Genomic DNA, 72,089 nt, shown 5'->3' with positions numbered 1-72,089 from the left:
ACATTTGAGAGCAGGGTAAAACAGGCGAGATCGGCAGCCGAGTGACCCAAGCGAGTGGAGATGTGTCCCTGGCTGGAGTTAAACTTCACTCAGCCCACTCAGCCCTCACCCACCCACTCAGCTGCCACACAGACACAGCAGACCCCTCAGCCCACTCGAGTTGGATTTATTGAGCAGGCAGGAGGCAGTTCAAACCCCACTGTAGTTGCTGAGCAGGCTCCCATGTATTTGTGAGCTGTAGGATGAGGAATACAGACATGGTTTGCTTTGGGAAACAGCATTATTGCATGAAGGTATCCTGGAGTGAACCAACTTGGAAAAAACCATCTCACAGCAGTGATGTTTGAGTGGGATCTTCTTCTGCACATCCTCATCTATTCCCTTCCCACCCTTCCATATAAGTACTGTAAATACAACTGAACTCAGTGTTGAAAGCTTAGGAATATTGTGAGAAACATTATTCTTGGAACAACATATGTATGTGTTGAGGGGTGAGAATGACTGTGCTCCAGTGTAGGGTGGTTAAAGGGGCTCCAACCACATTTAACCTCAACCCATGAATTTGATGAGCATTTTATTCCTGTTTGCCAAAACTAAAAGCTGAAATGGAGGACAACTGAGGGAAAAGAGGGAAATCAGCACATTTACAATGTTTAATCTGTGTGGGTTATTAATAAATAAGGTTAAAAATAGAGGGGCTTTATTAGTAAAAAACATAGACTGAATATTAAGCAATGCTTGCTATAAATGCAATCCCAGCTTAACAGCACTTTGAAATGGGAGACCTGCAAAACAAAAGCAGGCCTAGTGCTCTTGTCTGTGTCTAGGTTTCATCCTGTCTTGGGACAATCAATGTGTATCAAAGTCCAGGCATAAACTCTGATAATTCTTCAGTATAACCTTTTCACATCACTTGGCAACTGCCCATTTAACTGAAAACTGCTTTAGGAATATGCTAACAAGGAGATTTAAAGGTCTTCTTTATAAGATCAACATATCTCTCTCCCATATAAACTCTGAGAAAAAGAGTAACTAGTAAACAGAGCTGTAAATCCTTCTCAATTTTTGAATTAAAATTTTAGCTTTATTAATGTAGCAATTTTCCTCTTCAAAATAGGACAGAAGTACTACAGAAAGTAAGATTTTTTTTTGTTACAAAAATATTTTTGAGTTACTTCTGATGTTTTAATTTCTTAAAAAGGAAATTGATTATGAGTGGTACTGTCAAAACCTGCTTTTTAAAAATTTTCAAATACAATCGTAAAATCAAAAATGTTTTTCATGCAAAAATGTTGGCCAACTGTAACAATGCAATGTTTGAACAGTACCTTTTTTATAAAGAGCAATGCCACTCATGATGATCAGTCAGTCACTGATATTCCTTGCTGCCTCTTGTTTTGTAGTGTGGCATAGGAAAGAGGACTATTAAAATTCAGCTGATAGTCTAGAATGATTCCTATGTTTTATGAGGAGGGCTGCAGTAAAAGAGAGCTTTGATGCAGCTAAGAAACATTTAGCTTGGATTGTATCAAGCAAGGTAACTTCAAGAACTAAAAAATAAATATCTCAGACTCTGCTGAAATGCCTTTTCCCTCCAATTTCCTTTACAAATAAAAACAAAACCAAAACCAAAACCATACAACACAAAATGGAGTGGAGAGTTTGAGCCACGCACAAGATCAGTGAAAAGATACTTTTCAGCTATAAGAACCAGCTTGTTGCCAATTTCCGTCAAAATAATTCCCCAGGTTAAATCCTGGTGCTATTGAAGTCATTGTCCAAATGCTCATTGGCTGTGAGGGGAGATGAGGATTTGTCCCGTTCAATTCATTAGTGATGGTATGAACCCCAAGCAGTATTACGCTTCCTTTAAAGAAAGAGAAGCTCCTACTTACTGTTTATATACTAACGTTATTTCTCACACGTTTATTGTGTTACTCTCCTTAATTTGGTGCCATGCTGGGTCCCTGTGGGATGCCACTCAAACATTATGTCAATGTTCTCAAAATTGAACTCCAGAGCTTTATTTTACAAATGGCTTCTAGCAGATGTGTGGCACACTTTATTAACTTAAGTACCCATTAGTTGAAAATTTCATTAGTTTGGGGGAAAGGGATCAGTTTCATCAATAGATCTGGTATGGGTGGACCCTTTGTGTCAACCTGACCCATATCAAAACAGATTATTGTTGTAAGTGAGACAAGTGACCTAATGTTCTGCCTATTATGCACACATGATCTATAACCTTTTAAAATACTAGTGTGGGAAAGGAGCACACTTCAGTGCGTCCCCAAACCATGAATTCTTAACAGGTGGCAGTCCCTCTCTTAGCAACGTTTGCCATGGGCTGTCTGCACCAGCATATGAATTATCAGGGGGTACAGTTTCCAACCAGGTAACCAGGGGAAATCTGGGATGGAGAATGAAACCAGAATAATGAACGGCCAAGCAGAAGTTTTAATGAGTGTAGCTGGTGGACCTGGGTCTGTAGTGCCATCGTCTGACTGACCAGTGCATTTCAGCTGAAGCATTCCGTGTGCTGCCTGGATCTGTCAGGCTAACAAAGCCCCAGAGGTAAGGCTGGCCGTCGTTACAGGAGGAACATATGGTACATTTTACTCCACAGTTTTAATGTTTTGATGCTGTTCTTTGAATGATGACAGCAGTATTTTCCAATGCATTCCCTTGACCTTGTTTTGGAAACCATTTTAGGGCCAACTTGTAAGTCCATGCAAAAATATTTGGTGGGACCACACACTGAAAGGTGCACTATATAAGCCTTTGGCTGTTTTGTGCAGCAGTTCTCACACCTGCCTTGAACTGATTGACCTTCTGAAGAGGAAAAAGTAAACCTGCCTGGAAGCGATGAATCATAGAATCATTGAGGTTGGAAAAGACCTTTGAGATCATTGAGTCCAACCATCAATCTGACACTGCCAAGTCCACCACTAAACATGTCCCTAAGTGCCACATCTAAATGTCTTTTAAATACCTCCAGGGATGGTGACTCAGCCACTTCCCTGGGCAGTCTGTTCCAGGGCTTGACAACCATTTCCATGAAGAAATCTTTTCTAAATAGCCAAACTAAATGTCCCCTGATGCAACTTGAGGCTGTTTCCTCTTGCCCATTGCCTGTTATTTGGGAGAACAGAGTGACCCCTTCCTGGCTACAACCTCCTTTCAGGGACTTGCAGAGAGCCATAAATCTCCCCTGAGCCTCCTTTACTCCTGGTTAAACACCCGCAGCTCCCACAGCAGCTCCTTGTAAGACTTGTGCTTCAGGTCCTGCACCAGCTCCTGCACCCCTAGGGTCTCCCTGTTTCAGAATACCCAGTCTTCCTGAACTTCTTTGCCCTTCAAACCATCAATCTGACACTGCCAAGGGAAGGTCACACAGCTCACTTCTCCTGAGCTCCGCACACTGTGGGGTGAGAAGCAAGAATTAGGCTGGACAAACTGCCCTGTCTGGGACAGCCCACTTCAAGTGCCATCCTAGAGGCAGATGCTTCCCTGCTTTATATTCAACACCAGAATGCTGGTGATATGAGCTGGGGTAAACTGGAGCGGTCTGTTGGAGTCTTTGACCTGACTTGCAGCCAATTACTCCCAGCAATGTCTGGGCGGCCCACAGATGGGATCAACCAGACACATTTGATGTGGAAAAAAGTCTTCTTTTCTATGCTGTGAATTTGGGAGACAAAGGGAAGGTTGGTTGCGTTTCAGTGTTTGTAGAGAGAAAATTGGTCTTGGAGCCACCTGTTCATCTTTGGTAATAGAGAAGAGTTTTCCTTGAACAAGACACTTCCCTCTGTTGATAATGGAAGTCAAAGACAAAATACAGTAGACTCCAAAATCAAAGGAACCGAGATAGGCAAACTATATTTCCTAGTTTAGTGGTGACTTCCTTTCTCCTTCTGCCAGCTTAGATTGGTTCTCAAAGTTCAGGGTTTTGTCAGTTGAACAGAAAGAGGTTATTTAGCTTCTGCAAACCTGACAGGTATGCACTTATTCCTCTAGGAGACACAGGATAGGTACAGAAAAAATGGCTGAGAAAATCAGAAGAATGGAATATGTGCCTCGGCCAAGCTCCCAGATTCTAAGTGATTGTGGGACACTTAGTTCACTTTTAGTTCTCATGCTTGTTTCCCACCTGAAATTTAAGTCTATTTGCCTCCTACAGAAAGCGTTTTCAGGTAGACTGAAGAAAATTTTATGAGAAAATGAAGTATGTCAATTCTTTTACAATGTCACATCACCACAATAATTTTCTGAAACAAAACCATGTTATTAAACTAATGTTATTATGTTTAATCTTCTGTCTAGTGCTGAACAGACAAAGAATTTACAGAGATTTAATTCCAATCACTGCTTCTGATGACAAGCTGAAGTCCTCCCTCTCTCAAGTCAGTAGGGAAACATGCAGTTGCTTCTTCAGCTCAGGTTCGTTGCAGTAATTTCAGTATATTTTGCTGGAAAGTGCTTTCTCACAGCCAGGTCTCCCGTGATACCAATATGAAGTGTACACTATATTCTTTCCCTGTTTCCTCTGGAGCCTAATACATCCTTTGCAGCACTTTCAGCTTGAAATGAAGTGTATGACCTAAAGTCTATAGAATAACATGAATCACTGTACAATAATTTATAGGGTAACCTCGTAATTACTATTGAGTATAACATGACTCCGTTTATTGGAACATATACAGGAGAAAGGTTATTTTTGAAATTTTTCTTGTTTATTCAAGCCAACATTACTCCAGATTTGAATGGATTTATTGACACCACATTAAAAGTAATCATTGTCAAAACAACCGGGAGAAAAAAAAATAAAAGGTAGAAACTTCCTGCTCCCGAATCCTTGCAGAGAGGTGGGGAGCAATCTATGGCTTTTCTGTGAAAGGTGTTTTTTTTCATATCTAAAGAACTGAAATCTGTTCAAGGTTTGGTAATAAGAATGGACTAACTGAATGATAACAAAGCATGTTGCATGGTAGTGTTCCAAAAAATAATGTTTTATTTGGAGGGAAAGCAAATTAAAGCAAAGAGAAGCCAATGATTTAAAGGAGTAGAGTTATATTCTGGGCTTGTTTGGGAGATTTTCAGGTTTCTGCACTTATTATCCCTAAGTTATACTTTCCCATGCCTTTGTTCACAGCATAGGACAGGAAGGGGTAGAAAAGGAAGTGTGCTCAAAGCAGTGGTGCCCTTGATAGAAAATGGAAAAATCTTCAGGCAATTCCAGAAGTAGTGTTGTACAAAAAGCACATATTTGGCTCCTATTTGTGGGACCAGAACCAGAGACCTTGCTGAATTTTACCAAAATTTGATGGGTTAAAAAACACCAAGACTCTTCACACCACGAGGGGTGTCCATAGAGGCCTGACAACTAGAGAACATCAAAGCCAGTGCAATAAATATAAGTGCTGTGTTCAGAAGTCCAACTTGTTGCTCTTCTGGTATTTAGGATCTCTTAACGCCATCACACATTCCAGATGTGCAGCCCAGGCTGTGCCAGTTCTGAACCTATGCTTGGCTTGACCAAACATGGAGGGTTTTATTTCAAATAGAGATGTATTCATTTGCAGTCATAAAAAAATGTATATTTATGGAGGGAATTTTGGATGCTCTATGCCAACACACCAATTAAGAGTGTGTAGAGTAAAGAGGTACTGTCAGGCTGCATATGTTTCAAATATATATATTCAAAGACCAAAATACTTAGAGACAGCAGATGGATTAGTGACACATTCAGAAAACTATGGGTACACATATTCTGGTAAATTAAGCGCTGTCAAAGCATGGACACGTGCACTGGGATTTGCTCATCCACACTATTCAATTGTTAGAACAGTCCTTGGTGTGGTTTTGGCCTAGATCAACTAACAACCTCCCAAAAAATTCCTAGGTATGGCTTGTGAGTTAGTTGAGGCCAGGGACCATTGCCAGCAGGCAACATGCAGGCAGCTGTCCTGTGCTAGAGGTTAAGAGAGTTTAATGTTATGGATGCGTCAGATTGTTCCAGATGGCTCAATGGCCCTGACACTATTTAGTTTACTAATATAGATTTAACCTTTAGGTTTTTATACTCATCCACTCGGACCTGTGACTCACGCACACCAAACAAGCAGCTGTGGTGATTTAAGATGTTATTGCACCTGAGCTCTTTGTTACTGGCTCTTGCTGGAGGCTGCTGACCCCACTGTAGAGCTGCCAAAAGTAATGTACTTCAAGTGTTTCAGGACCAGTGAAGGTCAAGCCACGATGTGAAGTCTGTACATGTACTGAATATGGGGAAAAGATCTGTTTAAGATTCTTTCCCCACGCCTTGAATCCATGTATTTATAGAGCCCAGCATAAGGCCAGAGCTCTCACTGGTGCTGTTGCTGTCGCAGTCCTCAGCACAGGATGCCCTTAATAATGAGTGATCTTTTGGATAATGACCCTGTCCTAGAGCCACTATTTGGCTTTCATGGGCTGCACTGCTTTTTGTGAATCTGTGTTTTCCTCTGTTTTTCCTGAATCTGTCCTTCCCTGAATGTTGTTGTGCAAGAGTTTTGCACCCTAAAATCGATTATATTTTCCTTATATGCAATCACTCCTACCTTTAGAGACAAATTAGCTTTATAGATAATTAATTTAATGGCATTAGTTTGATGTCTGTTCAGTTGTTCCCGGTAGGTTTATAGTGAATAGAGCTTCCAGCTGCCAGGAGGACTGTGGTGGAGTACAGAGATGCAACGTGGTACATGGCTATGAGGAACTATCACCTGCTGGTAGCACAACAATGATGGTACCAGCTGGGACTATGCCTCTGCCTGAAAGGCAAAGAAGTGCAGGAAGATTGGATATTTTGAAACAGAGAGATCCTAAAGGTGCAGGACCTGAAGCACAAGTCTTCTAAGGAGCTGCTGTGGGAGCTGGGGGTGTTTTACCTGGAGAAAAGAAAGCTTGGGAGAGATTTATGGCTCTCTGCAATTCCTTAAAAGGAGGTTGTAGCCACGAAGAGGTCACTCTGTTCTCCCAAATAACAGGCAATGGGCAAAAGGAAGCGGCCCCAAGTTGCATCAGGGGACATTTAGTTTGGCTATTTGGATAAAAATTTCTTCAGGGTTGTCAAGCCCTGGAACAGACTGCCCAGGGAAGTGGCTGAGTCACCATCCCTGGAGGTATTTAAAAGACATTTAGATGTGGCACTTAGGGACATGTTTAGTGGTGGACTTGGCAGTGTCAGATTGATGGTTGGACTCAATGATCTTAAAGGTACCCTCAATGATCTTAAAGCCCACTTGCTAATGAAGGAGAAATCCACCATGGCTTCCTACCAGACACTTCTGGGGCTGTGTGTGAATGGACATGAAATAGGCATAAAAAACTTTAAATGGAAGAGACTGAAGAAATTACAGCCCTCTGGAAAAGGTTCACAACCTCTGGTGTACACATAGCAGTGCTACAGACAGTCTCAGGAAGATATGCATGTCTGCATGAATGGTCTTTTTTTCTGTATTATTTCTCTGAGTGGAAATCGTCTCAAGAAAATTATGCTTGGAAACCTGATAGCAAAAGGCAACTCAGGGGTAAAAATAATTGGACATAAGCTTTTCGTCTTTATCAGGGTCTCCTTGTTTTCCTACAGTGCTTCTTTGGCTGGAGAAGCACAGAGCAATAAATGTAATTTAAAAGGCATCCTTGACATTTGTGAGATCCTTAGCATCATAGCACATGCCATTCTTGCCCTTCAAAATATGTAGGGAAAGTGTGGTCGTCTCACACAGAGCATAAGAACAGCTGCTGCTTAATGGTTCTTCTAATCACAAGTGTATTCCAATAACAAACAAATTCTACTACTTCTCACTTTAAGCCAAGTTTATGTGTTTATTTTAAGAACAAAGGCTCAAATGCATAAAGTGTCAGAGTGGCTCTAGCAAAAAAAAATTGTGGGCATCCCATCCCTCCCTTCTCCAAAAGAAAAAGGAAGTGTTATCTGGTTGACTGCAAGTGCAACATTCTTAGATTAATCTCAAAAGGCATCTAATGAGTAAGAGGAATGAATTACGTCAAAACAAAAGATCACATTTACTGGCCCATCTTTCCACCAAAACAATTTCTACATGTGTTGAAGATAAACAACAGCAACAAAGCAGGGACTCTATGACTACTAAATATTGCGTAGGGCAATTTTGTGTGACTTGAAATGTTAGTGGGAAACAGTTCAATACATTTCACTGAATAGCTTCGGGAACACAAGAATTGCTGAAGCCATGTTTGATACACATTTGTGCTGCATGGTTGAATGTGAGTTCCACTGGAAGATATTCCTGCATAGGACATTCATGGTTAAGCTTTTCTTTGAGAATCTCTGTCATTCAATGGGTGTGAATTTTCAGCCTTTCAGTGGTTTTGGGAGCCCAGCTCCAAAAAGGGGTTTAGGTCTTAACATAAACAGAATAATTCAAAGTACCTCTTGTGATCATCTGATCCAATACCCTACACAATGTAGGATTAACTTGGAAGTTATGTTGAATTTTGAAGTCAGATGAAGTTTGTGAATGTTCACATCTGAGTTTTGAACATGTCCAAAGAAGAACATTCCACAACCTCTCCTGGATCTATGCTAATGTTTGATTATTCCCAGGGCAATTTTTTTTTATCCTTCATATGGCTTTTATTTATTGCTTTTTGTCTTTCTGCTCTGAGAAGAGCTTGACCGTCTTCTCTATAACCATGCAACAGGTCATGGAAAACAGAAATAATGTCTCTCCTCAGTCTTTTCCTCTTAAGGCTCAGCAAACTCATCCATCTACCACTTGTTTGCATGCTGTGCACTCCAGCCCCCTGAGTAGGTTGCTGGCCACTGCTGAACTCACTCTGGTATGTCCATGGTTCTCTTTCACTGGGGATCCCCAAACCAGACACAGTAATCCAGATGTGGGCTCACAAATGCCAAAAAGAGGAGAAGGATCTCCTCACAGACCTCCTAGCTACAACTTGCCAGTATGTGGTTGGCCTTCTTCAGCAAAAGACCATACTGCTGACTCCTGTTCAACTTCTTGTCACAAGGAGAGTACAGACAGGTAGATATAACATGTAAATGCATATATTAGACATTGCACATTTCATATTATATCTATATATATCCTAAATTTTATCCTCCCCAAAGGAACAAACTGGGCTTAAAATGTTCTCTTGCAACCCTATCCAGAGCGGAACAAATGGGCTATCTGCTAACTACATTATGGTGGATATCAGTAATCACTATGGGAGTACTTGACTTCAGAAACACAGACTGGCTGCAAACCAGACTCAGAACAGTGGAGGGGGTAAAGAAACAGCTGAGCTTAGCATCAGACTTTCTAATATGTGCTGACTTTTCAGTATCAATCTTTGCAGGCTATGCTTCTCTACTTTAAACACTTTTTTTTTTTTTTTTTGGTTACAATTATTTGTTTTTTTAATGGGGAAAAAAAAGGAATGAAATTTTATTTAATAAATTATCCTCTCCCTGTAATATCAACTAGTTTTCATGCCTTGCTAAACATTAAACCAGACAAAATGGGACTTGGTTACATACAGTTAAGTAGCTCACTCTTTGTGCACGGTAAATGAGATTACTATTTGTTATTTTTAAACAAATGTTCAACCATAAAAAGAAATATCTCTATTAGACAGAAAAGTGACTTCACAAAGGTGCATTATGTGGCAGCCAAAAAACTGAAATGGGTGGCAGATTATTTCCAAAGTTAAAAGTTTATGGAGAAACCACGATATAAATTAACTGCTAGCAGCCATTGAGTCCATTCCTCGGATCATTTATCTGTATGAGAGTGTTATATGTTTGATGCCTGGTATGTATGATGGTTTTGGGGTGGACTAGAGTGTCTCTGAGTGATTTAGCACATGAAATCAACTCCAAGTTTCTAAAACAATAAACATGATGATGGGAGAGGGAAGTCAATATCTGTATCTTGATTTCTTGTTGCCATTACAGTGTGTCTATCTACTTCATGGTCTTCAGCACTATGAGATTTATCAGATTATCTCCAAGTCATGAGTTAGTTTCATTCTGACAATTCCATTGAAAAGCAGAGAAGTATAATTCCCATTTTACTCATGGGAAACTAAAATATGAGAAAATGAGGTGGATGAATGATGCAGTGGATAAAAAACTGGCCTAGGAACTGAACCCAAATACAGAAAGTGAATTATTAAAACTTGAACCCGTCTCTTCAATGGGTAACGCATTTCAAGGGAAGTCAGGAATGGGGTATACATCAAGAAGATTTGTAAAAAGCAAAAAGATAGTGATGTTCAGTGAAAACCTGAAGAGAGACAACACAGAGTGCAGATGACACACATGCACATGGCCACAAAGAAGTTACCAGGTCAATACTGGGCTAGCAGAATATCAACCAAATTTTTATTTTAAAAAATGTGTGTTTCTAAAAGGATTGGAAAATTTAAGCTCCATCTTTTGGAAGAGGAACTGGCCATTTTTGAATAAGATCAGCTCTATCACTTTACAAAATTGTGCAATATTTTCATCAGCACATTTCAGCTGAAATGGACTGCAAAAAAAATAAAAGGAAAGCTACCTCCCTGCAGGACCCAAAAACGATAACTTTCTGATTCAGAGTTTAAACAAAAATTGAAGTTTTGGAAAATGAACCTGGTGGAACACCACTGGTGAAACTGCTGGATTAATAGGTCCTGAGTGGGAAGAGCTACGTCAGCTCACTGCTGATGGGAAGGCTTGGACGGCTCGATGTGCTGAAATGAAGGGGATGACCTAAGGATTAAGGATTAACTTCAGGCTTTTAACTTGACAGTAATGTACATAGTACGTGTGTGTGTGTTTGCATGGATGTTTGCACATATAGACAGATGTGTCTGAGAGAGAGACGTCGTGGGTTTGTACTGCTGGAATATAGGCTATGTGTGAGAGATGTGTGTTCCTTCAGACTTGGCTGGTTTTCTGTTCTTCAGCTTTAAAATCAAATGCTTTTGCATAACTGTCCATATCGTTTGCGAATAGTTATAAGCAAGTCATTTCCATAGGGAAAAGTAAAGGCTTATTAAATGAACAAATATAGTAACAACAGGGAAAGAACATTATGGAGAGACAAACAGCCTGCTAAAAATGGGAAATGTCTGTGCAAAGTGTCATGCAACAAAGAAGTGAGAGCATTTTTTTAATCCAGCTTCTCTTTGAGAACATTCAAAGGTAGTAATCTTGAAATAAATTAAATTAATAACTATGCTGAACTTTGGAGACAGTGATACCACCTTTCCATTTTTCTTCCTTTTTAGCAGAATAATATGATGCAGTCTCAATGGGATTGTGAAGTGGAAAGGAGTGTGCATACACCCAGGAAATGGGGAGTTTCTGGCTAAATGCAGAAGTTTGATCTGGTGGCATTAGTGTAGGGGCCTAATGGCACCTTGTAACTGGCTTTGGATCTTCACTTCCAGCCAGGAGAGCCACTGATTTAAGAGTATTACAGGTATTAGAAGCAAAGAAATAAATAACCTTTCAGAGTGACTGGCTGGCATAGTGTGGGGCTGTTTATGAGACTGATGACAAAACAACAGGTTAGCAGATAAAGAGACTTCTGAGGGTTCCAGTGCAAAAAGCTTCCACAGATGAAACCAACCAAATGAACTACAATTGCCACTGCTTTTGGCAGAGCTGAATAGAAGGACGTCCATAAAATACTTTCTACAGAAAACAGTTCTGAATAAAAGCAGTATCACTTTTTTCAGAAATAACGTTCTGTAGTCATTAAAAATACTAGAGCAAAATAACAAGTTAGCAAGTATGTTAACAATTTCCCTCTTATTGGCACCAACCTTGGAATACATCTTAACTGTGGCAGAGGTAGTGGAAGCAGGGAAAACATGGGGAAAGAAAAGTATGGAGGCTAAGTGTTTCCTTTCCATCCTTAGTCGAAGCTGCACAGAAAGCAGAGCAGAATATTATCCCTGTAAGAATAACCATGTTGCCCAGAAACCCAGGAGTCACCAGCCTCATTCAGTAGCATAATAGAAGTAGCAGGCAGCACTTAAAAAGTTATCGGTCTGATACTTTTCCCCATGAATGGCCTTAATTAAGACCATCTTTACTCATCCCAGTGGCCTCTTCTAAGTATCTAACCACGCCATTTGTCTGGTAGATGCAGTGAATATTTTAGTTCTTCATGCTCTCTCTGCTGCGCATTTGGTTCACTCCTTGCTTCAGACCAAGTCTCAGGTCCCCCAGGCACCTATGCTGCATATGGCTTTTGGCTCACTCTTAGAGGAAACTTGGACACTTGAACAGAGAGCTGTTCCAAGTCTTATTTCCTATATGCTATAGAATGTTTGAACTAGTTTGTATCACTTGTTCAGAGACTAGATCTTGCTCCTTGAGTCCCAAAGGCAGTATAGATTAATAGATTTATCCATAAATTCAAGATTGTTTTAAACATGTCCCCTTGAATTCATTCGTTGGGACATCAATATGAGGCTATAACTTGTGGTGGGTCTCTGCTTACAGCAAATACCTGGCAGATTCTTCACAACAGATGCATGGTATAGACATTTGACCTTTTTTACTTCCCCAAGCTGTGGTGGATCTGCTATTCATGTACTCGATCCTCTCACTCTGACAAGGCTCAGCTTAGCAGAGGACCCTTCTTCAGCCGCTCTGAGAAGATGTGCATCTTATTCTTCTAACAGCTACAACAATCATGCTGTCAGAATATGAATGGTTATAGTCATAACATCAATTCCTGCATATTGGGAAAACCTCTATGATTTAGTATGACAGAGGTATTCACATGAAAAGCATAGAAGAGGAAAGATGCAGAACCAACTGAGAAGGCTTCAATTGCTAGAAAGCTTCAGGGAATTTTAGAATGCCTCATGGTTGCAATCAGAATGAGGTTGTGTTTACATGCAGGGGTACCATGGAATTTTCTGTCTATGTATAATGATGTATTACAATAATGATGCAGCAAATTGCTTGTAAACCATTGACCAAAGGGTAGGCAAAGTGTTAGAGATGGCAACCTAAAGCCATATCAATTTAGTCACAAGAGAATCACAAAGTAACTGAAGTTGTAGGGGACTTTGGGAGGTCTCTACAACCTACTTCTCTAAAGAGAGGCAGGCTTTAAATCAGATTGTGTTGCTCAAGAAATTGCCCAGTTGGGTCTTGCAAACATCAACACAAGTTTTTATTCTGTTCCAGATTCCCTTAACGCCTCGAATGGATAATGAAACGTGGGAAAAGGTGATGAGATGTATATGTATATTTCCATGTCTAAGGCCTGGGACCAGAACCCAGAATTCTTGGCCCTGACAGACTTTCTCTGTGATACTAAGTAATAGTGGGTAAAAAATTGTAAAGAAGCTCTGGTTAATGTTGTACAGGCAAGCTTCATTCTGATCTGACTCAAATTTGTTAGTGATTAATTTTCTTGTCTGCATGTTTTTTCAATGATATTTCTGTGTAGATTTTAATAGATAATAATATAGCTTTGTCCTACAGGATCCCAGAGTGCTTCTCAAGTTATACATCTAACTGGCCAAAGCCTACTTCTGCTGAGGCCAACAGACATTTTGCTATTGATTTCATTTGGGCCTGGATTTGGCTGTGTAGAAATGGAATATGAGCAATTCTGTATGTCCGCATGGCCTTTAATAAATTCTGGTTTCCCACCTGGGCAATAAATCCGCCAGCAGAAGAGTACTACAAATTTTGGTGTCACTTACTGAACAACTAAATATTTTAATATAAATTTTGAAAGGTATCAGTAGGCCATAATGGCAGTTGCTCTAAAAGTATCAATAGCACAATTTAGAGCCAGAGGTGGAAGATAGTGTGTGTGGATGTGGATAAGTGTGAAGAATCTCTGGATATGCAGCAAACTATGCATGTACTTTTAAATCACTTAATAAAAAATCAGCTCTAGTTGGTTGCATAATCTAAAATTCTGGAACATTTTTGCTGTCCTACGTCTGCAAAAGTTTTTCATTTAGGAACACACACGTTTCTTGTCAATGTTATTTCTACAATCACTTAGTTAGAGCAGGGCATATTGTTCTCTCAATTTCTTGTTAAAATGTTTCACGTAATTAAACTTTTACAACCAGTTCTGCTCTATGTCTGATACCTGCTGTAAATTATAAAGAAAAACCCCTCTGACATTTATGAGAATTCAGATGATGAAGACTACAGAAAAAAAGAAAAGAAAGAAGCAATGTCACTGAGTCCCAAATAGTTGCTGTTTCCCTGTTATCTCCAATACAATTTGATTTAATGAAATAGAATATTTCCTGTTATATAAACTAGACTGAAAAGAAGCCAAAATAGAACTAATAATATTACAAATTATGATATTGCAAACATTTCATAAGTTCCAACACAATTTGAATAATTGTGGTTTTTTCTATATTTCTGTAGTTTACTACATTGGAAATAAAGCTAAAATTTTCTAGATTCTGAAAGAAAACAGCAACAACAACCAAACAACAGGAAAAAGAAAGGAAATAAAAGAGTCACCTGGTTGTAGTGCTTGTGTCACATGTGATGCACACATACAAACAAAAGCAACCTCTTCCTGTGTCAAAATATTGCCCGAGTTTCAAAGGGGTGCTTGAGATGACCTTTCTGGTTTGGAGATTTACAAAACAGATAAGTTCCAGTAAGATCAATTTTGAGAGCAGTGTTCTGCTTCCAGGCCCTCCCAGACCAACTGTGGGATGACGGCAAGATGGCACATCGATTACAGGATTGAGAGCTTTAATCCAGTTGGCAGCAATGCTGCTATGAGACTTGGAAATCTCCTCTAACCTCTAACCACAGTTTAGTGTGCAAACTATTGTGTTTGCTCTTGGGAAGCTTCACTCTTGCCAACAGGAGCCAGTATTTATACTATTTGGCATATTTATTATTCAGTTAGCCCATTCCTTATAAGTAAAAAATTTTTTTAGCATTTAAAATCGTTCCAAGAACAATGGATGATGGACAGAAATAAATAGACATAAGGGGAAAAACAAAAGAAAACAAAATTTAAATCGCTCTTCTCCCATAACTATTATAATTTATTCTATTGTCCTTTGTTTCACAGGGTTGTTTGTCTTGATGAAGGGAAACAACAATCAGTCAGTGGCCGAGAAATCTGGTTGTGTTTAAACATTTGTGTTAAAATTCAGGGAAAAATTCAGGGAAATGAGTTGTGCAGTCTGACATCCAATAAAGATCAGGTGACCCATAGGCTTTGGTTTCCTTGTGAATGAAGGTGAAAGGGCTCTGCAGCCAGCATATTTTTTACTGGTATGCTCAGTAGAAGATGTAAAAAGGGAATTTTATACCTTTGGTTCCTCTGGGCAGGGCAACGTATGCAGATTAGTTCTATTCAGAATCAAAACATATTTTGTAGTTCACAGGGGACTATTCTATCTCTTATTCTGTGAATTTTTGCTGTGATGTCTGAAAACTCTGAAGAGAAAATTGATTTACCTTACTTTCTAAGAGACAACCACTTGCTGGCAGCTAGATAGGTGTGTGTATAATACCATGCTTGTGCGATTCTGACTTCTGGGTTAAAGATAAAAATTTCATAAGTATTTGATAAGAATCATTATCTGATAAAAATCATTACTGGTGAAGTTACTCAGATAATAATATTATCTGTCAATAGGGATGTCAAAGTCTGGGTGCTCCATTGCTTCATGTATGTACTCCCTCACACCATGGAATGAAAAGAGCTCTGTTTTTCCCATTAATGAACAAGCAAGAACCACGTTACAGAGTGAATTGATTGTATCAAAACAGACATGTGCACAAAATTTCTAGTGTTCTTTGTCAAAAAGTTTATTCTCAAAGAGGCAACATTATTTCAGCTCGAGCATGCATTTCTCTAGGACTGTCTGTATAGTACACCACTGCTGCTCAACATATTTTTCACTTAAAAACAGTCTTATTTTGTGAGGGACTTCTTCAACATCTTAAATTCATCTTTTAAACTGAAAATTCATTTAAATGGCCTAAGCGTCTGCCTAAGAGGGGAAAACTTTTTGACTTCTATCATACACAGTGATGTCCATGAAACTCTGACACTTGAGTAAACTCATAATAAGTAAAACATAGACAATTTAAAGTGAAACCAGAAATATCATGGGGAAACAGGTGAGAAAACCCTGTATTTCTGAAATATAAATTAGCCAGTAGAAAGAAAACTAATATAAAATTCTTGGTAAAGTTGTCTGAAAACTGACACAGGCATAAATTAATTCTTATTTAAAAAATCTTTGTATTATTATCTGAAAATTTCCAGGAGTCAGATTTCTACATATGTTCATATTTGTATGTTAATTTTCAATTTTTGATGCCATTTTCGGAATTTATAATTTTTTTAATTCATGGTTTTACACATGCTCTTTTCCTTACTTATCTATTAAGGTATCTCTATGCTGGGAAATAGATGTGTTTCCAAGTCTTCCTTCAACTGGCTTATGAATGTGACCTTTATCTTAAAACCTGTTTATTCTATGTATTCCATAGCTTTTGTGACTATTTACAATATGCATTGCACATTATTAACTTGATCCAACATATTGTGAAATTACAGAAAAGACTTCCCATTGACCTTGAAAATTGTTGGATTAAGCCTTATGCTCCAAGTAAAAGTAGCTGTAATAAATGACACAAAAATGTAATAAAGAATTCATTTATTGGCTTATTAAGCTTATTAAAATAACCTAGTGTAGATTATCAAGTTTTCATTTACAAATTCAGATTCAAACATATATACCCGAAGCTCCAGTATACTGATTGCTGTTATATTTAAATACATTTTGGTAGAAACTTGTTACTTTTCCTCATCTACACGCCCATTCAGGTGTTCATGTGCTGCTGGATATTTTCCATAATCTCCTGAGGACTCACTTGCTCAGCGTCAAGTTGTCCATTAGTGAAGTGTTGCATTTCGTTCCATGTCTTGGAGCCTTTCTCAATGCCTTGCTGAATCAGTATGTGTGTCATTTCCACTTTATTCCTGAGTGCCTGTCTGCTTTTTTGGGGCATTTGGTAAATGGCCTGCCAGTCACATGGGCACCTGTATTCTAAGCTCTCCTCGACGAACAGCTACATACGGCTTTATGCTCTCAGCTGTTATTTGCTCAAGCCAGCGAAGAAGCTCTGAGAGGTATTGCAGGAAGGCAGAGTAATTTTCTATAGTTAGATCAATTAACCTTTTGGCTTCACTGATTAGCTTTTCTTGGGACTGACTAAGCTGCCCATAGATCTCCCGGAGTTTTTCTTTGAGTTGCTTGTTATGTTCATCGATTTTCCTCTTAGCAGCTGCAGACCAAGATCGGATTTTTTCTTGAGCAGCAGATGAGAGTTCCATGATCTTCTGTTTTCCTTTTCCTTCAAAATCAGTTATAAGGTCATAATATTCCTGACTGTAGATTTCCACATATTCTTTTACTTGCTCTGTCAGGCGTGTAGCAATGCCAGCCAGATCTCCCATACGCTGGTTGTGCCAATCTACGACAAGATCTATGATATTCTTCAGCCATCCCAGTACTTTTTCTTCCACCTCATAGTATTTCACTGACAATCCAAGTGTAGTTGGATCAAAATATTCCTCACGCAATGACTTTACATAGAGGAGCAGCTGGTGCAGCTTTTTTGAAAGGTCCTGGAATGTCTTCTGGCTGAAGTCTTTGAACTGAGAAATGTATTTTTTAACATCTTTTGTCAAGGATCTCAGCTTCTGGGCAAATTCTGAAGCCATTGCATCTTTGTACAGCTGTTGGGTTTCGACTTTGATGTCTTCAAAAGTTTTGGATTGCAAGCTTCTAACCATTTCTTCTACCTTCTGAAAAACTTGCTGCACTGCTTGTTTCAGTTGCTTCAGCCTTCCCGCAAAGTCAGCTTCCTGAAGAGTAGCAAATGTCTGCCTGATTTTGTTCTGCAAATCTTTCAGCATTTCTTTGATTTGATCAAGTACATTACGGCCTCTAAGAATTGTTTCAGAAGCAGGAAGTCTGACTTCCAGCTCATTGATAGCTGCAATCAAGGCATCAAAGTACTCCTGAACTTTTGAAAGGCATACATCAGCAGTTTTTGCTGCCTTCTCTGTAGTGATGAGGTATATTTCTGCACCACTGTACTTTTCAGACAACCCAGGGACCTGAAATTTTGTGGTTTTCAGGAATTCAGTGGCTGAGTCAATTACGTGTTTTATTTTCTGGTGGTACTGTTCTATTATGTCAATTAAAACGTTCAAAAGTTCCGCTTTTATTCTTTGATAGTCAAAGTGTTCAGCCTGATCTGCTGCTCTTCGATAAAGCCGTTTAGCTTTGAACTTCAGCTCCTGATATTTGTCCGAGGCCTCATTGGCAGCTGTGCGAAGCTGAGCATCTAGTTCATCTATTTGATTTGCAGCAAAAGTGTATGCTTTTTCAGCATTATTCTGCATTATATTCTTCATCTTTAAGGTGGCAGCACTGATTTCCAGTCCCGTATGCTCCTTATGGTACCGATTAACATATCTATAGACTGCATTTGTCATTTTAGGCACTCTTGCTTTCAGACCCAACAGCAAATCTTTGGCAGCATCCTCGTTCCAGTTGAATTTCATTTCAATCTGGTCAGGTTCTTTAAGGGATATCTCACCTTTTAGTATGTCGATGTCATTCTGGGGAGCAGACTGAAAATAGAAAACAGGGTAAGAAAACTCCAATATTATTTATGAGAGTATTTTAACATTCTCAGTATTGCATCTTTAATTTTACCATTCATTAAGACAAGCACTCCAATTTTTTGTCCACTGTCTGTTTGCTGTCTGTTTGCTTTCATCCTGAAAGTTTATTTTGGAAGAAATTATCTTGTACCAATCTATTTCCAGCTCCTTCAAAGTGCAAGACTAGAACATAACTTAGTCTGGTCTTTAATATCTGACTACAAATAAGATTTTTCCTTCCTTTGTATTAAATGCCCATCATGTCTCATAAGGCAGGTGAATTACTTGGGAAAATGAGCCTTCTACTCATTCCTGAAATCAATTAAAGTGAATTCAAAAAGGATCTTTTTCATATGAAAATATTACAGGATTTAATTTTGTAATCATTAAAGTAAATGAGACAATTTAGACAGTTATTCAGAGAAGTTAATAAATCCTCAAATGAGAATATATTTACCTGTTTTTATAATAAACAGTTAATTATGAGTTGCTTCTGATCCCTAAATTACTATATAATTTTGGAACGTAATATTTTAATTTGGAAATTATTGTAGTATGCCAATAATAAAAACATGTATTGTAACAGATTAAAAAAATTAATATTAACAGATTAAAAAAGATAGTTCACAGATGGTCTGACCTCTTCTAGTTGCCTTATTCCTATACTGGTCACTTATGTAGTAATTCCAAGTAGCCTGATGGCTACCTATTAAACATGATGGGTAGCTTATCTAAAACTGACTTTGTACATTCTTCACTTTCAGTGGATGTGCCTTCTTAACCACAGGAGATGGAAAAAAATAACTCTGTGAAGGGCTTGAAAACACCTCTTTACACAGATGTTAGTTTTAGTACTAGAAAGGCCAGTGTAGGAAATAAAACCTTTAATTACTGATACTATAGTTTTTATTTGGTGGTTAATTTATATCTCAACATAAACACACACAAAATTTAAAAGGGAACTTTTTCTCTGACCACACCAAACATTTTTGCTTTTTATGGCTCCTATCAAGCTTACCTGAGTTTGGTAGTACACTCTGGCAACTAAAGTTTCATTGTCCCTTTCCATGATATAAGCAAGGGTCCCAGCTGAGGGTGAGGATATTGATCCTGATGATTTCCATTCATTCTCTTGGTAACGCACATGAACATCTGTGAAAGTTGGGCTGATGATGTCTAGTGATAAAGTGTCCTCCGTGCCTCTGCAACCACAGTAAATACACAGCTATGAAGCAATGCAGAAAGCACAAGCCCAATGATGTATGTCTGAACATAGTACCACTTATAATTTCATATATATATATATATATATATATATATATATATTAGTAAACAATGCTTTTGTGATGAAAATAAAATATCAGGTTTATTATCCACATTTCTTAAAATTTAGCCTGACATATTCAAAACTTCCTGTCACTCCAATTTTTCCATTTTAGATAAAACTATATTGAGCTCTGTTGTGAATTTTCATTAAATTAGGGCAGGTAAACAAAGCCTGTAGCTGTACCATTGTCAGCTTTCCACAGATTTCTACAAACTGACAGCAATTTTTCCACCAACACAAGTATGGACACTACTGTTTATCTGTATCTGTACTTGCCTTCACTGATTCCATCCCTTGGATGTATCAGCACAACACTTGCAGATTGAAACAGGCAGAAAGAGAGACAAGTCTAATTCCTGGTGTGGGCACTTGTGAATAAAAATTACTCTGTGCTGGCTTGTGGTGACAGAGGGATCCACTGGGAAGAAACCCAGCTATGTTGATGGTTAGATATAGAACTTCTCTGATTATAAAATACCGTGTTTATGTCTCAGTGGTTTTCTGACCACTGAGGTGGTGAGAAAAGCTGTTCTAGAAACCCTGAGAGGGAACAGCTTTCAAGTTACCTTGAGAGGGAAAAGGACACAGCCCATAATGGCAAGGTAGATATACACACAGGTTCTTATTAATTACTGCAAAGTGCCCTGGGGCATTAGAGATCAAAGCAACAACACATCATTTGCAATTATGTATATTATAAATTACATTATTAGAGCAAATCTTTACCGAAATCCTGAAATAGTTAGATTTTCCTGGTAGTTTGCACTCAGGTCACGATGTGAAAAGCTGCCAGTTGTCTTCATGACAAACACGCCTTCTTTATATTCGTAGTTTGAAACAACTGTGAAAAAGATTTCAAATGTGTATATTACCAACAAAAAATACAAAAGACACATCCAGTTGTATGTTATATGGTCAGTTTTGGGGTATTTCACTGATATGTCAAATTAGGCTTCAAGAAACTTAATGCCTATAATGTCCCAAATAAAAAGACATGAAAACATTTGTTTAACTGGAGCATTTTAAAATTCACATTATATCTCAACATGGATATGACTGACACACATGCTATATATATGTAGTCATTAGCCTTCAGGGTGACTGACCGAGTCTCTGATACTAATTTATGAAAAAATACCACTCCTGATAAAAGAAAAGTCATCTAAAATCAATGCTAAACAGACAGAAACACCTTCGTATGCAACATTCTGGGGAAAAAAAGATCTGGAAAATCCTAGAATACAATAATTTTTTCCCTCAAACTCATGGCATATAGAATTTTAATGTCTTACCATTCAGGTCATATTCCAGGAATTGCAATGTTGAGCTGCAGGTAGAGTCAATGGAATGTTCAAAAGAATCCTTCTTATTTGTCAAGTCTGTTCTCCAGGTGACGTTGTACAAAGGGGAAACAACTTTGAAAGATCCAGTCAAGGCACCAAATGATGGGATGTAAATTCCAGCAGGCAAGGATATTTTCAGAGGGGGGATCTCAATTTTCTGTTCAGGAATGGTAATTGTAGGCATTTCAAAATCTGCAATTTTATTAGCTACTTCATCTAGATCTACAGAGAAACTGCCAAATGAAACACTCTTTGGTAAAGTGAATTGAGACATAGTTATTTGGTATTCAGGTATTGTCACCTCAAAAAATGGCATTTTATATTCTTCTAATGTAATATAATTTGCTCCTACATCCACTTTGGGGAATCTCAGCTTTGGCAGTGTGGGTAAATGGACATCAAATGGCATTGTGCTTAGTGTCTGTGGAATTTTTATGTTGCGCAAGTCAACAGTGTATGCTGGGACCTGGAGAGTGGTGAAAGGAAGGCTGAACTCTGGAGTGCTGAGGACAGGGCTTGGAGCCTTTAGGTGTAACCCAGGAATAGTGACAGTGAAGCCATCAGTCAGCTTATTCACAGGTATGGGGAAAAAGTAACCATCCTCACTCTTGGTGTACACGAGTGATGCTGAGCCATTCAAGTACTGTTTCCTGTCAGCACTGGTAGTGACGTCCAGCTTCAAAATATCCCATAAACTCTTCTCAGAAATGGGACACTTGATGACTTTGAGGAAGTCCATGTATCCTTCCAAAGAACCAGAAATATCAAATTTTGCTTTTGAGTTTTCATTTGATAACTGCATATCATGACTGAGAGACAGTGAGTGAATTTGGCCTTCACCCTTCCAGCCAGCTTTCTGGTTTGCAGGACTGATTTTCACTACAACAGCCTCATTAACTGATGCCATGCCCAGCAAGGGATTTGGCTGAATGGCTTGAATCTGAAGATCTGCTGATACATCCCAAGGAGCCAGCTCTAAGGTTGCTTTGCATCTCTGAGTCCCCGTTGTTGTGAAACGAGATGTGCATCGTGCATAATTCTTCCCATTGTGCTCCCAGACTGCATAAATACGACGGGTAGATGCTTCAACTGCAAGTAATTCTTTGATTTCAATCATCCAGAGTCCATCTGCTTTAGAGTGGGCCTCGAATCTGAGGGATGACCGAGCTCCATTAGCATTTAAATAGGCATTTACCTCATGGTCTAAACTCCCAGAAAATGCATTTCCAGTGTAAAATACTCCGTCAATACCTCCAGTTGTAGAAGATTCTACTGATATGTAATATGTCAGGCTCTCTAAAGCAAACTTGTGAGCAATTTCTCCCTTAGCACTGGTACCATATTTGAGAGTATTAAAATCATACATTAATTTTATACCTGAGGAAAGAGTGGGTTTAGATTTCGTATTTCCAGAAAGTTCTTGGCTGAAATTCATTTTTAAAAGTGGTGTGTCAACTTCTATATTTGTTGCCACAGTAGCTTCCATCATCCTCTTTAAGAGAGTGATAGTGCTATCATGGTTTCCTCCTAGGTATTTGTTATTACTCAGGGACAATGCTGTGGCCAGCTTCAACCCCCTTTTTCTTGTCAAACTTGTTGAACCATCCAGCTTAAATTGCAGAGCCTCAATGACAGAAGAGGATGAGACACCGAGATGTCCAACAATATCTGACTGATTGAACAGTCCAGCATTTGCAGTTAAAGTGATTACACTGGATTTAAATGAGAAGTCATAAGTAATGTTGCCCATGGCAGGAACTAAGATGTTGTTTGCTGAGCTGTTGATTCTGAATCTAGGAAGCTTTAGAGTGCGTAGATCCTGGGGGATATGAAGGACTGGAAGCTCAAAAGAAGGTACAACTACTGTGTAAGATGGAACTGAAAAGCCAATTATTGGGACTGTGAATCCTCTTGTGCTTATTTCTTTTGGAAGCGTGAAACCAAAGGCTGGCATCTCAGCAGTGAAAGGAGAAACTTCAATATTCACAACTGGAATGGTGTATCCTGGAATTGTGAGGGTCCGTGGTATTTTGTTCAGTGATGTTTGTATTTTGTATTTGTCCAGTTTTGTTTTGGCGTCATTATATGACTTTGTAAGAAAATCTAAAGCTGCATTTCTCCCTTTCTCAAAATGCTTGTTGAATAAAAGGATGTTCTTATTAAGTACTTCATGCACTTTTGCTAAAGGAAGTGGGATTGCATGCATGTCTTTGTTTTTCTCATACTGAGCATTCAAATTTAATTCAAAGGATTGCCTTGTTGTCTTCAGTAATTCCTTCAGGCCTAGCTGTTCCCACAGTGAATAATCTTTCAGCTGAGGAGTTTTGATTCCAGTGTAGGGAATCTGCATCTGAGGAATGCTTAGAGGAATGTTTAGGAAGTCCAAGTTGGCATCTCCATTCATTTCAATATGACCTTCAATTCTGTCATCATTGCTGCCAGCAGACATATTATGGGAATATCTGTACTGATTGAATCTGCCAGTAGCTTGCCAGTTGACCTGCTGAACAGAAGAACTGAGGGCGAACCCATAGTTATTCAGGAAGTCAATTTTGCCAGTTAGTTTCATCGGGAAGCTGATTTTCATGTTTCCATCATTGTTTGTAGAAAGATAAATTTTGGAAGGGTTTGCCAAGAAGGAAAATTCATTATTTACAGTTCCGGTAATCCGTCCATGGAGCCGAGAATTGTGAGAGCCTGTTAATTCTACTTTCATTCCTAGAAGTTCTCCTGTGCCTTGCACATTCAGAAGGCTACGTCCCACACGCTGTGACTCCATTTCAGACTGAATCTGAAACACTGCAAACATTAAGGAATGGCATTCATATTTCATAGCTTGGTTGACTTTCAGGTACTTATCATTTATTCTGTTGTTGGCAGAAAATGTAATAGTGGGGCCCTCAATCTTGAAAGTGGCAAGTGAATCATGAGTGCCTTCATCGGAGAAATTAGGTGAAGCCCATTTCCAGTTTCCTCTACCAGCAGAGGTAAATGATATGTATCCTGCTTCTACTTCTGTTGTCATGTTATTGATCAGATCAGCCTGGCTAGAGAAATCAGCTTGTGGAATATTCAGTCTGTGAGAATATGCCATTCCACTCTGCATCCAAATTTTTCTTTGCAGCTTGACCATTAAGTTATTCTGTAGTTCTACTGAATTTTTCTTTGTATTTAGGTTTGCTCTAGTTTCAGCTTCACCTACTACTGAGGTACCTAAAAATACCACCTCATTGGTGTGATCAACTTTAAGGAACCTATGGTTGACTTTCATGGCATTTTTAAGGTTCAGCTGTTTCATGTCAGGGGCCAGCAGACGTGAATCTGCAGTAGCGCTAAAAACTAGGAAGTCTAATTTGGATGTTGTTTGAGCTGAAATGGAAGTAACAAATTCTGGACTGTTTGCAGATGTTGTGGTATTACGAAGCTCAGCTTGTGTAGACAGTGTGAAAAATGGAGAGGTGACTCTGAAAGCACCAGACAACTTGCCAAATGTAGGTACAGTCACAGTACGTGGGATATGTGGGAGCTGGAACTCTGGTATCTTCATGTTAGGAATCTGGAGCTCATTTAGATTTAGCTTTGGAATCAATAATTCTGGTACTTGAAACTGAGGCATTTGTATTTCTGGGAAAGAAATATCAGAAAAAGGCATATCTTTCATCTTCAGGTCTTTCAAATAGATATCGATAGATGGGAACTGAAATTCTGCAGACATGAATTTGTCTATTGTTCTCACAATCAGAAGCTTAACTTCAATCAGGTCAATTGTGAAGGAAGGAATTGGAAAGGTATTTAGAATTTTAAATTCCGGGGTAGTAAATTTCATTGGGATTTTCATGTCCTTTAGTCTCTTAATGTTGATCTCATAGGAGGGGATACGGAGATCAGTCAGTGGGACAATGAATTCTGGTGTTTGAAATGTTGCTTCCCGAAGACTTCGGAGACTAACCTCAAAGGCGGGTATAGTGACTATAACTGCCCTGATTTCAGGGATTTTAAATCCAGTTTCAACAAACTGTTTTATATTTTCAGCCCAATTTTTTAGATCATACTCTTCAGCCAATGCAGTGATTTTTTTGGAAGCTTTGTTCCATTGGTCAGAGATGTATATGACAACAGAATTGTAGAATTGGCTTATCTTCTGAAGACACCTCTGGAGTTCCTGAGAAATATCCATTTCAGAAATCCTCTCTCGCAGGTCTTCTAGATGTTCATTTACCTTGGCTTTGAGATTAGCAAATGTTGTTGAGTCTATGAGCTCCCTGAGCCAGTTAATTACTGCAGCAAGCTTTGTGTCCTTTAGCTGTTCCATGTATTTTGAAATTACAGTTCTAAAATCTCTTATATACTGTTTCAGGGCTTCTGCTTTCTGTGGAAGTTCTAGATTTCTGAGTTCCTCATTTATTTTCTGAGTCACTTCTCGAATTCTTTTATTTGTGTCGTCTACAAATTGGTCATAATCAAAAGCCTTAAGCTTTTTAATAACCATGTCAAGGAACTTGTTGACTTGCTTTATCATCTTTTCATAATCAAAGGTTTGCACTTTCTTGACAACATCATCAACAAAAGCAACAACTTTATCAAAGTATGACTTCACATCAGCATTTTGCAGGTAGATGGTCAGTTTCTGGACAGTTTCTTTTATCCTGTAAGTTTTAAGCAGTTCTATCATTCTGTCAATTAAAAAATATATCTGCTTATCAATTTCATATTTTATAATCAATTTGTGCATACGACCACGGAAAGCGCTGATCTTCTCAGATAACTCATATTCCTCTATCCAATTTAGAATAAAGTCTTTGATTTGTTCAAGAATTTCATTAATTTTTTCAATTGGCAATGATCGCTTAAATTTTTCTAAACATTCTTTAGCATCAAACGCTTTAATCTGTTGTTTCAAATTTTCCACAATGCTTCTGAGATCAATATTCTGAATCTGAATCTTGAGTGATTCTAGTTTTTCCTGTATTTTAGCTGCAATTCTGTACTCATCATCAAGATTTTTAATCCAAGCCAAAGTGCTGCTTCCGATTTTGTTAAGATCATATTGTTGGAAAAAAACCCGCAATTTTTCAATGATGTTGATTACAGTTGCTCTTACCTGATATTTGTTTTCTAGAGCTGTCATTGTGTCAACTATTTGATCAAGAAGCTGTGCAATAAGTGCTTTAATGTCGTACTGCTCATAACAGTCTTTGATGTATTGCTCAACTTTTACCAGATAGATCTGCAGCTGAGACAGTATTTCTTGAAGATTGTCCATGGCTTTTTCCAGCATAATTTGGAGATCATCAGATGTTATTCTGTAGTCCTTTGTGAAAGCAACAAAATTATTTTTCATGCTGCTAACTTTGCCTTTGATATCTAATTTGTCCATGTAATCGGTAATGTCCTGTGGCAGTTTGCTCAAAGTTGCCTTGTATCTTTTCACGTGTTGTTCGATATCTACACTCTTCAGATAACGTTGTATGGGCTGCAGTGTGGATAGGATGGCGCTTCTGAGTTTTTCAAAGTAAACTGGCAAATTTTCCAAGAAGGGTAGGCTGATAACATGCATATCTTTATTTTTGTCATACTTCACAAAGCCAGAGATGCTGAATTCTTGAGGCTCCGATATGCTGTTCCTGAGACCCAACAGATCAATTAAATTAACTTCTTCAGATGTTAATGGCAGTATGACTGATCTGTCCATTACAGAGAGATCTGCTAAAGCTCTCCCATTAAGTTCCACACCGATCTTTTCTGCATTATTGTAAGTACTGAAATCTTGTGAATATACATTATTGTTTAGCTGACTTTTCAGTTTCCAAGAACTTGACTGCTCCGATGGAGTAAAAAGCATCTGAACTTTGTTGTCAAGCAGGGTAGTGTACCTTCCTGTAGACTTCAGGCTATGGCTGGTAGAACCTCTGTAATCATGGGAGAAAGTGAAAGCAAGAGGCTCTGCTTTAAACAGCAATTTGCTGTACAAATCTCCTGTGTGTTCACCCACAGCAACCAGCTTTCCATTAGCATTGGTGTGTACGTCAGCCGTGATGACAAATGGGGCCATAGTGGAACGCAGAACATTGCTGAAACGGAGAGGTTTGGAATCACAGTTTGTGTTCATGGTAACTGAGGAAGAAAGTCCTGCCACATCCAGATGAACTCTGTGACTCACTGCTGCACCTTGAACATTTGCCACGGTGTCTGTTTTCAAGTCTGCAGTTAGACCAGCGCATGTAAGGGTGTAGGTGTGCCTTATTTCATCTGCTCCATGGGCTCCTCTGACATTGCCACCCAAGTTCATATTCAGAGGCTCAAGAAGGAGTTCTGCTTTGTTGGAAACTTCCGTTTTAGTGTATTTAAGATTATTGCTCAGTTTAGCTGTTAGTGAGCTAGGCTCCAGTTGAAGGTCAAAAACATGTTTGTGAAACTTGTCAAAGCTGAAGCTGTTGTCTAATTTTGAAACAAATGCTAAGGATAAGCCTGGAATATTCAAATCATTTGTGTACTCCAACTTAATCTCTTTGAATGATCCCTGCAAATTATTTGAAAACTTGAGTCCTTCTCTATTAACTCTGAAATTTAAAACATGTTTGTTGTCCATACCCAGAACCGTACTCTGATATTCACTTCCCAGCGTTATTTCTGTTAGGCTCACTCTTCCACCTATATTGAATTTTGCATTGTTTTTCCCATAGCGCCCGGAAGAGGACAGTGACATGGAGCCTCCAGCAGTGTCGAGCTTGGCATTCATTTCACTCTGAATTGCCAAGGGACTAAACTGCATGTTGGTGGTTGCACTGCTGGCTAGACCATACCGATTGACATTGAGTGATGACTTATGTGCAGCTCGATTCTTCTGATCAGTCAGGGAGATATCAGTGTTGAAAACAAGGTCCTGGGAATTGAGGGAACCTGCAAACACGGCAAAATACTGGATTTGCTTGTAAGTGGCTTGGTATTCGGATCGAAGTGCTGCCATCTTCTTTGACAAAATTATTTCAAGCTTATTGACACCTGCAGTATGTTGATACCTCCCGTTGGTTTCAGATGACATTTTGAGCTGGCTGTTTTCAAACTTCAGTGTAGCTGTGTTCTTTAATAGCTCATTTTGTACATCAGAAACTGAAGTAATGGAAAATGAACCATCACTGTATCTGCCAGATATCTGATTGGTAGCCTGAAGGTAAGAAGACTCCAACTTCAGATTTGATTTTCCTTCTAAAACCTGCCTCTTTTCATTGTATGTGGTAGACAGAGTGTAAATGCTCTTTGCATACACTGAAGCCACTTCCAGCTGCCCTTCCATATTGACATTATTGGTATTCATGTTATTGATCTTTTCAGAAACAATGTCACTGGAAAATGAAAGCTGAGGACCCAGAGTACTTGATGCTGTAAGTGATAAGGTGTAGTTTGAAACTGGAACAGGCTCATAATTCTTTCTGCCAGACAGCTTAAAAACTGATGTTAAGACTCTGTGCTTCAGGTGATTTTCGTATGCACAGATGAATCCATTTCTGTTATATGATGCTTCTCCAGAACCTTTAATAGGAAAAAAGAGACAAAAGGTAAGTGTGTCTATACCTTTTAATCTTTGAGAACTTGTCTGATGCCACTGAACTTCTATGCTACTGCTTGAATTGCAATTTCTGTGATGATATTTTGTTTTAAAGGCCTAAGTGCTTTGGTAAATACTGAATATTTCAGTAAAAATGGCTACTATTTTGTTTTTTGAAGCTAAAGTTTTGAACTAAAAATAAATTAAGTTTCTACACTACACTGCTAAATATAGTAATGTGAAATAGCATAAAATTATGTCATTATTTAAATTAAGAAGAAGGACTCAAGAATAGCCCATATCTAACATTCCTAGACTTTAGTGTTTTGTTTATCATGCCTCAGTTATGGCGAGGAGTTTAGAAGAAAATGAAGTCAGGTTGTCCTTTTGCTGTTTAAGAACCCAAACTGCAGTTTTAGGGGAACCAACTTAAAAATACCATATTATGACAATATATGGACATAAGAAAAGATAAGACAATTTTATATACATATATACACATATTAATAGACTGAGAAATAAATTGTGGGCATACCTACACATACACTTGCACACCTGATTTTGAAAACAGTTGATTTACCAGCTGCACACGTGTTTGTAGAGTCATGCCTTCAGTTTTGAAGGACATTTTTTTTAGTAAGGAACATCCAGGAAAACATGGACTGTAAAAGTCTTAACTGAATTAAACTGACTTCTTCACTTTCAGAGCCTGAATAAACAGACACACCCAATATCTTTAAAATCAAAGGGAAAGTGATTCGAGATCATGCAACACCTGTCTTTAGATAGGAATGAATACACTGTGCCTGATATAAGGGATACAAAATAAGTAAAGAAGGTTTGCAAACACTGATGTCTAGCAAACATCCTTACCTTTCACACTGTAGGAAAGCAGCTCCAAAACAGAATCAGCATTTGTGTTATAGGTAGCTTTTACGCTGGTTGCTCTCTCTGTGGTGCTGTTAGTCACAGTGTATGCGGCTGTCCAGTTGTAATAGTTGCTGTACACATTAGCAGAGACCTCCAACTTGCCCAGCAAAGGCACACGGAAAGGATAGGATTTTGGAACAGTAAATGTTGGGATTCTGTATTCCTGAGATGGCACACTTATTCCCATGGACTCCACTACCAGAGGAGGTGTTTTAACAGTCTTCGGCATCCATATCTCATCAGATGATTTTCCCGCAAATGGCAGTGGAATATCAATTACAAAACTGTTTTTATTGAAGTTGTATCTGATCCGGCCTTCACTGGAAAATAAAGATAGAAAGATAGGCTGTTAGAAACTAAGCTCATAAAGCATATACAGGAGTTTTCATTATTTCCTCCTCTGCCCAAGATACTGAGTTTCCTTACATGCTTATATCAATGTCCTGATTTTAGTTTTAGAGAGAAATGTAACAATCAAACTTTAATGTCAACATTTTCAAGCACTCCTTCATCAGTATTTATCAAAAGTATTTTTGATACCAGGGAATTGTTTCAATGTTTTTTCCTCTTATTTCATAAACAAAGGGACTTGTAGATAAAATTTTAAAAAATCCTCCAAAATTACTGGCACACTTGTGGGATGCTGAGTACCAGAAAAAGGCAATTTTTTTTTTTTAAAAAGTGATGTATTCTTAGAGAAATGCATGAAATCATATAAGTGTTAAGAATTTATCTATCTTTCCCATTATAACCATTTCAAAAGTTTCATCTAAATATTCAGCATTTTTTAAAATTCTGAATAAAAGGGAATAAAATCTAAGCATGCGACTAGGAACTAGGACTGAAAAATGGATAATTGGCTCAAAAAGTGTAATTAGGAAAAGGCAAAACAAAGAAACTTGGCCTTAATTTCTGAATGAACAATAGGCTGGCAAAGACACTCCTTGTTTTCGTAACTGGTCTTTTATATTGCAAAATCTTGAATTTTTACACTTAGAGCTACATCCTAAGATGAAAATTAAGCAAATGCCTTTGAAATTTTGTTCCTTTACAAAAGGATTACAAATTTACAAAAGGAAATTTGGTCCTTTAAAAAGCTACATAAAAGAGCAGTAAAATACCCCATTATTACCATTATTATTAGCACAGATGATAACAACCTAGGAGAAAAAAACAAGTTTCTTCCTTGCTTATACTAGCTCAGGAGCACAAAGGTAGCAATAGAGATGTGTAGCACTAACACACCATACCATATTAGCACAATAAAAGAGAATACATGGAAAAACAGATCTAAGAGATACAAAATTGAAGACTCTTCTCCATTTGTTTTTTGAATCCAATCTTACACTAGCCTCTGTTGTCCTTTTCATTTATTTCAGCATTTCATTTCTATGAAATTTAACAGAAGGGTAAGGACATTCATACAAGTCCTGTGAAACTCTTGTAGGTAGAAGGGATGGGACCAAACTAGTGCACACATCCAGTCCATACGAGTACAACTTCCCTCTGAGCATGTCAGGCGTGGGAGGAGGTCAGGTTGCTCTGTTGGTGGAGGTTAACCACTGTGTGTAGGGGAATGGGAAGAACTGTCCAGCAGGACTGCACAGGAAAATGTAGAGCTATGAGGGTGATGGCCAAAGTGTCAGCAGGGATGTAGGACACAAATCTATGAGAAACATGGCTTCGGTAGTTCTGTGGCCTAAAGACTGTATTTTCATTCAGTATGCCTTATAATATATACAATACTTGGGGATCTCTTCACATATGACATGAAGTCAAATCTGTATTAAATACGTACATCAATTCCTCTGTATAATTTCATTTCTCTGACTGTAAAGTTCTTTGTTATCATTCCAATTTTATGCTAATGTTTACAGCAATTCCATGCTGTTTTATAAAACCAAAGCAAAATAAAGTAACACTAAAGTGTGAACAAATATCTATTTTCAGTTTCCTGTTTCACTATCCTAATTTTATTCCCTACCTTTTCAGGAAAAGTTCTTCAGGAATGGTGAAAACAGGCAGGTTAAGTTTCTTAATGTTCAGTTCCTGCAGTGCACTTAGTTTGTCTTGTAGAGTCTGGGCATAAGGGACACCTTTTGATGCCTTTTGCAGCCAGGTGTTGGTTGCCTACAATGAGGAGAAAAGTTTTGTAAAGTAAATAAAAAGTTTTAGGACTTCTCTGTGAAGGTATCTGAAAGTTATTTGAACTACCCAAATACTGGGGTCTAGGTATCTGCTAAAGTGACTCATTCTTATCAAAGCTGGAAATACACAGCTTATTCAATTTGATGAGTGATTTTACAAGTAGTTCTTATTTTGGCTTTCATGGGGGAGGCAAGAATTCCTTCGGTCTATGTACTGGATATCTACTGCAGGTTGAAAACCATACCACGATAAATTGTGACACAATATGTCGCAGTGTCATATCTGTGTGAGCCACTTTCCGATCCAGGAGTTCGTTGGTATGCTTCTCCAGAGTTTTTGGGTAGTCTGAAAAGTCAGCTGGGAAGGCGGAAGACAGTTTTTTCACAGCGGCACTGGCACTTGAATTCCACTCTAGCTCAACTTTCTCAGCATCTAAAATTCAAATTTTAAAAAGAAAATGGTAAAATTAGTAATATTCTTATTTTGAGAAATACTATAAACTAATAAAAAAAGATGCTTAAGTGTACAGGTTGTGTATGTGGATCATGTTTTTGCTCCTACCATATCTGAGAAGAACTCTTTTTGAAATTGAGTTTCCATGAATTGTTGCAGCTGAGCTGATCTGAAGATAGGCTTTGTTTGGTGAATAATTAACCAATGCTTCACTTTCAAGTTCAGTTTCCAGGCGAGGAAAAGCAATGCTGCCTCTTAATGTTGCCTCTTCCACTCCAGCATATCTGTAAAAGAAAAAATACATGTGAATAAAATATTTAATTGTATTTTTTCAGGAGCAATTTCAGCATTTAAATCTATAGCAAAGGCATAATAGTGTTATAAAAAATTAGATTTAATCAAACTTGTAAACACTGTTCTAATTCAATTAATATTTTCAGCTTATGCTAGTTACTTTGGAAAACTTGTAATAGACTATTATAATGCTACTGTGCAGATACACACAGGAATGAGTCTGTGTTAATTTCAAAGGAGTGAAAAGGATGGAAATATGTACCTGTCCTGGTAAAGTTGTAACTGAATCAAATTCTAAATGCCTTACTCAAGCTAAATTCTCTACTCAGGATACAGACTGTGGCCATGAATCACATAGAGACAAAACACTTGGCAAAATATATTATGCCAGTGGGCTTCATTTTCCTTTATTCACATTTATTTTATATCTCTGTAACTTTGTTGACTCGAGCAAACTTCTAATGTTATGTTAGTGCAAATGAAAGGGAATTGAGGTCTCTGACATCTGTCCAAAGCTCCCACTGATATCAGAGGCAATTCTACATGAACAGCAAAGACAAAGACTCCCTGGGGCACCATCAAGATCACAGAATTCCATGGAAGACTGAGGTTTATTAAAGAATGTGATCAGCCCATTTCACTATGGGTTTCTGAGGCAGACAATTTTAGAAACCCTGGCAGGCTGAACATTTTTGTTAGCTCCCCTGTAGATGTTCCCGGAAATATTCTCATCGAGAAGCGTGGGAATTTTTACAGGAAGCTCTCAGTTATTTTTGGTTTTGTTTCTTACTGAGTGCCATTAGATTTCTTCATGGGGAGATGTAATAACTTTTTTTAGAGCCAAGCATATCCAGTAAAAGATAATACCTCTCTGAACAAACCTTGCCTTGTTTATATTCTTGGATTATCACACCTGCAATAACAGTAGTACAATGCATTCTTGTAGTCATGTGTGTGCAAACATGGAAGAACTACCTCAAGGAACTTGTAATACAAATTATATATATATATATATATTCATATAGTAGGAAAGATCAATCAATGTGTTATATGTATGCATTTGATGCATTAAAAATAAAATACTTTAAAATTTTTCTATAATGGGGTTTCAATGGCAAGTTTATCTGTGTCTGTATTTAAGAAATTTCTCCAAAACAAGAGAAAATTTTGCCAAATTTTTACATCCAGTGAAATCTTTTCAAAGGTAGCTGTTAAATTCTAAATATTTTCCTGAGTTACCTTATCTGGCCAGTAAGAGTAACTTCTGTAATCTTCTTGTTGTTGACGTCTAAGACAAAGGTGTATGCTTTCTTCCCAGAAATGGATTCATCAGTAATTCTGAAGTTTGTACCAAAGTCAACACCAACATCTGGAATCTGGACATCACTGGTCAAAATTTTTTTGCCTCTGTTGTACCTGAAGGTCAATGTGGCCTCATGCTGGTTTATACCTAAAAAATATAACGTACTTTATTTATTCACAACTATGGAATCTATTTGGACTTTTCTTAAAAGGTGAACAAAAAGAATCAGCTGACAATTATATCCCACCAAAGATCTAACACAACTTTTAATAAGTCTGATTTGCAACTGGGCCATCTTTTTTCTTCTCGTCTTCTAAACACACCATGGGCTGATCCACTGACTCATCAATACTTTTATTATTTAAATGACCCCACAGATGTTTTGTATGCTTTCATTCTGTATTTCATAAGAAACATATTTTTCTCATGCTTATATAGACCCCCTCAATATCTCCTCTTCCTTGCTTCCATTCACCAACATCACACTTTTATTAAAATCATTCAAAATACAAAATCAGCCTCTCATCATGAAAATCTTGCACTGAGATTGCATGAAAGGAAATCTGGTTAAATTGTGGGCCTGCTTGGGTGTGAAAATGGTATTCTATCTTACACTGTTAAGAATACTATTAAGATTTATTACTAAAAATGTCTTTTCTATAAAATGACAGTTCAAAACTGAGAAAAACCACAGGTTTGTTTTTTTTTTGACACTTACCTTCTGCCTGGACAGCAAACTTTAAGGTGTCAATCTGGTCATTTCCCTCTCTCTGCAGTTCGTAGTTTGCACTTGCAGAGTATTCCTTTACTTCGCCTGTGGACATTAATTCAACCTCAAATCTACAGAAGGAGTAAACAAATGTAACTTTTTTGTCCATGACCACAAACAGAAGAAATCATACAGTTCTCAACAGCTCTCTTTCTGAGCTGCTGCTGCCAGTAAGTTTGAATGATTTTTTAAAGGTAAGCTTGATGTGAGAGACTATTGGAGACTAAGCAGGAAGGTAGCTAGCACAAAATAAACATAGTCTAAGTTCACATGACTTACCTGCATTCTCCAGTCAAGGGAAAATAAGGAACTGCCTCTGCATCAGTGGAATTAGGGTACAATACTTTGGTGCAGAAATTTAGACCAGGAATGAAAGGCTTACAAGAAGTTGAGGTTTTTTGGTTCTCTATCAGAGTTGGAATCTCTTCAGTTTTGGCTGGAGACACCAAATGCAGTGTATCACTGAAACAGAAGAGTCAGTAATTTATTCCCAGGACAGGTGCTCAGATGTCCCATTAACACAGTTACTTCTGAATAAAATTCCCTTATTGATGTAGGAGCTAACTGAAATAACATCTGGCTTTACATGATGTAGGTATTATTATTGATAATTATAATTTAGTGTATTGAGCGATTTGCTCTCTCTAAAATTAATGCAAGTATTTACTTTAAATTCAATTTTAAATTATCTATTGCTATTATAATAATTTTATGTGAAAGAAAACAAAATAATGGAAATAGTAAGAGTCTTGTATAAAATTTCAAAAATAGTGACAAATAATCTGTAAGCCATGACTCCAAGTCACCATTTATCTGGCATATTTGCTTGTCTCACAAAAGAAGTTATTGCAGTTTTATAATGTCTGGGATTTTTCTGAACTGAAAATTTCTCCATGCCTATCCTAGATTTTCAATTCCACCACAATAAAAAACAAGAACAGAAGGAAGAACATAGCCTTGAAAGTTCTCATTCAGTTCCCATTACCTGATACTGAGGAGTTTTACTGGACTCTTCGGAGCAGGAATGCTGAATTTCAATTGTCCAGCTTTTACACTAACATGTGCCTCTATTCCAGATTCATGGAAAATATTAGAATTAATCTCCACACCACTTCCAGCAAATTCAGGCATATTTATTCCCAGGTGTGTCACAAACTCCACTGCTACTGAAGGTTTAGCAATGAGATCTGCTTGCATCTATTTAATAATCAAAAAAAAGGGGTATTTATTGGTCTAATATAATTCTTGCTGGTTATACAAAAAAAAAAAAAAAAACCCATACCACTCCTGTTAATACAGAGGAAAATTTTACAGAATTGATTTTGCTATTCAAAAAATCTTATTTCCAAATCACATAATCAAATGGAATGTATAAGTGGTAACTGTGGTATACAAATCAGCAAGATGAAAACATCAAGAATCCCTACCTATTTTAATGTAAAAATACTCATGCTTCAGAAAGATTTTATACATGGAGCTACTTGCATGTATTTATAAATCTGAAGACATGAGCCAGTTCTCCATTGTAAGAAAAAAATAGCAGTTTTCAAAGACAATGAGCAAACAAACAAAATGACAAAAAAGAAATGGATCCAAGATTTGAATTTCTCCAAACACACACTGGCTTATTGTCAACCTTTTGCTTTGGCCATTAAGAAAGAAAGGACAGAATGCAAAATTCTGGAAAAGATTCCAAAGATAACTGAAGGGCAACAAGTACTAAATTTGAGAATTTATTTCTTATTTTGATTTAAATTTGTATATGGTAGGAAATGAAAAGTTTAGATTAACTGACACTAATAAGAAATTCTTAGAAAATATCGACTAAGTTAGAGTAAGGTAGTTATTAGAACTGTAAAAAGGAATAGAAAAAATTATTTTCTTTTAATTTTAAGTAGATAATTAATTTTGTGTCACATGTTTTTTTCTTGCTACAATTTTAAGATGTTCCCTCTCAGGTGAAAAATATTTTAGTTGACTCAATTTTCAATATTTCTTTTAACTGCTAATCAAATTTTTTCTATTTGAATTGGCCCCAACAAAATGTTTTGTTTACTTTTAGGCTTGAATAGCAAATTCACATAGTGTAGCTTTTCTACTGTTGTATTTTGAGTGCAAGGGGAGAGAAATAAACAGATCAAAAAGTGTTATTTTTGAAAGAGTGATTGAAATACTTTTAATTCATACATTTTATTATGTCTCATTTGTAATTTATTATATGTATTACTTAATCTAATTTAAATTTCATCCACAAATTACCAAAGACCTCCAATGAGTTAGGGTTTTTTTTTTTTTACATATTGAGAACATTTTGCAATCTTTAAAATGCTTCTAGTGTTACAGTTTAACCCATAAATTAAAATGCAGATTACTAAGAGGAGAAAAAATATAGACAACTATTGAAACTTACGCTTTTTTGATGAAGCTTTGCAGCTACTCTTGCCCCAGGTGTTGCTATTCCAGACAAGGCAAACTTCAGCTGCAAACCTGCTCCAGTTGGAAGCTCAAACTCATTGTCCATGAATATATAGTGGACAAATAGATCCCTGTCAACACCTTTTGAGATGGCTTGAGCAATCTGGGAATCAAACAAGGAAATGAACACTAACAAATCCACAGTTTGGAATATGCACATTTTGTACTTTTCAAACTGATCAGGGAATGATTGCAACTCTATAATCCAAAAGTTAATTTCATATGGAGTAAGAATCTAATTTCCACAGATTCACTGCTTCAAAAAGTATACTAAACACTGTCAGCAAAAGCTGAAATTTAAATTAATAGCAGATTTTTTACCAGCCTTGACACACACAGGTTGTCTACCTTAACATACACATACAAAGGTGAATTGGTTTAGACACCATGTAATATTCTGGTTTCCCCAAAGATAATGGCAAAGCATTATTTTACTTCAATGAAAGAAGGATATTACCAAATATTCCCAAAATTTACTACATATTTTCTTTTTAACTTGACAAGGATGACATTTTTAATATTAAAACATATTTACATAATTTAAAATTTAGTCATGTAGCTTAATAGCCAGTACCAAAGTTTTGGGAATTGTTCCAGTAGATTTCTCAATAATACAATATGACCTGAACTTTCCCTTTTTTCTTCCCCTCCAATCCTCCAGGAGGACACTACTTGGTTACTGGGGAGTCTTCATAGATTTCTCAGTCCTTCAACATAAGCCTGGGTATTTTATTTTAAATAATTATATTTTCACACTGATATCAAATATTTTTGCATAAAGTTAAATACAATCTAAATCTTAAAAATATCTGGTTTAAAAAAAAAGGTTGATAATGTACATTGCTGCATCAGAAACATACCATTTCAGGAACAGTCTGAAGAGTTTTAACACTCTTTAAAATCAAGCTTCCCAGCAGTTTAAAATCATTGAGTTTCATGTACCCAAGTTCTTCTCCCAGGATCCTTAGATATGCTCTTCCTTCTGGAGCTTGTTTGCTGCCCAATTCTTTAATCAGTTTTTCAAGGTTAAGTATTATTCCTTTCGCAATATCCTGAAAATTCAGTCAGAAAGCAATAAAACAGACTTATATGAAGTATGTAATGTCACATATCTAGAACAGGTACTTCATGAAGGTCAGCTATTCTGCACATGCACTTATAGATTTCTCCCCACACAAAGATCCCTCCAACTACAATTAAGAAAACATGCTGTTAAATAACATTAAGGATTTCTGTTTATCTCACAATAGAGTAGAAGGAACATACAGAGTAAAGCGCTAAGTGCTGTAATTACTGTGTAAAGATAGGAATGCTGTGCTGCACAGAGAATGTTTTCAAGCTGTACCTGATCTTGCTTGCCATCCTGCAAGTAACCAAAATAGTCAAAAAGTGCCTTGGAAACCTTCTCTGGCACTTTGCCATCAACCCAGTACAAGGCCTTGGTTGCAGTGTCTGGGAAAAATCCATTCTCTCCAAACAATGCTTCCACTGTTGGTTCAAATCCCTTTCCATCCAAGCCAAGCTGAAATGAACAGAAAGGACAATGCATAACTGAGACTGTTGCCTCCTTTTCTTTGGAACTTTACGACAAATAGACTTTCTGGGGAGCAAAAAATGCATTTAAAGTGTATCCTAGAAGCCCATGACTCTTAACAGAAGATATAGAACACTATGTCTTATAATTCATTTTATCTCTATGGTGAGGTTCAACAAAAAAATATCTGCATAGGTGGTATCTCACTTAAAATCTACTATGAGTATTTCAGTGTGCCAGTGATGATTCATTAGCACTAAGTCAATGTGTTATGGATGGGTTCATTTACCCTGAACCCTTTAATAACTTCCACAGGGTCGTCCATCCAGTCAGTGGCAAGTGACATCACATAATGAATGGCTTGCTCTAAAGCCCAGTGAGACCAAATCAAAGTCTCCTTGAAGTCACAGTGATTTCTCCCAAGGCTTGTAAAAAAAAAATACATTATTCACAGAAATTGTTATAAGAAAACAGAGAAAGAAAGCAGCTGAATACTAGCAAATGTTTTTGGTAATTGTTGTACCTCAAAGACATCACTTGGGTTGAAACCGTAGGCATGCAGGGTGGTTTTCAGCATGGTCTCTTTAGGAATATAGCTGTTTGGATCAAATAACACGTTTCCTTCTACTTTGGCAGAGATGGGGTCAATTCCAGGTACAGAAACTCTTTTTGAAATCTGATAATTTTGTGAGAATTTTCTGAAATCTTTGGCTGTTGGGAGCTGATTTCCTTTCAGAGCTTCTTCAACTTGGCTTTTTAGACTAGGGAAGAGGATAGCAATTAAAATATGATTAGTATATATTCCATACACTCATTTAGTCTTAGTTAATGGTTTTTTAATGCCTTTGCAGACATTCATACAACTGTGCTAATTGCTAATGGGTAGGTCTCTGCACATATTTAACAGTAAACATAAGACTCAAGGAAAAGACTATAATCTGGCGCTGTCCTGACAAAGCCAGTTTACTCAGCTGATGTGCTTGTCCAAATAAACAGAAAAACCAGTCCAAAACTATACTGCTAGATAACTACTACTGCAGCTATGGCAAAACTTTTTTCTTCCAATGAGACCAATATAGACCTAAATTTCACTTACTCTTCAATGCCCAGTTCTTCAGAGTCCAGGATGTTGGCAATGTGTGAGGCAACAAAGCTTTTCACCTGCTCACTCTTCTCCTTTGTGAGGACTCTCAAAATCTTTGCGAGATCACTTGGAGAGGGATTTTTCATCACTAGGAGATAGGCTGCTAGACGTTTGTCTGTGGGTGCATCCGGTTCTTGGAATGCTTTGAGAAGGGCTGAACGGTCCTGCACAAACAGAGAGAGGTTTGCATTGATGAACTGGCTCATGGATGATATTGCCAAACCCTTTTGGGAATATATAGGGTGAAATAATCACAGAATATTCTTGACTGGAAGGGACCCATAAGGATCACCAGTCCAAGTCTTCAGTGACTGCATAGCTATTTTTGTACCTTATTTCTACAGCCTATCACAACAGTTTCTTTGAAGTTATTTTGTTAAACTTTCTTTTGCTAGAAAACATCATAGAAATTATGGCTTTACTGAAAGTGATTGTCATAGAATCAGAGGATCTCAAAATCATTTGTATTGGAAGGGACCTTTAAAAACCATCTAGTTCCAGTTCCTCTGCCATGAGCAGGGACACCTTTCACTGGACCAGGCTGCTCAAACCCCTCTCTAACCTGGCCTTGGACACTTCCAGAGATGGGGCATCCACAGCTTCTCTGAGCCACAGTCTCACCACCCCCACAGTAGAGAATTTATTTCTAATGTCTAATCTAAAACTACTCTCTTTTAATTTGAACACATTCTCCCTTGTCCTGTCACTAAATGGTCCTGTAAATAGTTTCTCTTATCCTTAATTTTCTTATATTTTTAATTTACTTTTCCCCTCTTTTTTCTTCTTATCTTTTCTGTTTGCTTTTTTTTTTTTTCTTTTATTTTTTATCTTGTACATACAGGTTACACTTTTACTTGAGAATTCTGATTTTTGATAATTGGGAATCATCTGTGCAGACAAATGAACAAAATTTGGAAAAAAATAATTCAGTTTAGAAAAAGAAGATCAAAATCTACTGCTGCAGGAAAAATAAAAAACATAATTTAAAACTAAGTAATAATTAAAAAAACTAAATGTATTAAACTGAATCTGAGGATATGAGTTTCAGGTGTTCACAGTTTCCCAGACTTTTTAAGCCTTATCTGGAAATGAGAGCATATCTTTTAGGGAAGAAATTTTGCAATATTGAAACTATCTCACGATACTGAGCAGAAATGCTCTGTTTAATGATACCTATTTTGTAAGGGATGCTGTAATGTCACTGCATTGTAAATACACATCTACCCAGTACTGTTAACAATGACAAAAAAATGCAAGTATAAAATAGGGACATGACTTTTTTCTTAGTTGAATACATTTAACTCTGGGGTAATTACTTAGTTAACACCACTTTTAAATAAGCAGAAGACACTTAAGACACTAAAAGGAACAGATTTGATCTTCCCATTTAAACTGAGAAGAATAACTAGACAAAGAAACTGCATCTCAAAAGAGCAACACCCACTACACCAGGAGGTTTCCCAGCTATGTGTATGGAAACTTACTAAAGGGGTTCTGAAAACTGGAGCCAGCCAAAAGGGAGATAGCAGAATTTAAAAAATGGGAATAGCTTTGCATATTCAATAACTCCTGTGAACAGTCAAGGTGAACTGAGAAGAGTTTATCCTGGTTCTTGCACCAATTTACCTCTTCAGTAATTGTCATTTTCCTGAATGCCTGGATGGCTGCTTTCTGAACTGAAAGTGATGCAGCTTCATTTCTGATACATGTCTTCAGAGAAGATTTCACACTGGGTTTAACTTTCTCCATTACTGCACCCATGTTTCCAATAGCCTGGTAGTGATGAAAACAGAGAAAGATAATAAAAACTTCCTCCCCACCAAGACAAGTAATGTGATAGTAAATATAACATAATATCATAAATATCATAGAATATCATATAATATCACATAATATCATATCATATCATACAATATTAGTATTATAATAATAGCCTGCAGAAGGAAAGAAGGAAATAAAAATACCCGAAGTGTGAGGTATGTAAGTTCATCTTCCCCAGAACAATCAGTGCCAAGCAGTGAAACCATGAAGTCTGCAACATCTGCTATTTCTTCTGTCACAATCTTCTTCTCATTGTAGAACCTAAAGAAATAGATAAACACGTCAGAAACAGAAGAGGAAATTGGGAAATGTCTACATTTTATTCCTAAAGAGTAAATACATGAAAATAAAAATAAAACAAAAGTGAACACTCTTTGGGTTTACTCAAAGCACTGTAATTTTGTACAATTGCATGCTATCCTTACTTACTTAGTAACAGAATGACTCAAGCCATAGAATGAAGCTCTACTTGGCTGATACTGGGCCATATTAAGAATTTCCCGTATTCTTTGTGGAGTTGGAGAAGGCAACAGTCCCAGGGTGTATGTGATCAGGTCTGCCACAAGTGGATTCACATTTCCAGTTCTCAGGATTTGAAGGATTGCACTGTAGCACTCTGGAGTCCCACACTGGGTCAGGGCCTGGACAGTGATGGAGCTGAAAGGAGAAGAGATTTCTTTTATAAATTAATTCCCTGTTTGCAGTTATTGCTGCATGTTGACTGTTTGAAACAAACATATGGCAGCTTTATTAAGGTGTTTTAATAGAAATGATGTAAGCTTATGTGTGTCAGGAAGCAAATTACGTCAATTCTTACCAAAAAAGAAGTTTCTTAGTTTTACAAGTTATACTAATAAACCAATTAAATTAGAAAAAGTAAGCATTAATGATATGATCATTACATGGACATATCTTTTTTTTTTTCCTTCGCAACAGACTTTTACACAACTTTAAGTATTATCATCTAATATATTGACCCAGACTGAGGCTCTAGTTCCTTTTCAGATGGAGGACATAAAGGATATGTAAACTGGCTCAAGTCCAGCTTGGACAAAAGAGTAAAGGTGTGGAGTGGACGGCAGGGTCAGACCAAACAGTAGCACTCTTCCATGTCTGCTGAAGTCTGTCTCCACTCAAAACTGTGTTCTTTGCTATAAGTTACACTTGGGGCCTTGGAATTACAGCCATTGTCTTTGAGCAAAGCTGCATGAAAGATATTTGGCTATAAAAACACATCCAAAGGATTGTGTCAGGCATACACAGTTGGCTTGAGGCTCCCTTCCTTATTTCCCTCTATGTATAGTTTTTATAACACTTATCTTTCTGAAAGACACTCATTACATCCAATACATCTCTAATTTAAAACCATTTACAGCAAATCGTCAACCATAGCATGGTTTTGCCATGGCATTGATGTATGGTGTTTTTGCACTGTGAACTGCTCAAACACACCTTGAAGTTTCCATCATCTTTGGTACAAGAAGGCCGAGACTGCTGTTATGCAAACTCCTCAGCCCAGAAACAAATCTGTAAAAGAGTCTTGCTCTCTGCTGGTTCTCCTGGGAGGCTGCAAGTTTCTGCATTTCCTGCAGGGTTTTCAGAACAGCATCGCCCTGCCTGGACAGTTTGGCATCTGTACTTTCCAGTGCAAGTCCCTTCTCTTCCAGTGCATCTAGAAATTGGAAAAAAAATGCATTCTTTATGTCTTTGTCGGGGAGCTATGTTAATTTTTATCTTCTGTCATACATTCAGTATAAATACAAAGTCTGTACATTATTTAATAACTGTTGAACAGTTTACAAAAATAATGATGTGGAATTTAATATAATTGTCCCAAAACTTGAATATTTGTATACATTCTTTTGTATTTTAATGAAGATTATTCCTTAACACCTCTCAGATTAGCATATTTTTCTTTTTAAAATTTTAATAAATATATGTTGTAAGAAGTATTTTATGACTGGGATTAACAGGTCAGAAAAGTATGTTTCAGAACAAAATATGTAGTAATAATGGATTGCTTACATTTGGCACTGAAGCGAAAAGATGCTTAAGAAATCATGGGTAGCTGAAAAGGGTTCATTTAACTAATTTCCAATAAGATTAAAATTAATTTTCAAGCAAATTATATATTTTTAAATTTTAAAGAATAATTTTAAAATTAAAATGAAAACACAAAGATTATTTAAAATTAGAGGTGTTTTTAAACTTCTCTGGTTTTCTCATTTTATACTCAAACTTTTCCCTACTAAGTTGGTAATATTTCATTTTAAATGATGGGTTTATTTGGTCCCCACATCCTTAATTAATTCACTATAAAAAAAATCACAAAAAATTTTCCCTGTATTTGTCTCTGTATTTATGATATTGAGAACTGCAGCTATACCTCCATCAAAATTTTTGTTAGTGATCTTTGGGGTATCTTCAAGCTTCAGAGTCTGGTTGACCTCTGTCATGACAACATAGCGACTTCTAGGAAAGAAAGACAAATTTAGTGCTTTAGTTAAGTGCAAGTGCTTTTATAAGGTCTTGACAGGCCTCCTGCATTCTTCAAAACAAAATGTCCATTTAGGGATGAAATCAGGGCAGAATGTGATACATCACCATTTAAAATGGATATTTATAAATATAGGCTAATGATAAATAGTGAACAACCTACTTGTTTGAGGAAGGCAGAAGCAGGTGTTTTTCACTGCAGACAACATCTCTTATGTGCCTTTTCTTTGCATCAATATTGTAATGACAGAACTGAGTGCTCTTCAGAAGGGCAGATAACGGGGTGTTCTGTAAAATAAATAGTTTGACAGTCAGCTTACTGAGTAGAATGGGAAGCAGTCATAGTTTTAAAGGTTGACACAGTTTTACTTTTAGATTAATAGTTATATATTGGAAATGGAGGCGTATAACTGGAATCATTCTTACACAAAGACAAAATTGTGCCAGTAATAATCTTTGGATTTAAGTCTCTTCTCAGGCAAAAATCCCACTGAAATGTTCCCTCAGGCCTTATTGAGGTGCTTGGGTTAGTAGTTACTGCATGATTGATCCCCTGCTGCCTACAATAAAGGCTCCTTTATAAAACCAATTTGTAATTTTTGGAGTAGTTCATTCCCCTTGTAACAATTGCGATGTTCGGTCTTGCAACACAAACTTTAAAGATTTCTACAAAAAGCTGTAGAAGTGGTAAAAGTTCTAAAATGTGTTTTCCACATTATATAAAACCTTTTTTTTTTTTTAGTTAAAACATCCAAAAGCACAGATGCCTTCATATCAGAAAGAAATCTGACCATATTCATGCAAGCAAGTGCATGGGATCATTGTGGATTAACAGACAGACCAAACATTTTGTCAAACCTCTTACTTCAGGGCAGCTAGAGACCTATCCTCCTGGACCTTACACATACTTTTAGAATTTTAGAGGTCTACTTGTTTTAAATAAAATTGGAATTTTGAAAATTTTGACCCAATTTGGCTATGCTCTGATAGATTATTGGATTATTGAATAATCAATGGGAGTAACTCCATATATGAAAAGCTCTCCTTTAAAATAGAGAAGAACATTGAAGAAGAAGAACTCTTGCTCTGCATCCGTTTTTTTCTATTGACAGCCAACAACACTGCAGTCTGATCTAATGGAAGAGTGCAATAAAACTACGTTTTCAAAAAATAAATATACAAGTAGTCATGGTAGTGGTTATTGATCATTTTAAGTGCTGGTGTGAAAAATGTTACATTAAATAATTTTTAATGGCATACTTACTAGTCCTTTTACAATGGCAATGGGGCTGACATGATCTCTGATGGGTCTGAAGCTGTCACAGCCTTTCAGGTACCTTGTGATTGAAATATCTTCTGCAACATTCCCTTTTCTGGATTTGAATTCAACTTCACTGTCACACTTTCCATACACAGTATCCTGGAAAGAAGAAAGAAGTGAATGCCTTTGCTCGTGCTGTCAGACATTTCCTGATCTACCTGAAAGGCACCCTTTCTGATCTGAATGTCCAGGCCTTTTGAAAATGGTGTTCAGGAATAACTCTGTCTGGGTGAAATTTTTTCCATTGGTTAACGCAATAACGTGAATGCTTTCAAAAGACCTACCATTGGAATTGTTTTCATGTTTTCCACCGTTTCTGTTGGCACAAGGAGAGCTGAGATGATACCTCTCTTGAGATTCAGTATATTCAGAGGCTCATCCTTCTCTGGATACAGCTTGACTTTGGTTCCATCCTGAATGCTGAATTTTAGCTCATTCCTGCCCCCCAGAAAAACAACATTAGTATGAAATCATATTAAAGCCACTCAGTGAAGAACATGTTATCAATAACCTACTGGGCTAGAGATAAAGCATCATGTTTATCTTGGTCTATAATTATTTACTATTCATGGCTGTTACTAACAGAAAGTACTACTATTAAAGCAACAAAATTCCAACCAAGGACATTTTGATTTCGCCAGATTACGTCATCTAAGGGCAAGCAAATATCAAGAGCAATGGCTGAAAGTTGGAGTTGCATAAATGCAGAGAGGAGATAAATTTTTAGACTAGGATAATTATTAACTACTGCAATAAACTGGGAAATGATGCAAAGGATTCACTACTAGTCTGAGTCATTAAAGAAAACTTTAACTGTTTTCTGTAAAACATATTTTAACACTGTCTCTAGTTGGTTTGAGATCTATAAGTAATGAGAAAAAAAATTACTGAGGTGCTGAAAAAAGCATGAAGGTGCATGACTAAAATATGCACAGACAAGCACTAGAGACTAGCTGAGTGGAGGGAGTAGAAGAAATTACTTATAAAAGCAAATAGGTAGGGAAAAGATTAGCTACACAGACTGGGATTGGAAATCTGGACTTCAGTCTCAAATGCCTTTCTATTGCACAGTTTGTTAGCAAAGGAAAACTATCTTAAACCAGCTGAGTGCAGCCATTTGAGAATGTGCTTACAAGAAGTAATAATAATTACACTTGCAATAATCTTTTGAGCCACTACCCAACAACTTCCTGATGTAGATGACAGAAATTAGGAAACCATTCCAGGTTAAAATGTTGTATGTAAAATTCCCTTCCCTACTGGCAATTGAGGACTATGTAAACTCTTCAGTGTATCATGCATAGTTCTGCTGTGGAACCAGCTTACAAATCTATCATGTGATCATGAAATGTGTCCCATGCCTAGAAAAACATAATCAGGGTGGACCGTTTACACTGCAGCTGGTTCCATGTTAAGGTCCCAAGTTTTGATAATTGACATTGCTTACTTTGACATGGCACTTGCAAAGTCCTCAGAGTTCTTGGACTTTTTCAGAATAGCCCTTTCCTTGGTGTCAACACCAAAAGTCTCCCTCAGGGAGCAATGCATTGTCCTCAGGACGAAGCGGCATAGCTGAGGTACCTCAAGCTCAACCTGAAAACACAAATATTATACATTATTCTTTTTAGCATTTTCACATTTCCAGGATCATGCTGTTAAGTACACAGTCCCCACCTGTGTGTATTTACTCCTCTTTGCCTACCTTGCAAGTGATCTTTGAACCACTTCGAGAATCTGCTGTTCCTGTGATCCCACTTGATGTCTCTGCTTCATATGAGTAAACATATTTTCTCAGGGGTTTAAATCTGGTTGCATCCTCTGCAATTGGGAAAATAAGAGTGGTTTTATGACCTGGGTAGGATATGCATATGGAATCCTTACAGTGCATGCTTAGTGTTGTGTAACTAAAATAAATGCCAGAAAAAGGAAGCCTGAACACCCATGCTCCAACTATTTCCTTATACAGAATATCTTTCAGACAGAGAAGTGATGCCTTCATGTCAATTGGATACTTTCTGAAGCATAGGACAAAACTTCTGGGTGCAGCATAAATTTTGGGGTCCACTGCTTAGATAGGATCTGACAGTGTGACCCCACCTGTCCTTCAAATCATGCCCAAAAAGCAAATGAGAAAGACAGGAGAAAACTTGAAGTCTGAAACTGTTTAAAAACTACCCTATGGCTTCTAAATTGAGCCAATAAAATTGTAATTTTCAAATTGGTAATAAAAAGATTCCTTTCAGCTCAGATTTTTCCATCATAATGCAAATACAAGGGGCTGCTTTACTAGCCACATGACTGAGACTGAAAGCAAAAACCATAGAAATAGACAACACACCAAAACTACCATTCCTCAATACAATTTCACCTGAATTTATGGACAATCTTTCTGCTTCAGACTCTCTGAAATATGATTTACTCTAATTCACTTATTAGATCAGAAAACTGTACTAGGGTAGATTATTTTTAATGGGCATAAGCTTTAGTTAATCGGAGAACATCCAGAACAAGGGAACAGCACTAAATTATGACCTATTAAGAACTATTGCAGGAGGGAGTATTTCCAGAGGTGTTTCTCTTTCTATCAAAAACCTAATAGGCTTCCTAAAAAGAATGAATTCCACCTTAATTTAACCTCTCCCTGTTGCCCTCAAACCCAACCCTCTGTAATTTTAAACCCTGCAAGCACGAATGAAAGTGCTAATAGAAATATAAAGAAAAAAAATAGTCTCTATGTCAAATACAGAAATACAAGACATTACTTTGGTGTCTGAAATGAGTAACATAACCCGAACAATATCCTCAATAACAAATCACTCCCACTAAAACTGCAGCCATTGTTTCAAACTAAAGATGATGATCAGGCACTTGAAGTGTCTGTGTTGGAGCAGTCTAGATCAATCTGAAGCAAAAATTACTGTTCCCTTGGTTCAGACTGAGCAACTCACTGGAACTGATTCTGTTGCGATCCTGAATGAAAGGTAATTTCCTAAATTGCTCCTCTGTGGTTATTTGTGACTGCCTGATTATATGCAGTCCTGATTTACTTCTATAGAAAAAACAAAGATAGGTAATGCTGGTGTAAGCCCAAATACCCACCATCAAATCTGTATGACTTTGCCTGCCTGTGCTAGCAGAAATGTAGCCTAATCTTCTTTTATCAAATCTTTGTCACATCAGAAGCCAATGGCAATGTTAACATTGCCCTTTATGTCACACCATTTCATACACAGGGAGGACAACAAATTAGTACTATAATTAAATTATCTATTTAACCCTAGAATTAGCTGCTATTAAAGGATTCATCACTAATCCTGTCACTTCTGGCTATCTTAGTCTCCAACTGTACTCAGAAAAATTTGCAATGCCAGTATCTATATTGCTAGAGTGAAAATTATTGCTTCATATCCTGCTTTTAAACAGAAACCAATGAAAAAGGCATAGTGAAATTATAAGCTTAGACGTACACATAACAAATAAGTAATTGTATCAAAAAATAAACAAGAAATTGGCAATGAAGTCCAGCAGTCTTTGAGATGGTTCAGCCATCTGAAGTAAACCAAATTGCCTGGAGGTGGTGCTAAAGCACCCAACAAAGGGAGAAAAAAACCCCTGAAGACTAAGAACGAACTAACTCATTCAGTACTTTGACCCTGTGGTGGAACATTATGTATCTAACCGAGCAGTCAGCACCAGTCAGAGTTCTTGACAAAGATAGTGCATAAAGTCAGCATTTCCTGACTCTTGGCTTGTTTAAAGAAATTGCTGTCCTTGCCGACAGAGTTGATGATTTATTCCACAGGTATTTAGTTAGAAATCTATGTGCAATTATGTGGGCTTAGCAGCAGCTGTGAAGGGTAAATAAAATGTGAGATTCAGTCCACACGGAGGTGTAGTGTACTTAACCTCACTGTTAAAGCTTCACTTTTGGTGACCAGGGACTTCAAGACTAAGGAATTTGCATCTGACAATTAAGAAATTAATAAAAAAATCCCAACCAAACAACAAACCAACAAACCCACAAACCCAACAGAAAATAGCTTCTTAATGAGAGCTTTAAGAAGGTTCAGAAACTTAACCTAAGCTTGTCCAGTCTTAGGAAAGTTTTAAAATTATTTGAACCAAGTCTAATGGATAATTGAATACTTAAAATACATATCAAGAAGGGCTTAAGAATATTACCATCACCTTCATTTAAGTTATTTCATAAGAAAAGATTGGGAAAACTCAGGCTTTGAAAGATGCTTTCAGTTAAAATAATGACTTAAGATAAAAAAAGGAAATGCAAAAAGTCACTCACTTAAACATCCTGGATTTGCACTTTCAGGTGATTCTTCTTCTGTAAGCAACCCAAACAAACAACATTAAAAACTGGAAAAGCTGTTTACAAAAAAGTTTGTAAATCCAGACAGATAAAATGTACCATATAACACATTCTACTTTTAAATTTTGGTCTATTTGACCACACAAAAATACTGCAAAATGGATGAATGGCTATACTCTGGTTTTTGTATGTTTAAAATAGGACAACTTTGAAGGTTAATACAAAAATTCTCTGCCAAGAAATCTTTTCTGGATATTGATAGTTTATTCCTTGGAGGAAAAGAATGCTGGTTGGAAGCTTATTCAAGTTAAGAATTATTTGCTCCAATCAGTCTTAGATATGTTCCATATGACTCTATTTAAAAAAATTAAATTAAATTAAATTAAACATAATCTACTAAATTTTTGGCATTTATTGGATGCTATGTCATTCTTTGGGATATCACACATGAAGGCCAGCACTTTTCACAATGTCCTCTGCACACTTTCCACATTTTCATTCTGGAAATTCTAAGTAGACCACTCTATAGAAATAGACTGTAACATTAGTCACGGTAACAACAGCATCAGAAATACTACTATTGCTATGAAAATAAAATTAATAATATCATTAACAGCAATTAGTGTAATAATACATTTGTGTAACATCGGTCAGGAACAGAACATTAGTTCAAGAAAGATGTCCATATGATGAATTAGACCTTTGTATAAAACCAGACCTGCATAATTACCTCTAGACTCACTTTTCTCCTTAAGCTCCTTGAAGCCTTAGGTAACACTACAGAGCTGTATTCTAAAAAGCCACTTCTTGGGAAGCGAGGATAGCTCCCAATCCATAGCATCACATTGATCTCAGTTGTCTTTTCTGATCTTAGGAAAAAACCTCTAGTGGCCTACTTCTTTTTCTGATGACTGTATCCCTTCAATACAAAATTGCATTTAAATTGCCTGCCAAATACAATTTGCTGTACTGCTCTTTCTCTTCACATTTGCTGCAAAATAGGTTAGCAACAGCTGGGCCAAGTCTGCATGGTATCTCCAAGCTATGGTAGCTCCATGAGGGTTTAAAAAGACAATGCTACAGAAAAACAGTGAATGTCTCACAAGTTGCAAAATACATTAAATCAAAAGCCATCAGGCAACATGAATGACTTTCCTACAATGGGATCCTCCTATGACTGCCCATTCCCATGAACGGAAGAAATTATATCTTTGCCACACTGAACCTTTCTAATTCTAAAAGCCTTGGTACTTTTGATTTTTTTTTCCATATTGTTGTTTTATTGGGCTCATAAATAAAGCAGTAGAGAGCACTGACATAAAAGAGAATACTTACGTGTGAGAACACCACTGCTGAGCAGCAGGGAGAGCAGCAAGAGCTGCACAGGGCCCATGGTGAGCCCTGGTCCCTCTTGCTGCTCTTTCTTTATCTCCTTTTTCTTCCCTCCTCAAGTCTTCCCTGCTGCCTCAGGGACAGTGAGCCTTCTGACTTGGACCTTCATTTATATAGTCTGTAGCAAGCAGCTGAGTCAAACAGTTTAGAAAGCTCAGAGCAAATTGCCAAAGGTCCAAAGGTGAGAGTCCCAGATCCTCACTGCGCTCCACACCATGCCCTGCTTTGGTTGCTGATAGTCAAAGAAACATTCAGGTTGGAAAAAACCTCTAAGATATTGAGCTAACCTCCAGTAAACTCGGGATTCTCCAGTTAGTCAGGACTGTTCATAAATGATTGACAATGGCTCAGTGAGCACTCCTGCTAGCTCCTCATCCTTCCTCCTCTGAGAATCCAAAACTATGATTTTGTGAACTCTGATTTCGTGATGAATCCCAACACTCCTAAAATACAGCGTTAGCCAAGTGCCTCCTCTTCATTGACTGCATCTTCTGAAGAGTTTAGAGACCTCCACTATGGCTGTCCAGTAATTCAAGTCATTCCACCATGTTCCCACGATGGCCACTACATCACAGAATCCCTGCTGCACGGTGGCTTCCAGCTCCTCCTGTTCGGTACCCACGCTGTGTGCATTGGTGTAGGTGCACTAGAGTTGTGCTTCTGGTCCTGCCACCTTTTGAGGGGTGACGTTCTAATACCTATGTGATGATTCTTAGGTGCATCCCCTGTTTGTAACACATCAACAGCTCCTGTGTCTTTGCTGCCACGGAAGCGGGTCCCCATGCCCTACGTCTGCTGCAGTGGCAGATCAGGGACTGTGGTAGGACACGATCCCTCAAGCACTGGCATGCTGCCCCCAGGCTTATCTGAAGGCACAAGACTGAGCTGGAGATAAGTCACTTCCAGTTCACCAGTCTTTCCCTTAAGCAGAGTTTTAAGAGCCAAATCCCCCAGCTAGAGACTCTAACAATGTATTCAAAATAAATGCACCACATCTACACAAGTGACTACAATGCATAAATTGGAGATGGAAGAAATTATCATTGCATCGTGCTTTAGTACAGATGTTGATAAGCTTGAGAATGTAAGTACTTGACAAAATCAGAATATTGTGCAACTACTGGTGGGAGATTGAAAGTTTTTTTTTCCCTTTGGAACAGAACTTGTCATATGCCTTTTAAAAAATATTTTACTTTGATTTACAATATTCAGGTAAAACAGGTTGTGCCTATTTTGAAAGTAAGCTCTGCATAATTCTTTTGTTTCCTTATTTTTAGGTTCATTATTTTGCTAATAACAGCAAAAATATCAAAACTAGATGATACATTTTATCTTAATGAAGAAGATAAACCTATGAAGAGAATAAACTTGATTAAATGCAAACAAATCCCCCTTTTTAAAGTTTATGTGTATTGGCAAAAAAGACAAGGTTTATGTCATGAGAAATTCTAGTAGTTTGAATTCTTTCTCTATTCATATTTATCAAAGGTAACTGCAGTAAAAAAATTGACTATGGAAATATTTAAGAACATTTTGTTCAGTAAATTTAATTTTTCATATATCTGATCAAATGGAAATGTTTTGACATTCACATATTTAAATATTTTTCCTTAGCTTGTTGAATCAAAAATCAAATTTTGGCTTAGCTAAGCAGTAATTTCTATAACCCTGCAATGTTACTATTTTACCATACATCATGGCAGTTATCTTTAAAGTCTCATGTTTCTTCATACCCTTTCTCTTGGACTTAAGGATTACATTTCCCAGGGTGCACTGAGATCATGTAACTCCTAACATCAGCTCAGCCAAATGGTAACCATTGATGTATGATGGCCTGTATTTTCCAGTAAGGGAGGCATCTTTCTTGTAATCAGGATTTTGTCTGATGACATTAACAAAAGTATGCCATTTCATAGACATTTCCTGCAAAAATTCCTTTTGTGGATTCATTGGTGTTGGAGACACCAGAAAGCAGTCATTTCTTTGATTTTACCATTCTGGTTTCTGTCCTTGGCTTATACTAACACAGATACAGATTTCAATAAAAATCAATACAGATTTTTATTTTTTTACTTCCAAAAAGTAATGTGTTTTGTTTACTTTTGTGTCCACAGCTGCCCCAATATGTGCTGTGATGTGTAAAAATGACTTTTTCTTATAGTAAGATTGTACCAAAGATTGCATTCTGTTCATAGCATTTGATTAATTTTTGCACGCAAACATAACGGCTTTGACTCTTTCCTAAAATCTATTTACTTGTTCACTGTAGCACTGCAAATAAACAGAGCTGTGGAGTGCCCACCATTCAGAGTTAGATATTTCTCTATTTTGCCTGCGTCTCCTTACTGCCTTCAAGTGGTTATTCACCCTGAAGTTGAACCTGACTGTATTAATATCATGTTGCATGGCTATAAAAAGGTTACAAAAGTTATGACTCAGCCCATAAGCATGCAGGTCATGCATACACCAATCCGCTGTGACAGTTCTATACTGCTGTATTACCTAGTGTCCTGGTTTTGGCTGGGATAGAATTAATTTTCTTCTTTAGTAGCTGGTGCATTGCTGTAGTTTGGATTTAGCATGAGCATAATGTTAACAACTCAATGAAGTTTTGCTTGTTGCCAAGCAGTGTTTACCCAAATTCAAGATCTTTTCAGTTTCCTGTGCTCTGCCAGTGAGGAGGTTCACAGGAGCCTGTGAGGGAGCGTGGCCAGGACAGCTGTCCCAAACTGGCCAAAGGGATATTCCATACCAAGAAACCAAGGAACCTCATGCCTGGTGCATGAACTGGGGCGAGTTGCAATTATGGAATTGTTAAATGTATAGAATTGAACAAAAAAACCATTTAACATTCAAACTTTAACCAAGCCAATTAAACTGATTTGGGTTTGAATTTTGTTTCTGAACCATGTTGTGCATTAACACTTTATTTTTTGAAAACTCTAAGTTGTAGTTCTTCTGACATTCAGAATCTAGATTAGTTTCTTAAAACATCAATTTATTTTATGAAACTCTTGTCTTCAGACTTCACCTTTTCCCACAACTACATGGAGAAATCCACATCAAATCACTCATCTGAATTCACTCCATCCTACACTTCTGTCTTTTAGAGAGGAGCTACTTTAGTCGTGCCTGTTTTGGCAATGTAACAATATTTTCTTAATGCTGATATAATTAGAGAAATTCCATTAACCTTTAATTATATATTGCATAGTGTATATATATTTATATTTATATTTATATTTATATTTATATTTATATTTATATTTATATTTATATTTATATTTATATTTATATTTATATTTATATTTATATTTATATTTATATATAAAATTGTACCTATTATGTATGTGCATATCTTATATATGGCATGATATATTATAGATGTAGTCTTTTTGTCTGCTTGGTGATACTGAGAGTTTCTTTGTCTCTCTGGAGACTGCTCAGATGTTTTCACAGTACTTTTAGGAGAGGCTTTTGCATAGTCTTAGGATAAGAATTCTTTAATTAGCTCATTGAAAGACTTTATTAAGTTTTGTATCTCATTTTCATTCAATGACTTTTGCAAGAAAACAAAACAGACAGTTTATAGGAGCAGTTATGGTTAATACTAAGTTACTTATATTCACAGAATCAGAATCACAGAATCACAGAATTTTCAAGACTGGAAGAGACCTATAAGATCATCAAGTCCAGCCGATGTTCTAACTGTTCAGCTAGATCATGGCAGCAAGTGCCACATCCAGTCTTTTTTTAAATTCTTCAAGGGATGATGCCTCTACCACCTCACTGGGTAAATGATTCCAGTTTCTGACCACTCTTTCTGTGAAGTATTTCCTTCTTACTTCTAACTTACATCTAGCTTGACGCAACTTGAGACTGTGTCCTCTTGTTCTATCCGTTGTCGCCCGGAGAAAGAGGCCGACCCCCAGCTCACTACAGCCACCCTTCAGGAAGTTATTCCTTATATTCCTTCCTACTTCTATTCCAAATAATCATTTTTGTCTTTCCTTCTGTTCCTCTCTCTTCTTTCTTTTTTCTCTCCTTCCTTCTTGTCTGTCCATTTTCTTCCTTCTTCCTTCTTTTCTCTTCTAAGAAATATACCCACTATGTGGCGTTCAAATTTATTTTTATCTCATTCAGGTGAAGGCCCAGCACTTCTGTTATTTGGGAAACATTGGTCTTAGCCTTATAGTGCATTTCCCAGTTCACAGTTTCATCTGTTCAGGTCTTGGCATGTCCCTCATCAGAGAAAAATGGTTGTATTTTCTGGTGAAACACCTCTGGTGCTAACTATAACCCAGTGGCAATTGGGGGAAACTGTGTGTCCCAAAGGAGGTGTTGGAGGTGCACAAACATACCCTCTGTTTGTCTAAGAAACGCTGCCAGAAGCCTGCTGAGGCATCAAGAGTTGAAAAATATTTGGCATAAGCCATCTCCTCCAGAATGTCTCTCCTTGTAGGTAGTGGAAAATGTTTCCTTTTTACATATTTATTTAGTTCTTTTGAGTATATTCTTGGGCAAAGGGTCTGACTTCTTTTAACACTAACAAGAAAATGTACTGAATCCTTTGAACCTTTTATTCCTACTCTCCTTTCAAAGTATTAAACCTCCTCAGTTCCTTCATTTTGTTTTGTCATTAGGCAAAGGAATTTGCTTTTCAAAACTGTGGTAGGTTGGATCTCTAAATTCAGTTTTTAATTTTCCCAAGACATCCTTACAAAGATGTAGCAAACATCTTTAGTCTCTCTCTTCAACAAGGTGACATTATGAAGTGCTTGATGTATTTCTAAACCAGTATTTTTTCCCTGTTTCTTTCTTATTTGTCCATACTTTCTATTCAAATGCTTGCTTTTTAGCTCACCACTGGAAGACTGATTGTGTATTGTCTCTTTTAGTATTAATAATACTGTTTCTGGTACAGATGTTCAGTGCATCTGCAAAATAGGTAAGGCTAAGAAATAACCCATTTACTCTCAGAATGACAATCTGGGGATTTCCTGTAGTAAAATTACATGCTGCTGTTCTAGTAACTTCCATTGAACCAGTGGCACTTTGTCATCCTTTCTGTTCAGGTTGCAACATGTTTCAGTAGTGCCTGCCCTGCCAAAACATTGTATTCATGACATAAGTGGTTTAGTGAGCCATGGTTTTTGAGAGCTCCAACTTGAAACTCTGTGCACCTTTTTGCTTCATCTCTCCCATGGTTTCAGCTCTCCATCATTTTCATACTGCTGGAGCTCATGCTGTGCCCACAGGCTTTCATGTACACAGGATGCCATCCCTGCCTGCAAATTCCAGCTGCTTTCCCCAAATTAATTCACACCACCACTGTGCTTTCTATGATGCTTTTCCTCATCTCTCCATCTGGCCACTTCTCAGAGTCTCAATTTTTTTTCCAGACTTACAAGCTGAATTCATCAAAAAAGAAATGGTTTATTTAAGTTTTGGGTGTTTTTAAAAATTATTATTGATATTTCTTTTCAAATATTTATCTGTCACATGTCAATTTTCTACAGAATATCATGGTCCTCAAAGAATCACACTATAGCAAAATAGCCTTCTGCACTTCAATTAAATGGAAGCTTTATCCAGAGAATTATCATTCATGGTAATTGTGCCTTGCTGTTTTTCTTTTTGCTGGCTTCTACTGCTCACAAATACACTGAGGAGTAATGTTTAAATATTTTCCAGTTGTTTTGGGAGCTCATTTTTTCCATCACTCTGAGCAGTTCATTTTTCTTTCTCCTTTTGAGTGCTGTTCAGTAATGATTCAAAGCCAAAGACTCTGACAGGTCACTTTCATTCTCTCTGAGCTGATCCATCAATTTGATCCATCAGTTTCAGCTGATTGATATTGTGCAACACAGCTTTCTACACAACATTATATGTAATTTTACTAGACCATTCCTGAGTCTTTTTAGGACATTATTCTCCTTGGAGAGGGCAAAAAAAAAAAATCCACCTTCATATTAGTGATAGGGAATAAAACCACAAGCAGACTATAACTTGCCTTACAGAGCATAGGAAGCCCTCAGAATCAGCTGTCCCTAATGTTAGATAATTGATACTGCAGAATATGCCCCCTGTGACATACCAGGAGCTCGAAGCCACAAGGAAGTCTCTGTGGACTGAACTCACATATGACAGCTAAGGAAATAGGTGTGACACCCAGTGTCTCATCTGAGGAGGAGAAAGAGGTCTCTGTACATAATTTTTTCCTTTACTAAGGTGCAGATGAAATACAAGGAAGAAAAATAATGAGTCAGTGCTTTTGCATGATACCAGAAATGAAAACAAAACACGTGAAGCCACAAGGGTGACGACAGCAGATATGGCTGTCAGGTGGGGACTGAACTTTAATCTCTATATTCACCAGGTTATAATTCTCATTCCTGGACGATGAACTGCGCCTGTTGGGCCGGAGGCTCTGAGAAGTTAGAAAGAAGGGGGACATGTTCTGCATCTGATTGGTGCTGACATCAAAGGTTTTTCACTTTCTGGTCACCTTTGAAAATGTAGCCTTAATAAACAGTGGGTTCAGCTCCCTTTCCTGGGTAAAAATGCTTTCAAAATTAGAAACATTATTGTAGTGGTTGTGATTTTACATTCTAGGACAGGCCAAGAGTCACAGAGATTTGAAAAAATCCCTGCCTTTTATCTCTAAACATGGCTTGCATCATTGAAATATCTTCAGCTTACCCATACACCTGAGTATTTTACTGGTTAAACAGCACAAACTACTGATGGTATCCAAAATCCTTCATTTTTAGAAGGCATCTGAAAAGAAAGAATTTTTTACCCTCTGAGTTCCTTTCTAAACTCAATACACCACCCTAGATGAACATAAAACTAACATAAATTAATACAATATTTTAAATAGATTTTAATATATTTTAATACTAAGGTAATTTTATTGAATGAAATAATTGTATTCTTACTTGTATGGGACAATATATGGACAATATTGTGGTGCATAAAAATACTACGTATTTCCCTATCACAGGAACAAGACATCTAAAATATGCTGTAAAATCTAAACTTTTGCAATGTATTTCAATGTATTTTTGTAAGTAAAGCATTTGCTGTACTTCATGAATTTTTATTCATTTTATTTAATTTATTTTACTTTATTTTATTTTATTTTCCTTGATTATGTGTTTCTATGATTCTATTATTATCAGTTTGGACTTCAAAAAAATTATCAGTCTTCTAACTAGGATAAGACTTTTTTTGTTGTTATTGTATTTCTCAAGAAGGAAATGTGTCTCCTAAAAGTCATATTAATAACAGTTATATGTTTGCAAAGGAAGTTCAGTTTTGATGAATTATAACCTTGATGGAATATAAATCAGCATGAGAGAGGTGTATTTATTCAGTATAATAAATTGTCTCTATTATTTCACACCACAAATAGGAGTTCTACTGTAAATATCTTACATGTGGAACGGTTATTTCCTTACTTGTCTACAGATACAAACTTCTATACATTGATTAATACAGACTTCTGATAAATCAAGGGGGTTCCAAATCTAAAGATTTGGTTAAAAATTATTTCCAATATCACTACATTTTTCTCAGTAAAATCTGTTTTTTTTAACTCCACCACAGAGTCAGAAAGAATGGTGCTGGAAATAAGCATGCTACCCTTTGCTGGCCCTGCCTACCCATTGGATGATGTCCCAGGGCTAGACTGACATCGTAACAGGGTTCTGTACAGAGCTTCTGCTTTGGGGTCTGCAGCTTTAAAAATCAGCCCATGACATCTGTGGAAAACATGCCTCTCAGGATAATAGTGAGTTGAAGACAGCTGCCACTTAAGATAAAACTTCTTTATTCAAAGATTTCAGTGAAGATGGAGCATTTTGTCTCATGTTAGTGCATGACTGTCCAATTGTCTCTGCTATTAGCAGTGTAGTGATTCATTATGCTGATCACTCAAATGAAACCAAACCTCATTTAACACTAAGATAAGGTATAAACTGTGAAGATAGGTTAAGGTTTATCTTTCAATAGCAGCTGGAGCTCAGAAAAAAAAATTGGGAACATCCTGTTGTTCAAATAGTATTCAGTTCAGATGTTATTTAGTAACAGAAAGAAAACTTTCAGAAGTTAATTTTTTTTAAAGTTCTTTGCAAACATGCTTAGTCAAGGTAAATAAAATATCTAACTATTTATTTGGTTGGCAAGAGTGAGGATTTCTTATTCAGACTTTTTGGCATATACTTCCAACATATCAGCATGCCAATTATGGCATATTTTAATGAAAGAGACCATGTAACAGTAAGGGTCACTTTATCTGCACGAATGAATTGGTTGACCATGATGGAGTTATGTTAATCTATCTCACAGGAGGACTGGGCTCTATTCTGAAGTTGCCTCTTTGTTATCATCTGATGCTCTCAGCATTTATTTCTCTGTTGACTGCCCCACATTTTGCTTTCTATTTCTTGATCTTTTACCATTTTTCCCCTTGTATCCAGTACCTCTGTTTAATTTTTCTTTGCCACAATTGCACCTAAAGAATTTTATTTTCTAATGTTGTTCTTCCATTTCTTCTTCCTATTTTCTGTTTCAGCACATTACCCATACCACACACTATCTCATTGTTATCTTTACTTCTTCCTAATAGGTAGAATTTTGCTAAGTCTTGCTTTAGTGCTACAGTGCTGAAATCTCCTCATTTCCCTGTTCACTAAGCCCTTGTAATCCATTATCCTCTCCGGAATTCCTCTGCTAGGACAACCTAGCAGATTCTTATCATACACCTCTTCAGCTCCTTAAAGTGCTCACTTTTGTGGCATTAAACCACGCATAACCTCAGAGTGCTTTATTGTGGGGCTTCCTGAAACATCCCTCTGCCCATTTCCCAAGCTCGTGATGCAACATGTGTGCCTTGTTTCCTAGTGTGGAGTAGACTTCAGGCCTCCAATATTCAGATGTTAAATTCAGGTAAGATGAATTCCACCATAACAGTAAGGATTTGGTGGGCAGAGAACATGCATATAGTTGCGAGCAGGATTGTGATCAATGTGTAGAGGTGTATAAAAAGAAAAGTAACATAATGAAGCAAGAAAATGGAGAACAGTGTTAAAATATTATATCAGTACTGTGGTAATGCGAGCAATGATATGTTCTCAGCAGCAACAATAAAAATAATAGAAAGCAAACGGAGCTATTTTTCGGTTCCAGTGGTTCCAGTTCAATGAACATGTGCTGGAAGCTAAGAAGGATCACAGAAACACAGGTCAGAGCCATACCACCTCTTATCTGAGAGAGACTGAAGAGGCTCTAATTGTGTGGTTTGAAGAAGAGATAAGAAGAACTAAGATAAAGACACACAAACCAATTAGAAGCACTGAGGGTCTACTCTTCTTGTAGTACTGAAGACATTTGGAAGGTGCCTGTGTGTGAAATCCATTCCTGACACAGGGCCAGCCAAATGTATTTTTAGCTCCTTGGCTATCAAGGACACTTGTATGGTGGCTGGAAACAATATATGAATTTTACAGAAGATTTGCAGCCATCTCAGCTAGCAGCTGAAGCTCAAACAAGACAATCCACCATGGATGAAAGTATAATAGATACACAAGCCTTCAATCTTGCATTCAATGAACCAGGAAGTTGGCAATATATCTGAATGTAAAACCTAATCTAATTAAACAAAACTGAAGAATAAGTATGACCCATAGGTAGCTTTTGAGATCTCAGGTTTAAATATCTTTATCAATGTACCTTCTGGTTTTGCTTACCTCCTGGAAGTCCTGTTCTGGTTGGACTGTGAAGTAGCGTTTTATAAAGACATAAAAGAAGACTTCTCTTGACTGAGCTGGTGATCTGAATACAACCTAAAGATACTGAAGCAGGTGGATACAACAATGCAAGAATACAGAAAGGATATAATTTATGTATTTGCAAACTTGAAGACCTTAAATAAATTAATATCCTAGAGGATCTTGACTGGTTTCCAGCTGCCACATCAAAAGTTTAAGAACCACTTGTTTATAAAATAGCTGACATTGCTGAGGAACACAAGGAAGCTCAGATAGCATTAGGTACCCATTTGATTAAACATTTAGATCTCCACAGAGTACAAATGTAAATATTTCTATTACCTGTACACACCTACATCCCAGATAACAGTATTGAAATGGTCCAAACTGTCATGCTTAAGCACATGAACTATGAATCTCCCTTCAGAGCAAGGTAATTCTATAGCTCCTTCTAGTAGTTTCCAGCATACCTCTCAGAATCACCTTACATTGCTGTGGAAAGAGTGTAGCTGTTTCTGTAAGTCAACTTTATATTCGATAAAAATCCATCTTTCAGTCTAAATAGTAATTCATAAGGCCTGATTCTAGTGGGGCTGGAAAATAAATTTAAAAGATTTAGCTGCATCCTCACATAGAATTTTCACTTAACAGGCTTACATAGGTAGACATTTGTTCTTCTGTGCTTAAGTGGAGTAATTCCTGATGCACTCAAAAGTGTAGAATTGAGGGAGAACATAGAGGGTAGAAAGAAGTTACTTGTTGATGGATGATAGAGTTTAAAGGAGGTAAATATGAGAATGTTAAACTTCTCCAAGTCTTTGAAATTGAAGTTGTACTTAAAATTTCTAGTTAGCCTTTTTATTATTCAGTTTCATGGGATTAATATCAAGCCTAATGTTGAATTTCAGTTACCTGAGATTTATGTTGGGAAAGTGCTTTAAATTTTCCCATGACTTTACACTTTGGTAAAAATATTATTCTGAGGTGAATTTACATATGGGCTTACCAGCTCTTAGGTCAACCAGTGCGGGAAATTTTCAGCCTTTAATGACTGCTGATGGACATCCAACTCAACCAAAGCACAGAAGTAGGATTAGATTGAAACACCAAATGGTCAGCAGTCAAATAGTCTACAAACAGGTTACTTTGGATGGGATTTTCCTCCTATTTCTTTAAAGTTTGGGTCCATAGAGAGAAGGTGATGATGGTCAGGAGAGAGTGGGTCCAGAAAGCTAGGAGGTGTATTATCTCTGGATGACTACTTGGATGAAGGTACATATTTGAAAAAGCAGAATATAAGAGGAAAAATATTAGAAAAGTGGAAAGATGGTGTGCAATTAGGGATGGAACACAGAATTTAGGAGAGTGAATATGATGTTCAAATACTCACACGCCTAAAGATGCCCAGAAATGCAGATAGTAACTTGCAGGAAGAGAAATTCAGACACCCTTTGCTACAGAAAGACTGTTTTGACAAACAGATTTGCTGTAGTGGACAATATTAAAGACACAAACAGAAAGTGTCTGGCAAAAACAAGAAATTATACTAGTAACAGGGGGAAAGGTTGATGAGGACAGTTGGGTTTGTTTGTACCTAAAAAATGAGCTCACACATAAAATGGGCCAAGGATAATTTTCTGGGTCAGAGTCAAAGGGTCATAGCACAATCCATGTCCATCAATTTAAATCCTCTCATTGACATGAAATGCTTACATGCATGATGTGTACTGGGAATGATTCCTGACAGGAGAGAAGTCTGAAATAGTGCCTGGGTACTAAACCCTGCTGTTGATTCTGTATTTAGCTATGAGAAAAAGTAAGGGTCAAAAAAAGTAAGGGTTTTGTTTAGTTTCCCAGTGTAGGTGTAGCCTGGGAGAGGAGAGTCCAAGGATACATGAAGATAACATACAGAGAATTGCAATGGAATGCCATCACCCAAGGACCAAAGAAAAGCAGGGAGGAGAAATGCTGCAATTCCTCTCAAATCTGGGAGAGGCTGGATCTAAAATCCTGGGAAGCAGCTTACCTAGAATTAGTCAATAAGCCATCAAATTTTGTCAATGACAATATTTTGTCATCAAAGTGTAGGCAGTGAACAAAAATATGCAATGCTAAACCAAAGTAAGGATATGAGATACAAATTGAGGAAACCTGAAAAACTTTCTATTAATTTTTAGGTAAGTGGAAAGCAATGATTCTGCTGGTTTCATACTAAAGCAGTTCTATTTAGTTTAGTTTAGGGAAAACAGTCAAGAAAGTGTTATTTCCAGTAATTCTTCCAGTGCAATTGCAGAGAATTTTAATTTCAAATGAGAATAAAACCTTGAAAAGGGAAGGAAAATAGCTAGATTATGAATTTCTAGGAATCAGAGCCAACAATGTCAGCCAACAATGAGCATTTATGAAAATAGAATATTCTTAGGGAAAAAAAATCAAATTAAGAGACTGATCTTCAGCACATGGAAATAGAATGTAATTTCTTTACAGCAATACTATTCCAGAATTTCCATAATAAACAAGAGGATAAAACTTGAAATTAAGAACTCCCAGCCTAACTGAATAAATCATATCAAAAATGTCAGAAAATACTGTTAAAATATTTCAACAGAATATAAATATTTAAATATAAAAATATATAATACAATATTAACAATGACTAAGAAAAGGAGAGGCAAAAAATTCTGTCTTGGAAGGTGGAGGGAGTTGTGTCAAAACTCCAGAGGGAATGTATGAACGCCGCAAGAAAAAAAACAGCAAAGGAAGGATAGGAAGAAAGTAGTTGACAGAAAGCTACTGTTAAGCTTGGTCTGAAAATTAAATTGGCATTAAACTCAACTCTCTATCAGAGCTTGGGGCACACACAGTGGCAGAACTGCTGTGATGCTTTCTAGTGATAAAGAGAGGTACTTCACAATGACATTGCCATCAGAGATGGAAAGCAACCCAGCCAAAGAGCAAACCTAAAACTGAGACTGAATCCTATCACATCTCTCTGTGATCTAGGATATAGTCAACATGGAAGAGATCAGAAAGTGGCTCAGGAAGGAACTAAATTAACCTAATTCAAATATTAGGAATCAGTTTCTGTAGTAAAAAGGGAACAGTCATTCATTTAGGAGCAGATAAGAGGAAATGAAAGTATTGTACTGGTGGTATTATTATGCACTACAATATAATCATAATTACTGTTTATTTTCCCTGATACTTCTGGGATTTCATGCAGAACACTATAAGCACTTCTTGTTCTTTATATTCAGCAAATATGAATTCAAACTAGATGGGAATGGAAATCATATGCAAATCAATATGGAAGCAAAACGTCTTTCTCTAAGAAGAGAGAAAGCAGCCTGACACATCTATCCTAGAAAAGTTTAAGAGGGTGATTACTGATCCCTGTAAATTGACAGAAAGAGAAAGGAGCCATATAAGCTTAAGGATGGTGGTTTTACAGGCATAAAATAAAGCAGACAATGGTACATCAAGGCCAAAGACTGGAAATTATGCATTAGTTTATGAGCCTTTGCAGAAAAACAGTGGCATTTAAGGAACCAAACCTAAACATTTTTAGAGCCTAGTTTAATACATTTATGACCAGCAGAAGAAAACACAGTTGCTTGAGACAGGAAGCAGGACTATAATCCTAAGGATTTTGATAGTCGTTTCCAATTTATTTTTTTCTTCAGAAATGCTGCAGAACTTAGCTAAGCAGAAATAATTAAGAGAATGATGAAAATACACATTCTCTGCTTCTTAGACTAAAACTACAGAGTTCTTACAGAAAAGCTTTTCTGTTTGTGCACATTTACACCTACGGTTAAACATTACCCTGAAAGGTGAAGCCACTCATTGCAACATCAGATGGTATTTTTCCTCAAACACTGATGGGTTTTTAGAAAAATAAAAAGACAAAAAAAGTCCTACTAAGAACCTACACCAAAGATTTCAGGAATGCTTCTAAAATACAAACTGTGGATATCTATGGCTGACAACAATGGAGAAAAACAGACATTAATAAATTTCATAACATTGAAATACTCAAGTCCAGTATTGCACTTTTTATGTTTCATTATTAGATTCATGATTATGTCAGGGAATGCACAACCACAGAGGAAGACAAAAAGAAATAATTTCAAAGGCACCAAGAACTGCTTATCAATACAAATCAGGTGCCTAAGGATTATTATATCTTTACATATAGATTCCATAGTTTCTGCAATTAGTGATGTAGATAAGGCTACCAGTTATATATAATAAATGCACACAATCATAGCAACAAATCTAGGACTTATGTCAGACAAACTGTTCCACAATTGGACATGTTTTTCCTTTCCCTCAAACTCTTTAATCAAATTTTGCCTTCATGAAAGAAATTGGTTTCATCGCATGTCCAACAAAAAGAAATGCTTTTATAATGCAAAACAATATTAAAATAGACCCATTATCCTACAGTGACAGAAACTGGTAGAAAACAGCCGTTTTCAATAAGGTATCTAGTTAAATGTGACAATGTTATTCTTCTAAATTATCTAATAAACCAGTCAGGCAGCCTGCTCCCAAGAACACTGCCTGCATGAAACACTGTGTTTATTAAACATTACTTATTATTAATTAATGAAGAGGAATAATATTTAAAATAATTTCCTTTGAACTATTTAATAAGGTCTGGAGCAAGTGGTGAACAGGATTTAAAGAGATTCATTCCCATGGATTGTCCCAGCTCCCTTCAGCAGGAAGGTTTAGCCACCTCTGCTGACAGTCACACCTTGCCACCCTTTCTTTCAAAGTGCTCATAATTTTTTCTTCCCTTCAGTGGTATTTTTCATTTTTAAGAAATTTTATTAAAAAACGAATTTTCTGGATCACTGCTTATTAGGATACACCTGACAATACATACCATTTTGTGACAAGAAAAGAATTATAAGGAATAGAAGGCATTTCAATTAACTGTTCAATGACAACGGAATTCACAAAACTCCCACAAAACTTTAATTTATCTTTCTGGTTATAATTTGGGGAATGTGGTGGCAATGCAAAGAGCTTAATAAAGTACTAAATGTTGCAAATTAATGTTGACACTTTACTGGTAGAAACTAGTGACTACTCTCACATTTGCAGGATTGTGTGTGTGTGTATTACTCTATTATGCTGCCATTATCATGATAATTATTCTTAATAAAGATTTATTTTCTATTGGCATATAGCTGGCTGCCTATGTCGACCAAGAAATGATATTCAGATGATTTGGGGGGAAAACATGTACATTGTTCTTCATTAACACAGGTATAAATTAAACTGTGAAAAACTCATTATGTCATGGACACAGACAGATATTCTTAAGTCATATATCTGATATAAACATAGACAAACTCATAAAAGGTAATGATGGGAAGGATTTTGAAAGATTGTACTAACTAAAACGAGGCTGCTAACTGCTCTAAATATGAGTGCATAGGTAACCAATTAAAATAAGCACTACAGAGATTTTTTTCAGAATCAAGCCTCCATTAAATTTTAAAAAGTTGATGACAAAGTTGATTGAATGAAAATCAGCTTCCAATACTTATTACAGACTTAGAAGCTTAACATTTTTAAAAAATTAAAATTAAAAAAAACCCCACCTTTTAAAAAACTTTTGGCTTTCTTTGGCCAAATGTTTGGATGTTCAGTGATACATTTAATTCTTTTTTTGGGGTGCATTTTAAAAGGCACTAGTGAGATGCTTTTTGTTCACTAATGTATTTGAAAACCTGTGGAGTAAATTAGTTTTCAGAGTTCTTAGCCACAATGGTGAAATTTCCTCAAGTACATGAAATTGCTTAAAGGTAATAACTCCTGAAATACCATTTCACTGCATGTGAAATGTGTGTCCTGTGTTGACTGGGAGTTCATGTGAAACCCTGGAGAGAGGCACAGGCTTAGAGCAATTGCTTCGTGGCCAGAGCAGCAGCTGCTTGCATGGAATATCTCGGAGAAAGCAAGCAGTGTCATCAAAAATGCTTTGTCTTTGAATCTGCATTCAATTTAGCTCAATGTATTTCTGCAGTTACAGACATTAAAGAAAGACACAACATAAATTATTGCAGCTTCATTAGCAGTAAATCTGCTAAGATTTTAATTTCCTAGTGTCTTGCTACCATCCAAGTACCAATTCTGGATTTTAACAGTAAAATAGAGGGAGGGGTAATTTTAGATTGTTGTCAGTCATGCCAACAAAGCAGCAAAGCCCACCTTAGAAGCTGGGTGATTGACTGGCAGCAAAGGTGCCCTGAGCTCTGCCTGGGCTGGCCCTGCCTGAGAACAGAACCACGATCCCTGAGTTCAAGATCATCTCCATGCTCTGCAGCCTTGCCACACAGAATATATGCCAAGCTGAGCTCAGTCTGAGGAAGGGCTCAAGGAGCAAAGTACATGGGATAAAATGAAGAAAGATCAAAGTAAACACAGCATAAACTTTTTAACCTAACAGATAACAAAGGCATTCAAAAAGAAGAAACTAAATATAAAACTCACTGTAAAAAACTACAGAGCTCATGTGTGATGTTCTCCACTCAACATAAATTACAACTGAGAGGAAGTCAGCATTTGCTTGTGTTTGATACCTGCAGTATAAAAATGAGCTCTGCTTGAAGGCCTGTGTCACAAGAACATGTAAGAATTTCAGTCTTAGTATGATACATTTCATATGATTATACAAGCTGGTAAAAATAGTTTTCCTAAACTAAAAACCATGTAGCAAGGAGTGCAAAGAAAATTTTTTACTGACTAGCTGCCTGCCTTGCAAATGCTTTCATTACAGGATGGTGGTGGAAATTATTAGACAAAAGGTGATTACCTCACAGGCTTATCAGACCACTGTTAAAGGTTGTTGCTGCATCCCCTGGTTAGGGTCACCAGTCTCCAAAGATAGGATTGAAAAAAACAGAAAAAACAGCTTATGTAAAAGACTTCTCCCTCTTGGTCCCTACCTCTCTCTCTCAGGCATGAAATATCTTTTCTGCGGCACTTACAGGCAGAAAGAACAATTTCAAGACTTTTCTTTGATAAGAGACATTGAAAATTAACATGCAAATTTCACTATTGTATAAGACAATTTTCTTATTTGAATCAAATTAATTAGCAAATGTGCTCCTTTGAAGCAGATAGAAAATGAACAGACCACTGCCCTAAGCCTCAGTTAACTCCATACAGGAAAGATGTCCCCAGACCATATATGATTTGGGTTTTTTCTTTTGGTATAAAGCAGTTAGTAGTGGGATACTCATCTCTAACTCAAACATAGATATAAATGACAGCTATTTTGTAGAGATAGCTATACTATGGAAAATATATTAATTAAAATGCTCATATTCTCTTGTATTTTTCAACTGCAATTTTAAAACTTTTTGACATTTTCATATGCACTGTGTTAACTTCAGCTGTTATTTTTCACTTTCTCTTGGAAAAAGGTAGAGTAAGGACTGCAGAAAAGGAATCCAGTTCTCACTTACTTAAACATTAGAAAAAAGCTCATAATCACCATAAAGTCCTGTGCCATTAGATATATAGCACCACTCTGCCACTTTTTCTTTATTAATTATTTCCTTTTGAATAGCAATCAGTGAATCCAGATGTTTGAACGTGAGAGATCTTAGCTGTGGCATCTGGATCCCTCACAGATTCCAGAAGTAAGTCTGTTATTGGCATTTAAACTGAATCACACTCCATTGAGGTATTTATACTGCCTTTGGCTTGCTGTGTTATTGTGCATTTATTAATAAGCTGGTGTGCTTACATTTGGACCTGGGAATACTCCATGCACTTTGGAAGAAATCCTATCCCCATTGAAGTCAATGGGAGTTTTGCCATCAACTACGAGAGAGCCAGGATTTTATCCTTTGAGTTTTTGTTCACAGAGAGCAATACAGCTCGCCTTAGTACGGGCCTTCATGAACCTTTCAGGCCTGTAAGATTTCACTACTTAGCCATTAAAAAAAAATCTGCTAAGGGAAGAGATTAAGCCAAAAAACTCCCAGTTTCTCCATTTTTGTATTATCAGCACACTAACAGATCTCTGACTTGGACAAGGGTTGGCACAGAAAATGCTCAGATTGAGCCTCTCAAACCAAATAGGTGACAGCAGGTAAAGGCTACTGAAATACAGTTTTTGGCCCAAAGTTACACTCAGGGTCTATTGGGATAACAGCTCTCCTAGAATCCTCTGCGTAAAGCAGTTATGTGCCATGTTGCCATGGACCCTCCCAGTGGTGGATTTGCATTTCTGCTCCTTTACAACACTATGCAGAAGCCAGAAATATTTAAAGATGCATCACCAAAAAAAAAGAGCAAAACCACAAAATGAAACCAAAATTAAAAAACCCACTCAAAAGCCTGAAGCAAAACACTGAACTCGTCTCTTTTAAACTGAAATTCACCTTGTTTTTGATGAGTTTTTAAATACTTTCTAAAGACAGAAAACTTTTCCTAGAAAATTCTCTGCAGACTTAACAAGAATTTCTCATGAAAACATACTAATAGAAAGCAAATTGTTTTGAGACTGGAACACTTTTTCTTGAATTTTAAACAATTGTTTTCCATGAAAAGGGAATGAAAGGCACTGGGAAAACTTCTGTGTGTTTTTCAGCGTCCTGGTTATTTTGCCAAAGAAATCTAGGGCAAATTTATTTTAGTTAAACATTTATTTGGTGACCACTGTTTCTACAAAGGTTATTTTGCTATCCTCACCATTAACCATTTGTTTCTATGAGTGCCAGTGAGTACCACACAATTCTATCTACAAAGAGGTGTAAAGGAAGTTTTGTCTGTTAAATATAAATTGCAGAACTAGTTCTCATGATTCAAAATCTTGGGGTTTGCAGCCTAATATAGCTTAGGTCATGAACCATTCCCACTGCTCTATAGTGAATCATAAAGCATATAAATCCCTATTATCTCAAAGAAATAATATGCAATGTACATGGCTGTAAGGTTTTCACATATGACTGAATGCTTATCCACTAGGACTAGAATGAGGGTTTGGTTGAAAAGTCAAGTTACCAGAGTAATTCTCCCTGTGCTCATTCCCAGCTTGCAGCAAATGCAACTCAATGTCAGGTTAAGTTCACATCTCCATAGGGTTAAGCATATATATGTCAACAGCAAGATCAGCTTAGCTGACATGAAATAACTTCTGAAGCCAGTATATATTGAGTCTTTATCAGAAATAAAAGCTGAACACAAATATTTAGTTTTTTTGTTTTAATAAATATATTTTGCTCAGGGATTTCTTAGGTGGACCACAATTTGATTACAATTCTTATGCTCTATCTGCACTTTATATCTACTACTCCTAAAAACTGCATAAGTGGTAAAAAATGGTCACCACATTCCTAACAGGAAAAAAAAATATGTGAGGGCACAACAAATACTAAGGATAGAAAGAAATTCATATTAATCTTTCAAAATGTTACTCTTTTGGAACTGAACCTTGGATTTGTCACACACTGACAATAAGGAGCGGGCTTGTGTGGTGCCTAACACAAAAGTAGAAAAAGTCCTGAGATTAACTGATCCTATTCAGCCTCCTGTTCTTGGACACTGATGTGACAAATCTTTTGAGATTCAATTATAGACATTAGGAAGATGTACTTTCTTCCTGGGCATTTATCATTCTACTCCTTCACCTGCAAGTGCTGCATACCCAAAGCAGTGACCATGCAGAGCAGAACCGCCCATGCTGGGGACTCAGCAGCCATAAGCAGGCACATTTGCAGACTTCAGACCAGTTTTTATCTGGTCCCACAGACAGTGCAAGGACTGGAGGCCTTAAAGTGCACTCCTGCTTTAATCTCATTTCAAAGGAATCCAGTTTGTGCACCCCAAGACAGTTCTGATGTGAATCAAAGCAGAGTAAGGGGGGGTTTTCTTTAGGAGCATGTGCTGCTCCAGATTAAGAAGTGAATGTAGTTGCATCTTCAGATCATCTGAAGTGATTTATTCCTTTTTAGAGTATCTACCTGCATCACAATCCATTTCTCATTCCCCTATTGCTTCCTCATAATAGAGATAGCCAGAATAATAGTTACAATAAGTGTCTTGTCCTTTTACCCCTGAAACATTGGCAGCTGTCACTGCGGAAGTTTAGTTATTCATGGTTTGGCCATTTTGTTTCCTCTTATTTTCTTTTGTGTTATTTTTTGTTAGTTTGGTTTAGTTTTGTTTTGTTTTGGTTTGTTGGTTTTTTCCCTATTTATTTTGGTTGTTTCTCTTTAATTTCTTTGCTTTTATTTTGCACACTTAGAAAAGTAAAAGGGGTACAGTGTCTTCTCCACTAAAGAACAAGTAAGATTAAGTATGAAAATTAGTATTTTAAGCTAAGGTCAATTTAAAGAATCAGCATGCTATCACTATTAATAATACTTCCTTAGAAATGGAAAAGACGGGGGCAAAAGATAGCCTTCTTTTGTCAATGCTACCTACCTTTGTAGGAAACAAAGTTTAGCCTGGTATTCTTTGCTTGCCCAACTGCTTATCTAGGTAAGAATTTTGACACAGCATACAATGCAGGGCTGAGCTACACAGACCTAATATCTGAATAAAAATAAAGTTTTCTTCAGATTAATTTTCTAAATTATTGAGTAAGAGAAGTGGTAGCTGGTTTGCATTACATGTTTGCCTAACAGCTAAGGGGCTGAGCAGTCACCTGGAAGCTGAGAAAAGTCAGATAGAACATGTATGGACTGAGGAGAGTCTGGAAATTCTAACTCCCATTTCCTGGACAGTTGGTTTAACTCTCTAGACTGTTATACACAAGTCTGATGCTTCCTCCAGCTGTACTCTTGGATGAAACTGTCTGTGACTGCTGTACTTTGTGTTGAAATAAATGCTGTCCATGTGTGTTAGAGGTGCCGGGAGACCACTGGTTGAACTGACCTCCCAGAGAAGCTGAGGTTGAAATGCCTTGTTTGGAAATCATAAACAGCCTGAACAGAG

At 37.1% G+C, this 72,089-nt stretch overlaps 1 protein-coding gene across 1 annotated transcript; it reads right to left on the bottom strand.

Moving 5' to 3' along the window:
* Positions 1 to 16,690: 16,690 nt before the first annotated feature.
* Positions 16,691 to 51,436, bottom strand: APOB (apolipoprotein B). The gene is given in 30 exon segments (XM_058802901.1): positions 16,691 to 17,083; positions 17,085 to 18,695; positions 19,747 to 19,930; positions 20,782 to 20,896; positions 21,348 to 28,928; positions 29,818 to 30,194; positions 31,859 to 32,004; positions 32,267 to 32,454; positions 32,584 to 32,759; positions 34,009 to 34,219; positions 34,791 to 34,912; positions 35,121 to 35,303; positions 35,827 to 36,038; positions 37,252 to 37,419; positions 38,177 to 38,368; positions 38,662 to 38,838; positions 39,374 to 39,611; positions 39,947 to 40,158; positions 41,621 to 41,767; positions 41,959 to 42,076; positions 42,245 to 42,472; positions 43,268 to 43,487; positions 44,202 to 44,287; positions 44,475 to 44,599; positions 45,576 to 45,731; positions 45,917 to 46,070; positions 47,080 to 47,225; positions 47,335 to 47,450; positions 49,933 to 49,971; positions 51,292 to 51,436. Coding segments are annotated over 30 exon segments (13,896 nt in total). The 5' UTR covers positions 51,350 to 51,436; the 3' UTR covers positions 16,691 to 16,873.
* Positions 51,437 to 72,089: the final 20,653 nt, after the last annotated feature.

This window comes from Ammospiza caudacuta, chromosome 3 (assembly GCF_027887145.1).
Source record: "Ammospiza caudacuta isolate bAmmCau1 chromosome 3, bAmmCau1.pri, whole genome shotgun sequence".
Taxonomy (NCBI): Eukaryota; Metazoa; Chordata; class Aves; order Passeriformes; family Passerellidae; genus Ammospiza; species Ammospiza caudacuta.
The sequence above is the reverse complement of the archived record's forward strand: the minus strand, read 5'-3'. Positions and strand labels throughout refer to the sequence as shown.